Source organism: Phalangium opilio, unplaced genomic scaffold, assembly GCF_054372755.1.
Source record: "Phalangium opilio isolate 3A_F unplaced genomic scaffold, DU_Popi_V2 ptg000209l_1, whole genome shotgun sequence".
Taxonomy (NCBI): Eukaryota; Metazoa; Arthropoda; class Arachnida; order Opiliones; family Phalangiidae; genus Phalangium; species Phalangium opilio.
Genome location: NW_028324217.1, coordinates 4,239,930 through 4,310,013, shown reverse-complemented (window position 1 = coordinate 4,310,013; position 70,084 = coordinate 4,239,930). Strand labels below are relative to the sequence as shown.

General features: G+C 37.6%; 7 protein-coding genes and 2 long non-coding RNA genes across 16 annotated transcripts; 5 read left to right on the top strand and 4 right to left on the bottom strand.

Annotated features, from left to right (window-relative positions):
• Positions 1-17: 17 nt before the first annotated feature.
• Positions 18-6,195, bottom strand: LOC149618529 (uncharacterized). 4 transcript variants are annotated; one of them, XR_016375294.1, is made up of 3 exons: positions 3,679-6,195; positions 1,716-2,102; positions 18-436 (listed from the first exon to the last, which is right to left on the bottom strand). It is a non-coding gene; the product is annotated as an uncharacterized LOC149618529 (long non-coding RNA). The 4 variants fall into 4 exon arrangements; XR_016375296.1 differs by having other exon boundaries at positions 1,716-1,974; XR_016375295.1 differs by having other exon boundaries at positions 1,716-1,967.
• Positions 5,661-8,539, top strand: LOC149618528 (uncharacterized). The gene is made up of 2 exons (XM_089854796.1): positions 5,661-5,794; positions 6,168-8,539. Exon 2 carries the CDS (start codon positions 7,472-7,474, stop codon positions 8,453-8,455), a length of 984 nt encoding a protein of 327 aa, XP_089710922.1. The 5' UTR covers positions 5,661-5,794; positions 6,168-7,471; the 3' UTR covers positions 8,456-8,539.
• A 6,906-nt stretch (positions 8,540-15,445) lies between these two features.
• LOC149618527 (actin 403-like) lies at positions 15,446-19,209 on the top strand. The gene is made up of 4 exons (XM_089855438.1): positions 15,446-15,594; positions 16,707-16,845; positions 17,872-18,358; positions 18,439-19,209. Exons 2-4 carry the CDS (start codon positions 16,720-16,722, stop codon positions 18,954-18,956), a joined length of 1,131 nt encoding a protein of 376 aa, XP_089711564.1. The 5' UTR covers positions 15,446-15,594; positions 16,707-16,719; the 3' UTR covers positions 18,957-19,209.
• Positions 19,210-20,937: 1,728 nt separating this feature from the next.
• Positions 20,938-22,966, bottom strand: LOC149618526 (uncharacterized). Of its 3 annotated transcripts, none has more exons than XM_089855441.1 (4): positions 22,822-22,966; positions 22,628-22,718; positions 22,403-22,541; positions 20,938-21,557 (listed from the first exon to the last, which is right to left on the bottom strand). In XM_089855441.1, exons 2-4 carry the CDS (start codon positions 22,667-22,669, stop codon positions 20,956-20,958), a joined length of 783 nt encoding a protein of 260 aa, XP_089711567.1. In that variant the 5' UTR covers positions 22,670-22,718; positions 22,822-22,966; the 3' UTR covers positions 20,938-20,955. The 3 variants fall into 3 exon arrangements, with proteins under 3 accessions (XP_089711567.1, XP_089711566.1, XP_089711565.1); XM_089855440.1 differs by having other exon boundaries at positions 22,628-22,683; positions 22,822-22,916; XM_089855439.1 differs by having other exon boundaries at positions 22,628-22,912.
• A 10,711-nt stretch (positions 22,967-33,677) lies between these two features.
• LOC149618525 (uncharacterized) lies at positions 33,678-34,251 on the top strand. Its single transcript, XR_016375387.1, has 2 exons — positions 33,678-33,708; positions 34,039-34,251. It is a non-coding gene; the product is annotated as an uncharacterized LOC149618525 (long non-coding RNA).
• Positions 34,252-36,134: 1,883 nt separating this feature from the next.
• On the top strand, positions 36,135-37,587 carry LOC149618524 (uncharacterized). The gene is made up of 2 exons (XM_089855431.1): positions 36,135-36,377; positions 36,492-37,587. Exons 1-2 carry the CDS (start codon positions 36,169-36,171, stop codon positions 36,718-36,720), a joined length of 438 nt encoding a protein of 145 aa, XP_089711557.1. The 5' UTR covers positions 36,135-36,168; the 3' UTR covers positions 36,721-37,587.
• LOC149618523 (uncharacterized) lies at positions 37,134-54,361 on the bottom strand. 2 transcript variants are annotated; one of them, XM_089855430.1, is made up of 6 exons: positions 54,015-54,361; positions 42,515-42,686; positions 41,069-41,249; positions 39,805-39,977; positions 39,061-39,111; positions 37,134-38,997 (listed from the first exon to the last, which is right to left on the bottom strand). In XM_089855430.1, exons 2-6 carry the CDS (start codon positions 42,677-42,679, stop codon positions 38,944-38,946), a joined length of 624 nt encoding a protein of 207 aa, XP_089711556.1. In that variant the 5' UTR covers positions 42,680-42,686; positions 54,015-54,361; the 3' UTR covers positions 37,134-38,943. The 2 variants fall into 2 exon arrangements, with proteins under 2 accessions (XP_089711556.1, XP_089711555.1); XM_089855429.1 differs by having other exon boundaries at positions 37,134-39,000; positions 54,015-54,355.
• Positions 54,362-57,823: 3,462 nt separating this feature from the next.
• LOC149618522 (uncharacterized) lies at positions 57,824-66,727 on the bottom strand. 2 transcript variants are annotated; one of them, XM_089855275.1, is made up of 7 exons: positions 66,399-66,727; positions 64,153-64,389; positions 63,038-63,233; positions 61,786-61,998; positions 60,269-60,648; positions 59,577-59,616; positions 57,824-59,485 (listed from the first exon to the last, which is right to left on the bottom strand). In XM_089855275.1, coding segments are annotated over exons 2-7 (993 nt in total). In that variant the 5' UTR covers positions 64,315-64,389; positions 66,399-66,727; the 3' UTR covers positions 57,824-59,483. The 2 variants fall into 2 exon arrangements, with proteins under 2 accessions (XP_089711401.1, XP_089711400.1); XM_089855274.1 differs by having other exon boundaries at positions 64,153-64,412; positions 66,399-66,726.
• A 323-nt stretch (positions 66,728-67,050) lies between these two features.
• On the top strand, positions 67,051-68,778 carry LOC149618521 (dnaJ homolog subfamily B member 9-like). The gene is made up of 5 exons (XM_089855276.1): positions 67,051-67,351; positions 67,457-67,683; positions 67,750-67,949; positions 68,016-68,235; positions 68,386-68,778. The coding sequence occupies exons 2-5, from the start codon at positions 67,458-67,460 to the stop codon at positions 68,454-68,456; spliced, it is 717 nt and encodes a 238-aa protein (XP_089711402.1). The 5' UTR covers positions 67,051-67,351; position 67,457; the 3' UTR covers positions 68,457-68,778.
• Positions 68,779-70,084: the final 1,306 nt, after the last annotated feature.

Below are 70,084 nucleotides of genomic sequence, written 5' to 3'. Positions count from 1 at the left end.
TCAAGAAAAGAAAGAACGAGGTTTAAGGCAAAATTTATTCAATGAAAAACAAAAAAACCAAAGTGTTTACAAAAATTTCGAACAAAAAAATATTAAAGAGTTCTGTAAATTAAAGTTTGAAAGCAAAATAAAATAATAAGTAGTTACAAACAAAATTTGCAAGCAAAAAAATTAAGTGGTTACATGAAAAAATTCTAAGTAAAAACGATGTATTTTGTGTCTTCTAGCTTCAATGATTTCCTCCATATCTTTAAGTCAGCGCTGAGAGAAAGAGCAAGTCCAGAAGAAGACATCATGTAACGTAAATCCAACGAAGCATGTCATCAGGAATGATACATAGCAAATCCAGAACAGCGGAAGTCGTCGTATGATGCCATCGGGAATGATACGTCTCGGAATGACAAGCAACAGAAAAATCCAAGAATATCAGCCGCATCTATAAATGAAAACATTAATAACACATCTTAAACTATTGCCTAGTTTTGGGTAGAACGAAATAATCTCTTAGGCTTAACTAATTTAAGTAAAACGTGTCCTTAATTAAAAAACCAGATACCAAATTTAGAGAGGAGACCAACTACCCCGAATTAAAGAAAGGCTTGACTGCCGCGATTGCCACCCTTAATTAAATAATAATCTGGCTAACTAATTATTTCCCAAAATTGTGTAGAAAATAAATTTAGAAAAACCTACCATTTATTTTAAGTTAAATTGTGAACCCTTTTATTACCTTAATAATTTAACAAATCCCCTAAACTAATGTTAGGAAAACCTGCCATTACAATTAAATTATAGCTTAGTAACGAAAATAATTTACAAAATCCCCTGAACTAATTTTAGAAAAAAATCTGCCATTTATTTTAAATTAAATTACGTAACTTAATCATGAAAATAATTTAAAACATCCCCTAAACTAATTTTAGAAAAACCTAACATTTAAAATTACTTAGCTTCACAATGAAAATAATTTAAAATAGCGCCCGAAATTAATTTTACTAAAACCGGCCATTCATTTAAATTAAATAACGTGCCCCTTTTAATAGCTTAATAATTTAAAATATCCCCTTCACCAATTTTAGGAAAACCTGCTTTTATTTTAGAACTATTCCCACAGACAGACCCGGTAAATAACTAGGGTTTAAATGGACAAGGCTTAAACTTAGGCTTAGGGCAACCTTGTGTCTTAAAATTATCTCCTCAGGACCAGATTTCCGAAAATCTGTCGCGTTAACTCTAACCTAGTATCTTAAAATTATCTCTTCGGGACTTGATTTTTGATAATCTGTCGCTTTATCTCTAAATTAATTTAAAATGTCCCCTTGACTAATTTTAGAAAAAAATAGCCTTTGTTTTAAAACTATTCCCACAGACAGATCCCGTAAATAACTAGGGTTTAAACGGGACAAGGCTTAAACTTATGCTTAGGGCAACCTCGTGTCTTAAAATTATCTTTGCAGGACTTGATTTCCGAAAATCTTTCGCGTTATCTCTAAATTAATTACGTACCCCGTTTAATAACTTGTAATAATAGGCCTAAACTAATTAAGGGATTCTCTCTTGTCCAACATCTCGTTGTAAAATTTTATTTATGGTACTTGATTTTTAATAAATAAATAAATAAAACTAACTAACATTTAACCCTACCTAATCAATTTAAATACTTGAAATAAAATAAATAATTTATGAGTTTGGATTACTGTAAAGGTTAGGCTTACTGTTAAAGCACCACGAGGCGAAGCAATGTCCGCCAAGTATGTTGAAGAGCTTCGAATTCAGCATGCGTCTTCGGCAAAAGCCGGGATCACGATCAGCTGAGCTTGAAAGGTTTTCCCAAGCGACCTCCTCGACGGCTTCTGGGCAGAGAATGATCCGGCTGGCTTGTAAATTTCCTATGTTGGCTGAGCGGGAAAGATTTTCCTATGTGACCTCCTCGACGGCTTCGTGGCAAAGAAAGAGTTCGGCTGCAACTTTAAACTAAGAAGTAAATTTGCTACGTCGTGGGGGCGCTAAAAGCGCCGATGCGCGGACTCGGATGGGCCGTGTCCTTGACACGAAATTGAAATAGCTGAACACCGCTAAGCCTACATTAATGAACGCTAGGCCTAAATGAATGATAATTGAATGGATAATCATTACCTATTATTAACATGTATCGTGACGTCACAAGTCAATAACCTCTGTGACGTGTGGCCACGTCACATGACGTCATAGGTCACGTGATATGACGTCATAGGTTACGTGATATGACGTCATAGGTCACGTGTTCTGACGTCATAGGTCACGTGATCTGACGTCATACCCCCTGCTGGGACCCCCTACGGTTTCCATAATGTTACCCCCTGCTGTTCCCATACTGTTACCTCCCGCTGTGACCCCCTGCTGCTTCCATACTGTTACCCCCTGCTGTTAACCCCTGCTGTGACACCCTGCTGTTTCCATACAATTACCCCCTGCTGTGACCCCCTGCTGTTAACCCCTGCTGTGATCCCCTGCTGTGATCCCCTGCTGTGATCCCCTGCTGTGACCCCCTGCTGCGACCCCCTGCTGTGATCCCCTGCTGTGACCCCCTGCTGTGATCCCCTGCTGGGACCCCCTGCTGTTTCCATACTGTTACCCCCTGCTGTTAACCCCTGCTGTGACACCCTGCTGTTTCCATACAATTACCCCTGCTGTGACACCCTGCTGTTTCCATACAATTACCCCTGCTGTGACCCCCTGCTGTTAACCCCTGCTGTGATCCCCTGCTGGGAACCCCCTGCTGTTTCCATACTGTTAAACCCTGCTGGGGTTAACAGCAGGGGGTAATAGTATGGAAACAGCAGGGGGTCCCAGCAGGGGGTCACAGCAGGGGTTAAAAGCAGGGGGTCACAGCAGGGGGTAACAGTATGATGAATTTTATAGATATCCCCCATTTAATTTGTGCAAAATATTGAGCGTGTAAAGGCCGCATTAAAAGTTGAAGAATTGCCTCCATAGCTTTGTAACAAAAAAACTAAAGCTTAAGTTATCATCAAAGGTCGTAATTAAGAAAGTCTATCAAACTCGCTAAAAATTCCAAGGTAAAGTACTAAACTACGCTACTTGTGCCAATCTAAAATTCTTTGGTGCAAACCGTTCACTTGAAGGGTCAATTAGCAATAAATTCAGTTAATTGAAACTATTCAGACTGATATTTCAAAAATTTTCTTACTATGACATTTTCTACTAGAATATCTTACAATAACTTTTAAATAAATAAATTAAGTAAACTTAAAAGAAGAGTCAGTTTACAATAAACTTCGGCGATTTAAAAATGGCATCTATCAACAAATTTTGACAAATTAAGGTTTCTACAGGGTTTCACCATAAGGAGCTAATTAATTATTAACTTATGGTTTCACGCATTTGAACCGCAAACTATTAATCTGATACATCAATCTGAACGTTATCCCTCAAAAATCTCAGAACAGAAAATTAACAACTAGCTTAGAGAAACTAACCTTACATTACATTTGCCAAAACGGAGGCCAAGATCATTAAAGCCAAAGTTTAACACTCAAAATACTGCAACACCTATACTGCCTAGATAGTTTCACTACGTTTACAACCCAATGCAATAATTTGTACCACTTGATTAATAAACTTGTAGCCCTTATACTCTGGATTTTGAAAGTTGAAAACTTGAAACATGGTACTTACTAACAAGTAAGGCTAGGCCTTGCCACACTAAGCCTAACCTCGTTGACGCAATTTTCGAACCCAGGGTTTAGCTCGATTTACGCGGATTTTCTTTGCCCGTTTTAAATTAAAATTAATAAACTAGCATTTTCACTTATAATGCAATCAAAAATTATGATAAAAACATTAATAATTTACCAAATTCGGGTTATTTTAGCGAGCGTCGTGAAATCTCCGACCGTCCTTAAGGTGACGTGTCATAGTTCTGACGGCCCACTCGATCACGCACTCATCGCGAGCAAATTGCGTGCGTGAGCGCGAAATGAGTGTGCTATGGCTGTGTCTATTCGCCCATGCAGTGTTGTACGGCTATGCCAACATAGAGGAATATTATATGAGTTACAAATATATTTAAGGCAATTTAATGAAACTTCTGTTTTTACTCCATTAAAACTACTCCACGGAAATATTGCTTGCCATCATGGAGCAGTATTTAAGGAGACAAAAATAGATTTAAGGCAATTTTATAGGAACTTTCGTTTTCACTACGAGAAAACTACTTAATGGCAGTTGAACGGTTTTGGGGGAAAAAGGTTTGCCGTTTTCAACTGCAATGAACCAAATTTCGTTAAATTGACAGAATTTCTTCATAAATTGACAGAATTTCTTCATACTTAAATTAACTATATTGTCTTAAATGCATTTATGCCTCATATAATATTGCTCTATGGGGGCATTACACTTAAGCTTTTGCTTACACTCCATTAAAACTACTCCAAGGAAATATCGCAATATTTTTCGAATTTTTGGCGCCAAACGTTCTTGGTGGAAAAGTAATGTTACATCAAATAATTCGAATTGGACCAAACATTTTACTTTATTTAAAGAAAAGGAAAAAAATATTTTCAAAAGCACAGATTCTGTTAACTCTCAATATTTATTATTGTACTTTATTTTGTAAAGTAAAATTTTCTTATCTAGAAAAACAATTGTAATTCGTTTTAAGTGGTTCTAATCTAGAATTACTAGATACATCTTCACATTACTTAGAAATATGTTACAATGTATATCGTACAAGATATTCATTCCTAAATTTTAAACTAATTATAAAAGGTTCGTACAGAACCTGGATAAGTCAGGGATTTGGAAAATGGGGGAAAAAGTCAGGGATAAGTCAGGAATTTAAAGTTTCTTCCGAAAGAGTCAGGGATTTCGTTTGGTATATCAAACCATGCTTCGAGCAATGCTAAATATGGGCCCAGGTGTAATCATGAAGTGGACCTTAAAATGGTCAGGGATAAGCTCGAAAAGTTAGGGATTTTCAATATACAAATTTCGTTATATTAATTAATCATACAAAATTTATTTAAAAACTAGTGAAATCGGGGTCAGTTTGATTTAGAGTGTGTTCTTGAGTGACCCCTATACTAAACGTCATCCCCCCAGGTGTAATCATGAAGTGGACCTTAAAATGGTCAGGGATAAGCTCGAAAAGTTAGGGATTTTCAATATACAAATTTCGTTATATTAATTAATCATACAAAATTTATTTAAAAATTAGTGAAATCGAGGTCAGTTTGATTTAGAGTGTGTTCTTGAGTGACCCCTATACTAAACGTCATCCCCCCTAAAACCAAATGGGGCGTCTTCCACTCTTTATTCGCCGCCATATTGAGGGTAAAGAAAGGAGCGAAACTCAGTAGATGTTGGAGTTTTCCATCCATTTACGGCTTCCTGATAGGCCTAGAATTTTCAAAGCAGAACTCGACAGAATAATACGAAAAATACCGTAACTTTTTAATAGGGACTTTTCAGTACCACGTTATGCAACGTCACGCTAGCTTTTACCAATTGTGGATCTCGATCAGCTTGTGCTCGAATTTCAGCCTTTTTTCCAACCACCGAGTTTGAAATAATTCTTAGAATCACATCAATGAAAACGCAATCGTATGGGACGATATTCATTATCTCCTGAGGCCTATTGTTCGTATTCCCGAAAATACGACGCAATTAAGAAATTCAACGTGACTTTTGATAAGATAAAAGTATAAAATGATGTGTTAAATGAAAATCAACATTAGAGTTTGAATTTATTGGCCGTATTCACAACTATTTAACAGCACCATAAGTTTATAAGGTAGGTTCACTCGCTATTCTTTGAAATGCTAGAGACTTACTGAGAGCTAGTTCGAGAACGACGGAAGCGAGAATTGACTGCACTAGGTTTAATCTGTACTAAGCCTTGACAGCGCCTCACCAGGCGTCGCTTCACTAGAATCTATGACCTGCGTCACTTATATAATAATAATAATAATAGTAATAAGATGGCTTTATTATGGGATATCCAGCTCAGACGAATCTGATTTCCAGCTGGGTCCCGTAAACAAAAGTGTTACTTCGTGACAAGCTCTCAGTAACCAGTGACAAACTTATGGAACATATCTTATGAACTTATGACAGTACCTCTGCTGCAAATTAAACTTCATATGAGAACTTCAATTGTTGTTTAGATTCATGGTATAGCCCTATTACGACAAACCATCAAACATGCTGGGTTACCTATCAAAAACTCTGCTGTTGGATTAAACACCATCGAGAATGAAAGCATCTCCGGAAATTTGCAATTTCGCATTGATAATGAAGATGGGCAACTCATTTCAAGTGTAAAGTTGTCTCAAGAATCCGAGTTCGATGAAGTCTCGGGTAAGGTTGTCCCCGTCAAAGGATACCATGATTTGTACGTCACTTACTCTGGAGAGGTTAAACCCACCAACGTAAGCTGGTTCATGTTTGAAATTTCTGGACCAAACGAAGAGGAATTCTACATAATAACATCTCGTTATAACGGCAAAAGTGCAGGGATTCACCTCACAACTGGAAAGTGGGTTGCTACAGAACCATACGGTTATGGATTGCATCAAATGTTTAGTTTCAAAAAAACCGAATTTGGAAGTTACTACATTAATCACGCGCTAATAATAAATTTATAGAAATTGAAAATGGTACTTTCAGTAATTGTAGTTTCGTTAACGTGATATTTGCAGACCATAAACCTGGCCAAAAAGGTCAAGAATGGTATATTGATCCTACTACAGACGGTCATGTAAAAATTATGTCCCGTTTGACCGGAGCATGCTTACACGCCCACTCGGATAAAAATTACCTATACTCTCGCTCTTGTCAGAATATAAGCAATCAAGAATTTGTTTTTATGCCAGTTTGTTAAACTTAAAGGGAAAGGTTAGATAACATAACATTATACCATAAAATAACTGCTTAAATATTAAATGATCTCTTATTACAATATGTTAATTAGTATTTAATTAGTCTTAAAAACAATCAGGGACAACTGCGCCATCCGCCATTGTTTTAGCGGCGTCTGCAAAATTGAACCTACCTCTCTCAGCCTGTGAGAATTCAACAAATCCTGTAGGGGTAAGAGGTTCAGTTTAGCAGACGCCACTAAAGCAATGGCGGATGGTGCAGTAGTCCTTGATTATTTTTAATACTAATTTAATGGTAATTATCATATTGTAATAAGAGATCATTTATTTTTTTATAATTTATTTTTCTTTCATATCTAGAAAAAGGCTTTTCTTTTAAGGTATAATGTTATGTTACCTGTACTTTTACCTTTAAACAATTCTTAGAATCACACAGCGTTACAGTGAAATCGCAATCATAAGGGAGAATTGTCATTGTATTCGGACGCCTATTGTTAATTTTCTAGATAAATGTGTTATTCGTATTGTACAAAAAAATAAACGCCTTTCTTTGATAAGATATAATTTATAAATGATACATGATATTCTAAATGAAAATCAACATTCATTTGAATTCAATAGCCTTGTTCTTTCGAAGTATAGTCTACTCTAATTACGACAACGCAATTATGCTGGGTTGTTTATCGAAAACCCTGCTGTTAACCGGCATTATTGGTTCCAGCATAATCCAGAATGTGATATCCTGTCAAGAAATCGAAGACACGGTTCAGGACAAGCCATTATATTCCGCTTTCGAGAGGATCGACATCTCCAGTTTCGAGAACGTATCACATTCCAAAATCTACAACAATTCTGATGAGAAGACAAACGTCTTGTTCATGAAAGGTGTCGGATTTGGGGTCACTGGAGCTTCCAAGGTGACTGTTAGATTAAACACCATCAAGAATGGAAGTATCTCCGGAAATTTGCAATTCCGTATCGATAATGAAGATGGGAAACTCATTTCAAGTATAAAGTTACCCCAAGCATACGAATGCGATGAAGTCTCGGGTGAAGTGGTCCCCGTTAAAGGATACCACGATTTGTACGTCATTTTCTCGGGATATATCGAACCCACTACTGTAAGGTGGTTCTTGTTTGAAATTTCTGGACCAAACGAAGGGCAGTTCTATATTCTAACGTCTCATTGGAATGGGCAAGCTATGGGCGCTCATCTCGCTGGTAAAACTGTAGGAACTCAAACTACAGTAACTCCATACGTTTATGGACTTCACCAGATGTTTCGATACAAACAAACTAAACTTGGAAGCTACTACATCCAAAGTCGTCACGCAAATCTGTTCTTACAAGTTCGGGGTGGGCGTTTTGCCGAAGAAACTCCCATTGAACTTGCCACCTACAATGAAAGTCAAGTTCAAGAATGGTATATTGATCCGTCAGATGAACTTAGCGTTAAAATTACATCGCGGTTAACTGGAAAATGTTTAACAGTGCACACGTTAAATTTCAATATTTATACTTTCGCCTGCGCCAATAGAACTAATGAGAAATGGTACTTCATCCCAGTGTATTAAAATCCTCAAGAAAATGTCATAATTTGTAAATTTTAATTACGACGCATCTAATCACAATTAAAAATAAACAATATTAATATCCAAGTTTCACCAATTCTGAGATTTCATTTTCGTTTTGGTAGAGTTTACTCCTTCCCAGGTTGGATTCAATTATAAAACAAAGAAATTTTCGCATCACAATCAACGTTGGATCGAAGGCGCCCACGAGTTTGGAGTTCCTGCCAGTATAATTAAATTAACGTTATTTTGAAAGAAAAACTAACTATAATTGCTAATGCTGCACTGATATGGGAGTATTTGCATTATCTCCAGGTGATATTCTTGAGTAAGTTATACGCAACTAGCAATGTGCGAGATAACTACATTCTTCACACGACGATCTTAAACGAAAAGTGATATCCAGATAAGGTTTACATTATAATTGTATAAAAGAAAAAATAAAAGTTAGTTCGAATCATTCGAAGGGGAATTTTAAGTATGTACTCCGAATAATTGTTGAAATAATTCTTGTTTCTTGAGACAAGTCAGCATATTGAGTGGTTCATTCATTGTAGAGGTCATTCGTAAAGATCGCCTATAACCTCGCTACGACAAACCATCAAACATGCTGGGTTATCTATCAAAAACTCTGCTGTTAACCGGCATTATTGCTGCCAGCGTTATTCAGAAAGATGTCATATCCTGCCAAAGAAGTGAAGAACAACTTCCGGATAAGCCATTCTTCTCCGCTTTCGAGAAAATCGACATCTCCAGTTTCGAGACTGTACCAGCACGTCCTAACAACCTCTATAGCAACTCTGATCCGAGTACAAACATCATGATTTTGAAAAACGTCGCATTTGGGGTCACTGGAGCCGCCAAGGTGACTGTTGGATTAAACACCATCGAGAATGAAAACATCTCCGGAAAATTGCAATTTCGCATTGATAATGAAGATGGGCAACTCATTTCAAGTATAAAGTTGTCTCAAGAATCCGAGTTCGATGAAGTCACTGGCAAGGTTGTCCCCGTCAAAGGATATCATGATTTGTACGTCACTTACTCTGGAGAGGTAAAACCCGCCAACGTAAGCTGGTTCATGTTTGAAATTTCCGGACCGAACGAAGAGGAATTCTACATAATAACATCTCGTTTTAACGGCAGAAGTGTAGGGATTCATCTCCCAAGTGAAAAATGGGTTTCTGCAGAACCATACGGATATGGTATTCACCAAATGTTTAGTTTTAAAAAAACCGAATTTGGAAGTTACTACATTAAATCACGGAGCGCTAAGAATAAATTTATAGAAGTTGAAAAGGGTGCTTTTAGTAAGTGTACTTTCGTTAACGTGCTATTTGCCGACCATAAACCTGGTCAAGGTCAAGAATGGTATATTGATCCTACAAAAGATGGCCACGTAAAAATTATGTCTCGTTTGACCGGTGCATGCCTACAGGTCCACCCGTCAGATGGTTACGTATACACTCACTCTTGCCTGAATGTAAGCCACCAAGAATTTGTCTTTATGCCAGTATGTTAAACTTAAGGGAAAGGTTAGATAACATAACATTACACCTGAAAAGAACTGCTTATTTCAAAATATGAAAGGAAAAATATTAAATGATCTCTTAATACAAAGTAATAAGCATTTAATTAGTCTTAAAAACTATCAAGGACTACTGCGCGATCCGCCATTGGTTTAGTGCAGGCATCTGCTAGTCAGAACCTCTTACCCCTATGGGATTGGTTGAATTCTCACAGGCTGAGAGAGGTAAGGGTAAGGTAGGGGGTAAGAGGTTCTGGCTAGCAGACGTCTGCACTAAACCAATGGCGGATGGTGCAGTAGTCTTTGATTGTTTTTAAGACTAATTAAATGTACTAATTATCATATTGTAATAAGAGAGCATTTATATATTTTCTCAATATTTAATTCCTTTTATATTTAGAAAAAGTCAGTTTTTTCAAGGCATAATGTTACGTTACCAGAAATTTTCCTTTAAAAAATTAATTCTAAGTGTATACTGTAAATCAACATGAATTAAAATAAAATATGAAAAACTTATTGCTAATGAAATGTAAGGGGGTGATTTTATCATTGATGGACTTTTGTTTTTTGCTGCCTTGACGGAAGATAAACTTTCGTCTTTTTTCCAACAAAACTAATAATAATTCACTCAATAGACTGTTTTCAAAAGTCGTGGTGTAAATCAGGGATAGATTTAATTTTAGAAGTAGGAATGGAGAACAGAGTAATCTGGGCGCGCGTCAAAGTCCCAGACCCCCTTCCACGGGACGGATGGGTATGAAAGAAGAGGCGGGTCGTCATAGCGACAGAGGTAAATAGGAATTTCGTATTTTCGCCCTCCCCGTCAGCAACGTCATCAAAACGTGGTTTAAGTACCTTTTCGTTACGTGTTGGAGGGAAGGGCTCTATACTGGGTGGGCTTTGAGTCGGACTGAAGTTAATTCTAACCGTTATCCATTCCTACTTCTAAAATTAAATCAATCCCTGGTATAATGTTATGTTACCTAAACTTTTCCTTTAAAGTGAGAGAACGATATTAATAGGATATCCATGAAAAGCGGGCCAAGGAAGGAATGAGCGCGTTGCCCTATACCACCGTCGCAAAAAGAGAAAACGGGTACGATGTAGGACAAATGCAGATTCTACTACAAGACTGTTGTCGCAGCTGTTGCCTGTAGCTCTTCCATCTTTTGAGCTTCGTTCCTAAATAAAACCGTCTCGCGACTGAAACTATTGAGATTATCCGTGCCGCGTTCGTAAAAGCGTTCCTTGGTTAGACAAAGCATAAGTTTATAAGACATGTTCCTTCCATAAGTATGAGTGCACTACCTATACAAGTTCGTAATGCTACTGAGAGACTTATAGTACTCGAGATAACTAGTTCGAGAAGGAGAACGACGGAAGCGAGAATTGAAGTCCTAAGTACACTCGGTGGTGGTTAATTTTGCAGGACCAAGTTCCATCTAGGTCCTATTTAGTCTGCATTACTAAGCCTTTAACAGCACCTCACCAGGCGTCGCTTTACTCTGAATCTATGACCCACTTCAATCACTTCATGACAAGCTCTCAGTTACCAGTGACAAACTTATGGAACATATCTTATAAACTTATGATAACAGTGATGGCAAAACTCTTATTTATGGCTTAACCAGCTTGTTAGTATAAAAATTGTATCTTTTCGATTACATGGCTAAAGCACAAGCATCGTAGCCTCGCAGGGTTCTACTTGTCTATACCACCTTCGTAGGCTTATCTTTCGTCGGTGCACGGATCTTATAGACCCTATAGGGGATCTGTAAACTGTAAGAGTGATTGCATAATATATTTATACAAAAATATGCAGAGTGTTTTAGCAAAGTCCAAAGAGGGGACGTAAAAATTAGGATATTTATTTTTCTGGTAATGGTATATCAAGGTCTCTCGAAATTAATTAGACCCGGGGGAGGAAGTAAAGAGATGCATTGCATGGAAATTTACAACTTTTCTGGTCCTCTAAGGGTTATAAAGTCCATGGCTTGTAGAGAAGCAAAAGGACATTGTTAAAAAAGATCTCTTTCTTTCATTAGATGATCTATTGAAGATGAAAATAAAAGGTCGGGACGCTAAAAGAAAAAGAACGTTAAACGGAAACATATCCAACTTTTTTTAATTTCCTCCTCACTTCCGCTCCTCATTTCTTTTTCATCTTCGGAGTTTTCGTTCTTCTTAACTTACCGTCGTCTTTCTATGCCAGGGAACACTTTACTAGAGGAACTCGTGGCGGGGTTTCATAAACGTTGCCTCTGAGGCAATGAAGAGTATTTTTCTCCATGCTGCATAAACTTGCGTACGAATAGAATACTAGCATAAGGGGGTAATAGAAGAAGGGTATGACACTCGGTATCCTCTTAATACTTAAGTTATGTAACATGATTCTTCCCAGGGTCACATGGCCTTTTTGTTTGCTCTCCCGCTCATCAAACTTAATAAAGATGGGTATATAACTATCGCCACCGTGCTAGGGTGAATTAACTATAACTGTTTTTGGTATTTACTTAATCCCAATGCAGCAATCAATCAATTAACCAACAAACCTTGATTGTCTTGACGTGGGACAAAAATTAATTAACACACAAGCGCATGCATGCAAATAGTTAAGCAGCGCTAATAGATATAGTAATGATGAGGAATTAACTATTTACATGGCGTATGTGATTCGGTTTAGCAATTAACCTTGCTGTAATAAATGTTAATTCTGATGTTGGTTGGGATGGAAGAATCATGTTACAATTACCCACCCCTCTTTGTGGTTGGTACACTTCCCTCAAAGAAAAGTATTATTATATTAAGGCTTTCACTAACCTCCCCAGTGCGGAACTACACGCGGTTATTTCAATTTGCCTTACAAATACTCCTTCCTTTAGTTTAGTATTCCCTGGTATAAGGATGAAGATACCCCTACGCAAAATGCTATTTTCCTCTTTCTTAGTGTGATGCTCTAGCCAAGGCCCATCACAGCTTGAATTATGCACATTGTTGCGGGCTGCGAGCCACCTTTGGTTACCAGTATTTTAGCAGATTGACTTAAAGACTTCAAGATCGTGAAACTAGGCTATAGTAGTCACGCTTGGTTGCCATAGTATTTTCTCCGCTTCTAGTTCTCGCTGTATGAATGTTTCTGTGTCGTCTTCTCTAAGGATCGGGAGGCTCGAGAGCATGCAGCTTCTTTCTCTATTAGTGCCTCTTTTTTTCAGCAGTTGCCGGATTTAGAATAATTTTCTCGTAGATCCGGACGCCAGTGCCTTATAAGGACTTTTAGACGGGAAACTTCCCTCAAGGCCTAGGTCTATTCTTGGATGGACATACAGTACAAACACACATCTTTCAAATATATAGGCCTATATATGTACAGAATTATTAATTTGAGACTAAATTGTTTTGATGAAATGTTTCTTAGACTGGTTTTTATGTTTCGTGTACTCCATGGATGGAATACATGGAATTCATGGAAATAACAGGGGAATTTGTTTAGAGTAAGGGGAAAAGGATAATTATGTTGGTAAATTAGGGAAATCTCAATTAATCTTTGATAAATTAGAGGAGAGTTTAATTATCTAGATAAATTAGAGAAAAGTTTAATTATCTTGATAAATCAGGGAAGACCTTTAATTACCTTGGTAAATCAGGGAAAATCTTAATTATCTTGAAAAACCAGGGAAAAGTTTAATTATGTTGATGAATAAGGGAAAGAATTAATTATCTTGAATAACCAGGGAAAGTTTAATTATCTTGAAAAATAAAGGAAAAGCTTAAATATCTTATAAATCAGATAAAACCTAAATTATCTTGATAAATCAGGGAAAACCTTAATTACCTTGATAAATCAGGGAGAACCTTAATTACCTTGATAAATCAGGAAAAACCTTAATTACCTTGGTGAATCAGGGAAAACCTTAATTACCTTGACGAATCAGGGAAATCATATTAATTTCGTAAAATCAAGGAAAATTATTAGTCGTAAAATTCCTTGACCTGGACGAAACCTGCTGCTTATATGATTCTCCAAAAAATAATTAAGATTAATTCTTGAACTTCCCTGAGCTTTTTGCAACACTCTTCCCTAATTTCCATGTTCGAATTTTAACCCGGTTTAGGCCTAATGTTTCTAATAAACATTTTAGTACTCCGTGAAGGAGGTATGTTTTCATGACGTAGTGATGACGATTTTTCCAAAAATATTACCACCCTCTAATTTGCCCGTATTTTTTAGTTTTTCTTAAGTTATAAGCCAATTTCTGAATTAATTTAAAGGTATGTGGAAAATTTGAGGTATTTTTAATTTTCCCACGATTTTATTTCACGAGATAAACTGTAATTGTAACAGCAACGCCAAGTGCGGAAAGGTTAGGAACTAAAACACTCATTCAGATGTTTTTAAATTAAGCAAGACAACGCCATCTAACAGTTTTAATTACTGTAACTCGTATTCTAAATTTAATGTAAAAAACCCACGTATTTCAGAAGATGCCAACATTTTCGACTGTAAATATAACGTTTTAAATAAGGTACTGCGCAGGCGCGCATTTTATATTTAGTTGCACTGTCTGAGTGCCAGCTATTGTAGGTAGTAACGCCCCCTCTTCCAAAATACCAAGCATTTTTAAGTTTTTACCTTAGTTTTTCTGTATTTCAACACAGCATTTCTAAGATTTTCTAATTGTCTAAAAATAATATTACCGTCATTGGTCCAGCTTTACCAAATTCTAGTCTAAAAAAGCTTTCTAAAAACAGATTTCAAAATATACGAATTCTAAATTATTTCAGCAGATTGGCGACATCAAGAAGCTTAAAGCCTATTATTATTACGCGAATGATTTGTCTACATAAATAATTGCATCAACATACTGTTATATTCAACATTTTTCGTATTAGTTTTACACCGGACTAACGACTGGGAAATTTGTATAGCTTTCTTCAAGACCGTTATTATTTCGATAAATAATTCAGTTACCAGACGTTTAAAGCGCTTTAAATTAAAGCGAACAGTTTCAATCGAACTCAACGTAGAATCTTCCAACTTATTTCTCCTAGATTAAAAGTTAATACTTGAATATCATTAGAAAAGCTAAGGCTTAGCTCGGGCCTCGGGCTCGGGATACAGAGTCCCAAACATCTTGATTCTACTGTGGATAATGGTATAGCAATAGGCTGGCGCGTGTTGAAGGCCCGAGAATCGCGATATAATAGGGAATCCCTGATAAAAATTGTACCAAGGCCTCGTCTTGATCCACGTGTGCCTTTGGTAAAAGCGGGAAAAATGTGATTTACTTGGTAGCCGCTATGGGATTCGGTGACGCTGCGAGAAGGCAGAGAGTGGCATATTCGACCTTCCAGTCTATGTAAGGGTTGCTTTCCACCCGTCTTCAGACTGTAGTTTTGGCGCGAGGCACTACTTATAAGGGCTTGCGAACAGTTCCTAGTTGCGGAAAAAAAAGAAAGAAAAGTGGGCTGGCCTAACTACGTCACGGAAAGCTCAAGTAGAAAACCATCGATCCTCCGGTTCTAGCGTTCACTTTCGTACTTGTTACTTGCCGGAGCAGAATCGTTCCGACAGCGCCACTTTGTTTAATTCGGAAAAGGAGCACCCCAGTGTTCGGTACGCTAAAGATTCCACCATACTCAACGGGATTTACCCTTAACTGGGACCGCGACATCCACGGATAACCCTCGGCTTTCAAATTTAATTTACCGTCGGTACTTCGCGAACAATTTCGGGATTTAAAGTGTCCAATTGGATTTTAAAACCAAGAGAAAATTAGAATCACCGGTAAAAGTTGGATCTTCCTTGTAAGGACAGTTAGGAACCCAATGGCAAGAATCGTAAAAGAAACTCTTAAGAGGTTCAACCTCAAGTACTTTCTTTCTACGCAATTCTTGTAATGGGAAAACGTTTCTTGGACAAACACTCTTGGACAAGTCTTGAATCGATCGTTAATAATTAACGAACCGATTCAGGACTGTGTCGACTGTCCAGGAACTGAAGACGTTTTCAAATACTTCCTTAAAAGGAATGATCTCATCTACGATGTCGCGAGCGCGTGGTAGAAAGGAAACAGGACGTCTGAGAATATCTTCTCAAGTCCCTTCCTTTTTTGGAGCGATATTTTGGTTCCTTTTTTAACTATTAGGGTAATCTCCCCTCAAGCGGACTCTCTCCTGGGAGGAGGGGGGTAAAAAATCTCTCGTCAAATAGAATCGTACGGAATGTCTTGAGTGGGGTCTTCCTCGGATCTTCTCTCCATTTAGGGAGATGCTTGGCTCGGTTGCCAAATTTGATAATCCCTCTTGAGCTTCTATTTTTGGAACCGTTCTCTCTCTCTCGCGTCTAACTAAAGCATCCGCGGACCTCGCGCTACGATTAGAACTCTCACTTAGTTAAGAGGACGCTACCTTGTCTAGACGGAACGCGATTTCGCTCGTTACTCTAACGGTATACTTTGAGACTTAGAAATTATCGCGATAACCCATAGAATTATCTTAGATAATAACCGCCCTCGGACTGAATATCACAATGCAAAACCATTCCCAGATATTGACCAATGATGAAATCATCATCTTCAAAATTACAACGCAACTCGTCTTAACTTTAGAAACGGTTTAATTGCTAACGCGTCATTGGTCTCTTGATGGGGACGGTCTTTGTCAGGTCGTTGAACGATTCTGCTACGTGTATTAACGGAAGGTACGTTTTTCTCTATGTCATTACAGGCCGTAAGTAAATATGTGTGACGACGAAGTTGCTGCTCTCGTTGTGGACAATGGCTCCGGCATGTGCAAGGCCGGTTTCGCCGGAGATGACGCTCCCCGTGCCGTCTTCCCCTCCATCGTTGGTCGCCCCAGGCATCAAGTACGTATCCCACCCCTCAAGTAGATCAGTCAATTACTAGATAGGTTAAACCCATAGAAGTAGTTCTTCAGATTAATAGGAAGCGGGAGTGATTAGCTTCAGTGATGGGTCTTAAGGAAACAGAAAGTGAAGAAATTTAAAATAGCTTAGGGTAAATGTTTATCAGGAATTATACCCTCTAGAACCGGATGTATCCCTCGCCTAGTAGATAAGTCAATTACTAGTTAGGTTAAACCCATTGAATTAGTTCCTCAGGTAAATCGGAAGTGGGAATAATTAGCTTCAGTGATGGGTCAAAATGCAAAAGAAGGTGAGAAATCTTAAAATAGCTTAGCGTAAATGTTTATGAGAAATTGTACCCTCTAGCGGGGGAGTAGATAATAGATAATAGGAAGATGGGCATTATGTACAATTAATTATTTTAAGATATAGAACCCCTTTAAGATAGCGAGAATATTCAGTTATTTACATTGGGAAGGTATTGTAGAGGGCTGGTAGAACCTTATAGATAAGAAAATATATATATGGTTTCCGTAAGCATAGTTTGGTTGGTTCTAGCTTTCCAAGACCAAAAATAGTTTCCTCGTAGAGATAGTGAGCATTCCTTAGATAACGGATATGTTTCTGTGCTCATTTAGACTAGAGGGAGAGGAATTTTCCGTTTGAAAATACGTGAGAGGTCTAGGGGTCCGTTTCTCTGACAGAAAGATACATAACTCTTAATATAATAAGCTGGGGACGCTGTTCAAAAGATAGTAGCCCTTTAATTTGTGGGAGGCCCGTGTTTTGTTGTCCGAAAGATATTAGGCTGTAGGGACTCCGTTTCGCTGCCCGAAAGATATGTTAGACTGTAGGGGACCCCGTTTCGCTGCCCGAAAGATATGAGATTGTTGGGGACCCCGTTTCGCTGCCCGAAAGATATGTTACTGTAGGGGACCCCGTTTCGCTGCCCGAAAGATGTTATTATGCCCGTAACATATCGACGTTCGCCGAGAGTTTGACTAAGATGGGTCGTTCTCCGAATAGGGTGTCATGGTCGGTATGGGTCAAAAGGACTCCTACGTAGGAGATGAAGCCCAAAGCAAGAGAGGTATCTTGACCCTCAAGTACCCCATCGAGCACGGAATCGTCACCAACTGGGATGACATGGAGAAGATCTGGCATCACACCTTCTACAACGAATTGCGTGTTGCCCCCGAGGAGCACCCCGTCCTCTTGACCGAGGCTCCCCTCAACCCCAAGGCTAACAGGGAAAAGATGACCCAAATCATGTTTGAGACCTTCAACACCCCCGCCATGTACGTCGCCATCCAGGCTGTCCTCTCCCTCTACGCCTCTGGTCGTACCACCGGTATCGTCTTGGACTCCGGAGATGGTGTTTCCCACACCGTCCCCATCTATGAAGGTTACGCTCTTCCCCACGCCATCCTCCGTTTGGACTTGGCTGGCCGTGACTTGACCGACTACTTGGTCAAGATCCTCACCGAGCGTGGTTACTCTTTCACCACCACCGGTAAAGCGTTTTTCCCTTAACGTCCGTCGTCCCGGACCGCGTTAGATTCGTGTCTGACCACTTATTTTTCCCGTTCACAGCTGAGAGGGAAATTGTCCGTGACATCAAGGAGAAGCTTTGCTACGTCGCCTTGGACTTCGAGCAGGAAATGGCCACCGCCGCTTCCTCCTCCTCCCTCGAGAAGTCTTACGAGCTTCCCGACGGTCAAGTTATCACCATCGGTAACGAGAGGTTCCGTTGCCCCGAGACCCTCTTCCAGCCTTCCTTCGTAGGAATGGAGTCCTGCGGTATCCACGAAACCGCCTACAACTCCATCATGAAGTGCGATATTGATATCCGTAAGGATCTCTTCGCCAACACCGTCTTGTCCGGTGGTACCACCATGTACCCCGGTATCGCTGATAGGATGCAAAAGGAAATCACCGCCTTGGCTCCCAGCACCTTGAAGATCAAGATCATCGCTCCCCCGGAGAGGAAATACTCCGTATGGATCGGTGGTTCCATCTTGGCTTCCTTGTCCACCTTCCAACAGATGTGGATCTCCAAGCAAGAGTACGACGAGTCCGGACCCAGCATTGTCCACCGCAAATGCTTCTAAACATCTTAAGTTCCGTACTGTTATATTTATTATAATTTATATCGCTGGGGGATAAGAGGGGGAGATCGGGGCGATTGTTTCCCCCTGAGACGCGAAAAATATTTTGCCTGTCCCCCCACAACAAAAAAAAATCAAAATCCCCCTAAGTGCCTTTTAGATCTGATGTAAAAAAATCGCCCCCTGGACAAAGTCCTGGATTCGGCACTGAATTGTATTTTAAATTAATAAAAATACATTTTTTTGCTTTGTCTTATGTCGTGCACCATTGTTTTACTATATACGTAAAAATAAAAAACATTTATAAGAAAAATTCATTTGATCTCGGCTTTCCTCTGATAACACTTCCGACCATCTTTCACCTTCAAGTATAAGAATAGAATCTCCAGGAGATGTCTTACAATTATGCTGATAGAAATATGTCTTAGATTTCAAAATAACAACACATCTACTCGCATAAAGACGCATCAAAGCATTGCACAATGATAGACAATTTCCACGCATATCTCTTCAAAGTTCTTTGTCTCCATTGACTCTGCGGCCGGAGACAGACCATGTGCTTTGTGAAAATAAGCAAACAATGGCAATCTGACTAATTTGTCAACAAATTCCCAGTTTACTATAGCTTCTAATCGGTAGATACGCATTGTGAGGTCACAACGAAGGGTTAAGTCTATGTTACGTAAATACTGCCTGGCAACAACAAGGAAATTCAAAGGATCTAATAAAGAGGCGTGGCCTAACTGCGAAAAAACGTCACCGTAAGACTCATGATTGCGAATTTCAGTAAACACATAAATAAATAAACGATGATGAAATATAGAATACGATAAATATAGCACAGCCATTAATCAGTCACTGTCCGCCATAATGGGAGTACCATTTAACTTAAGTTCCCCTGAAATGGCGGCACCCAAAGGATCTACTTATTTTCTACGAAACTAAGTATTAAGTATCACTCCGCCGTAAGACTCTCAACATTGCCATTCCCAAGTACTTGAGATTCCTTTATTCAATGAAAAAGGTTTTACGTTTCATTTCAGCCAATGAAAGCTTTACTTCTTAATTTCTTGTACACGTAATCATACAGCAGCATAAAAAAGTTGGAACATTGCCCTAAAAGAAGGTTTACGTCTACCTTCCGACGAGTTTGGTTTGGGAAAAGGTTAAAAATAGAAGTCAAGAGAATTTCTAAGCGATGGTAAGAGACTAGAGTCAAGAGATCGCTACTAGGGTCTATACCCAAAATAGGTTAGACTCATTGCCACTAGAGACGTTTGCTAGCAATTGAAGGAAGATCTCGCTCGTCTTGTTGAGGGGAAGACTGTTTATAGTCTGAAACGTTCAATACATCGCTACGTTGACAATAATCGTTGCAATAATTAACGATAACGATTGAGTTTAAGGAAAAAGTATGCTATATTACTTAGTGGTAAATTTGCCTTAGGAAACCTGATTTGTTTTGTAGGTTAGTAATTAAGGTTTCAACTATGGGATAAGGTTCCAAAAGGTACATTAATTACACTAGTGTCAATATAGGGCCATAGTTGGCAACAGGGTCTTATTTGCCTTAGGTTTGAAGTAACATTAAAAGGGGATAATAGCGGAAGGATGACACTCTGTATCACCCTTATTGGGAAGAATCATGTTACAATTATCCCGCTTTGTCGTACACTTCTCTTGAAGAAAATAGATATAAATACCAAAAAGAAACATGATTTTATATTTTACCGGACATTGCTCATTTTTCCGTTTTCACTATAAGTTGAGATCTAGCCTAGGCTAGTGGCCTACCAAAGTTAGTTCTCAATGAGCACCATGCACGTTTTGGCGCATGCGTTGTATGCCTTTTATATCATGAGAGGGCGTAGACAGCGATATATCAACCCGCCCCCCCTTATGAACCAATGCTTAGCTTAAGCCTTTGTAGGTCATAATGCTGATGAATGCGAAGCACTTTTAACAATAAATGACACAAATCATATGCGAGTAAAAATCAGAACTACTTTTGAGTATTTAATGTAAAATCAGAGCACATAGTCAAAGGCACAAAGGACTGCACCGACTTGACCTGACTATCAAGTTTTAGTGATGCGAATGTATCACAACTTCCTGTAGACTCGGGTAACGGTTCAGGTTCAGGTTCAGATTCATTTGCAAATGGCGGCGTTTCTAATTGCAGTTCGGAACCAAATGGGGTCAACGGCGTGAAAGGCACTAATGGTACGGTATAAAGGTCTAATGTGTCCTTCAACGGTGGTTGTTGACTGTTAACTTCAGTTGGTAATTGGCCCATTTCAGTTGAGGAATGTTCCTCATTGTCAATTGGTATGATCACAGAAGTCGAGGAAATGTCAGCATGTTCATTTGAATTCGTTTTCACTTCGATAAGTTTTTCAGGAATTGTTTTAGGATTTTCAACAAATGTTTCTTGAACATGTTCACAAACATTGGTTGTTTTATCAACCTCCGGTTCTGCAGTACTTAATGTTTTTAAAATTTCATAATCGGATGTGGTTTCTGCATTGCGTGGTTTAGTGCCGCAATTGACTGTTTGTTCTATTAAAGGCAACTTTGCTTTTATTGATGGTTCCTTTGGTTTACCTGTATAAATTTCATGAAGTTCATGGTTTTTACTGTTATTTGTGAACACGTTTCACGTCACAAAAGCTAAAGCTCTTTCAAGCATAAAGAGACACAGATATGACGTTATATCTAATTCAAAAAGGGTTAAGGGGTAGGAATTGAGTGCTCTATAAACTGCTGTCAAAATGAATTGTTGTGCGTCATTTTGGCGGGGGTTTTTACCATCTTGTTTATAAGTCCTACTGTAACGCCATCTTCCGTTCAAAAATTTTCAGAAACAAACCGTCACCATTATTTTTACCCATTTTTAGTCGGTCCAATTTGAATTCAAGGTTATTGACAGCATTCTATTTAATTTTCCATTTCGAAGTATTCTCATTTTCATTATACTCAATTTTCACATTTTCCAGGATTTAAATTAAAACGATCAAAACTTTCAGGAAATCGAAATTAAACGTTACTAATCCCTTAATATTATTACTAGGCGTCGCTGTGGGTGCTTTTATGACCCGCCATGAGCATTGAGCAATAGTATTTTTCAAATTTGACGGCGCCGTTTATAAGCTAGACAGAGAGGTAGTAGACACTACTGCCATCTAGTTTGTTCCGCGAAATTTTAATTTTAAACTTTAAATTAAGAAAATATTATTTACAGTGCAATTAAAGTAAAATGTAGAGTAACTTTCATAGTTTTATAATCTTTAATACTTAGCTTATAATTTACCATAAATATTTAATAGATGGCGCCAAATACTGAGCTATAACTTAACAACTTACCTTCTACCAGTGCCTTCTACCAGCTTCTACTAGTGTCAGAACTTTTCAAATTTAACTATGAAAGGAAAGCAATTATTTCAACTTACTTATTTCATTGTTGGAATCTTTCAATGGTTGAGAAAAATATTCTGTGATGCTTTTTTGATGATAATTTGCAATCATTAGTTTTGAAGCTTTCAAAGGTCGGAAGGACTCAGTTGAACTTATATTTGCCTCTGGTTTATCCTGTAACAAAATTTAAATAAACACAATTAATTCACAAATAACAACTTATGACCATGTTCGGACCGTGACTAATAGAACTGTCATACCTTTGGACGTTTCCTTTTAACCGAAGAAAGCCAAGGAGACATGATGGATTCATTTGCTGAACATTCAGGATGCAAATTCACATAAAATATTCTTATTTTTGGCAACATTTATCAATAACGATAAAATTTTTGAAGGCTTATGCCCACCATTCATGGAAATATAATTTATTTCTTTAAATATAACTGTTAATTACCATTTAACACCTTTATTTTCAAAATTCCACGTTCCCAAATACTGATACGGCCACAAACGTGCTTCTACGGTAACACGTCGTCTGCTACATATTTTGGCGCCTTATTTCGTACTTCAAGCTGTTCGCCATTGGCTCAGTTTGGCTGCTAAGAATTCCGCGACCATGGAGTATTATGAAAGGAGACTTTACTAAATTGTGCTCCTAGTATTTCTGTTATTATCATTTCCACTTGGGACATCAAAACTCTGGATTTATAAGAGATTTGGGGGAAATCCACAGAGAGAATGATAGCTCTACTTCTTTCCAATCCAACGATACTAAATACTTGCGGTTGATTTAACAGGGGTTAAGAAATGCATGATATGCTAAACCGATATACGGGAAAAGATGGATTGGAAATGATGATGGGCGACCCGCGGCTCCGTATCTCTCCCAGTGTACCTCGCGCACGCCCCTACCCTAAGGTAGGCGATTGCTGAGTGCTGCCGCGTAGCGCCCTTTTATATGTACGAGAACTAGCTTCTATTTTTAAGATAGAGGGAGCGTCCTTTACAATTTCCTCCGGTACGACCCTACCAAACCGCTGAGGATGCTGGGAGGACTACGGTGCCGTAGGTGGGGGTACAGAGGCAACGCTGTAGGTATGGGGGTTTCCACTCCATTCCTCTCTCCTTCAAGCCGATATCAATTATTTCGGAAAACTCTATGTAAATTAATAAAAACTGTCATTGTAGACAAAGACCGGAAAGTGTAAAAGATAAGTTTAGAAAATTAACTGCCTGAAGAACAGATATTCAAATTTTCACTTTTGAAGACATGATTATAAAACATCAATTATTTTAAAAAATTCTTATCTTACTTTTTTTCACCAAAATTACTTCAGAACAATATTTTAACAAGAAACATGCGCATCATTTTAAAAATAGTACGTGTTACATTTTACTTTCTATCAATAATTTACAGTTGGGTAGAAAATTCGGCCCTATAAAGAGTATAAAATGGACAGAAAATCGTTGAGAGCTGATAAAATAAAACCGTATGAAAACTTAACAAAACGTATTCTTCAATTGTAATGTTTTCGAAGTATTAAATATTAACGTGCTGTATAGCTCTCAAAGATCACGATCAATCTATAGATATTTTCGACTAGAGTCCGACGCCGCCGATAGTACGCCGGCGCGCCGCCACATTTCCAGTTTTTAACCCCGCCGCCGCCGTACGTACTTTTAAACAGCGCGCCGCGACGCCGAAATATCACCGGCGTACGCCGGCGTGCCATGGACGAACCAATACTGAAGGACGGATGGCAGGGGGAGAAAGTTGAAAAATACTTGTTAATTCGCCTTCTAGCGGCAAATAGTAGCAAACCGGATAGTGGGGGACATATGGGGGAATCAACGTTCTAAAGAGGGAAGCATCTAACGTCTGATTTTGTCTAGATGGCGCTAGCTTTTTCGGGGATTTGACTCGGTATTTTCATTTTTCATAACCCCCCTCCATTTTGGGGCTGAAAAGGGGGAAGTAAGCTTAGTATGGGGCTCTATGGGCTGCCATCGGTCCTTCAGTATTCCATGGGCGTGCCAACCAGTCTTGGAAATAGCACAGGTCCACAGGCCCAAAACCAGTTTAATAATTGCTCTGACCAGTTTTTTTTTATTCTAAATCCGGGGTTTACAGGTCCTTGGGATCAGTTTATTAATTGAGAACTTTTACGAAAGTTGAGGAGGGACCAGTTTAAAAATTCTAGTCATAATAAATTTGTACTCCACGGATCTAGACTCCTATCCTTGACTGGTTCTCATTTCTGCCTTCCTTGCTACAACCACAGCCCACTGGATCACTCTTTGGCTTCACACGCCAATGTTTTTCCTATGTAAAAGCGTGTGTTGGTAATTTTGGGCTTTATCGCTCGAAAAATCGAAGGAGCCATAGGCCGGCTATGGGAGGAACACAGTTATTTAGGCAGAATGTTGAAACAACTGGTTCAAATCTCTTGAAATTTTAAAGAGATGTGCAAAACAACGTTTGCTATTTTTTTGGAAATTTTCAAATCATTTCCTTTTATAGTTTTTAATAAATATTAAAACAAAAATTAGCCCTAATTAAAGGGCTTGGTCTTCGAACGGTTTAAAGGTTTCTTCCGTTTCACTTGATCGAATCTCTTGAAATTTTAGTGAGAGGCATATTGAACAGTTTTAAATTATGATGCAAAGTTTCAAAATTTTTAAACGAACAATTCACTTCCAAAAAATTTTGTTTGTGCATAATCCTACAACCTATTTAGTCGCTTAGGAAAATTTTACGAAAACAACTATTCGTTTCAAAACTTTGAAATTTTGCACGATAATTTAAAACCTTTCAATATGCCTCTCACTAAAATTTCAAGAGATTCGAACCAGTGAAGCTGAAGGAAATAAATTTAAACTGTTTGAGACTAAGCCATTAAATTATGCTTAATTTTCGTTCTAATGTTCTTACAAAAAGCCAGGAAAGAGAAACATTTTAAACTTCGCACAAAAATACCAAACATTATTTTGCAAATCACATTAAAGTTTCAAGAGATTTCAACCAGTATTTTCGAACATGGACTGATCTTGTGAACACCACCACTTCACAACTGAGAACTACATACGACATTAATCACTCGTTGTGAACTTACACGCCTCTAACGCCGCCGCCGCCAGTAAAATTGTATGCAACGCCGCCGCCGGCGCGCCGTCGCCAATATGCCTAAACTGTGCAAACGCCGCCGCCGACTTATTTTTCGCGGCGTCGGACTCTATTTTCGACACAATTACTAAACCACAATGAAAAGGCCTATGTTACTTTCCGCTTCGCAATATTTCCAATTTTAAAATAAAAAAATTTAAACTCTTCAAGAGAAATCATTTCAGATATCCAAGTATTTGAATATCCTAATAGCAAATGTTAGTCGAAAGTAAAACCTAGTATCAAGGTAGTATCCCTTAAATTCTTCTAGGTGCCATTTTTTCTTGAACTACTATTGAGAACAAAATACATGGGTAAATAATGTTGAGAAATATTTTGGGAAAATGAAATTTTGGTAAAAAAAAGTAAGATAAGAATTTTTTAAAATAATTGATGTTTTATAATCATGTCTTCAAAAGTGAAAATTTGAATATCTGTTCTTCAGGCAGTTAATTTTCTAAACTTATCTTTTACACTTTCCGGTCTTTGTCTACAATGACAGTTTTTATTAATATCTGTTACTTCAGTCTTCATATTAACTAAAATTGTTTAGAAAACAAAGGAGAGAAAAAGCTTTATTACCAGCCGTCGTTAATCCGGCTAAATTATCTGCCGTCGGTAATATAGCTAAATTACCTGCCGTCGGTAATCTAGCTTAATTACCTGCCGTCGGTAATCTAACTTAATTACCTACCGTCGGTAATCTAGCTTAATTACCAGTCGTCGGTAATTTAGCTTAATTACCAGTCGTCGGTAATCCGGCTTAATTACCAGCCGTCTTTAATCTAGCTTAATTACCAGTCGTCGGTAATCTAGCTTAATTACCAGTCGTCGGTAATCTAGCTTAATTTCCAGTCGTCGGTAATGCGGCTTAATTACCAGCCGTCTTTAATATAGCTTAATTACCAGCCGTCTTTAATCAAGCTTAATTACCAGTCGTCGGTAATCTAGCTTAGTTACCAGTCATCGGTAATCTACCTTAGTTACCAGTCGTCGGTAATCTAGCTTAATTACCAGTCGCCGGTAATCTAGTAGGTAATCTAGCTTAATTACCAGTCGGTGGTAATCTAGCTTAATTACCAGTCGTTGGTAATCCGGCTTAATTACCAGCCGTCTTTAATCTAGCTTAATTACCAGTCGTCGGTAATCCGGCTTAATTACCAGCCGTCTTTAATCTAGCTTAATTACCAGTCGTCGGTAATCTAGCTTAATTACGAGTCGTCGGTAATCTAGCTTAATTATCAGTCGGCGGTAATCTAGCCTAGTTACCAGTCGTCGGTAATCTAGCTTAATTACCAGTCGGCGGTAATCTAGCCTAGCTACCAGTCGGCGGTAATCTAGCTAACTTACCAGTCGGCGGTAATCTAGCCTAGTTGCCAGTCGTCGGTAATCTAGCTTACTTACCAGTCGTCGGTAATCTAGCTTAATTACCAGCCGTCGTTAATCCGGCTTAATTTCCAGCCGTCGGTAATCTAGCTTAATTACCAGCCGTCGGTAATCCGGCTAAATTACCAGCCATCGGTAATCCGGCTAAATTACAGTCGTCGCTGATCTAGCTTAATTACCAGTCGTCGGTAATCTAGCTTAATTACCAGTCGTAGGTAATCTAGCTTAATTACCAGTCGTTGGTAATCTAGCTTAATTACCAGTCGTTGGTAATCTAGCTTAATTACCAGTCGTCGGCAATCTAGCTTAATTTCCAGTCGTAAGTAATCTAGCTTAATTTCCAGTCGTAGGTAATCTTGTTAACTTAATATATATGTGTGGGGTGTTTTTCCAACTTAACTTGTTAGCTAACACAAACTTAGGTTCTCTTGTTTTTTAACCACTACTAAAATTGGACCAAATAGCCTTAACCGTGCTATTATCATAAACTGACTCTTATCCATGCTAAAATATCGCAGATTGGAATGGTTTAAAAATTTCAAATTAAACACACTTAGACTTAATTATAATTAATGAAAATCGCTTAGCGCCAAGTAAAATGTTGTACCTTTCATTTAAAACCGTTTTCAAGTCTAACAAATGTATAGTTATGTCTATAAGTGCCTGGACAAAATGGCTGTTTTCGAAAAAAATCCCATGTTATTTCTATGGGAAATTTCCAGTTTTTCGTCAAAAGGGCTGATTAATTTTATGGAAATGAAAACCACCCTTAGCAACTTTATTTTTTATAAAATAAACTAATTAATGGATCTCTTTGAAATTTTAACCACATATGCAGGGCCAGAATTGTAGTTCTGTGGATTTTTTTCAAAATAGTTAATACAATACAAAAAAAGTTACATCCAAACAAAAAACCCTCGTTATACATTAAGAGCAGTATGAAGTCTTATCTAAGAGAGCTACCGCTCTCATAGAATTAGCATAGAATTGACCGACTTTGGAGCTTTAACAAAAATCAGATACATACTAACTAACACCAAATAGTGGGGCACCTTGCTTTTCCTATTATCATAAATAAATAATAAAAAACTATTTGTTTTCATTGTCTCACACCATGGATCTTATAAATCCGATGGGGTAAGGGAAAAACTGAACTCTTGGTCGATACAAAAACCACAGTTCGAGCAAGGGGATCGTTAGAATTCTAGTATATCAAGGTCAAACGAAATTTAACAACACTATTTAAGGGGACCCCAAGCCCAAGGGAGGTAATGGAGGATGGGCTAAAATTATTTGCAATACGTCAGAGGCACGTGACCGAGGAGAGGCGTACGTGGCTCAAAGAAACTTAGTTCGTTTTATTGCAACAACTAGCACTTCATGTAATTGGCGCTGCTGTCCCACTCCATACGGAGCCTTTGGATCTAGCTGTCACGTGGTGCCTGTGACGTATTTCAAATTTGAGGGGGACTCAAAAATTTTGATCTCTATTGTATCTGGCAAATCAATGTCACTCGAAATTTCAAATAAATCACAGGGGGGAGTAATTAATGTATTCCCCTAAACTCTCTATACTCTTGCAATGGTCGGAAAAAGAAAAAAATACTACATTACACTTCCCATTAATAATTACAAAGTCCATGGCCAAACAGTACAAGCGTACTAATAAAGTTGTACAAGGTTGACTGACTCTACAGAGGTAGTGTCTACCGGTAGAAGTTTATGCAGTGCGTTTAATAAACAGCTGTTGATATTTTGGCAAATTCATACTTCAATAATTTTGACGATGGCAGTGCTATACTAAGCGAACTAGGGTTCCTAAATGAGCTAAAAAGATGAGGGAAAAATTGGACATAACCGATGTGATCGGACCGTTTGGGAGATACCAAAGAAAAATATTACTGATCAATGTTTACAGATCTTTATGTCTTTCTACGGTTATGTTTAATTTGAATTTTGTGTCTCGAACTCCGGTATTTCAATGCGATCATACGAGTGAGGAAAATTCTACCATGAATTTTGGAGGGAACTTATTTACGAACTACAGCGAAAGTTATAATACTTGCGATATGCCTGCAGTAACAGATGAAAATTTAACTTCTTCTGGACTAATTCCATGTAAAACGTTTCAGTATTCAACATATTACCGTTTTTCAATTGCTCAAGAGGTAGGAATGACTCAGTAAGACTCTAGTATTATTAGTGTTTTACTTATAGAACATATCTTGAAAACTTATGTTCGTTATTATAAAAATACTACAAATGTTTGAATTTCTAATTTTGTTTACTTTACAGTGGAACCTCATTTGTTCTAGAAAATGGCTAATACCTTTTGGTTACATGTTATATTCACTTGGAAACTTCATAGCGTTTATTCCCTCGGGAATAGCTTGCGACAGGTACAGATAGCAACAGCAATCGAAAAACGGTTGCAATTACTACAAAACTTCCATTTTAGACTTGGTAGGCGTATGGTGGCTTGTTTAGGACTAATTATAATTGTATCGGGTACAGCGACAACAGTTCTTTCCAAGAACTTATTGACTGTCTATGCCTTGAGATTCTTCCTTGGATTTGGACAAGTACTTACGATCATGTCCACGCATTTAATTCGTAAGTAATTGGGTCCCGGCATGTGTGACCATTACTAACTTGCATAATTATGAATATATATAGAGATAGAAAGCGTTGGACCGACTAAGAGGTACACAGTTAACTTTGTAATGACCGGATGGGGTATTGGCATTATACTTATTTCTGGTGTGTCGTGGCTTCTCGAAGACTGGCGGTATTTTACCCTGGTACAAGTACCATTTCACGCGCTGTGCCTGTTCATCATTTTGAGGTTAGTGTGACCAAAACTTTATACAGATAAAATCCAAAGGTATACTTCAATAAAGCTCTCTCGCGCCGTGTAATATTAGAAAACCTCCTTTACCTCTCAAAATAGTGTCGACCCCCCTCTGTGTATGATTATCTTCACGACCGTAGCACAGGGAACATGCGTGAATAGGCTCAACATAATAGCAGACGCTAGAACTGTATAGTACCAAGAATTATCGTTTAGATCGACACCATAGAGTACTATAGTATTTTCTATAAACCTTTGAAATAAAAGGACTCTTCTCTGATTGGTTGTTTCGTGTAGGGGTTGACTATGATAGCAGTATCAAATGCAAATATAATTTAACAAAAAGTGATTAAAGCCTTTCATCACTTACTTCTATTTGTATTTGCCTAAGGCTTAAAATGGACAATTAGTCTCATGATTTTAAATATTATCAGATACATGCCAGAGTCCCTACGTTGGCTTTTAGTACGACGTTCCTATAAAAACGCCAAAAGGGTACTAAAGAAGATGTTGGTCGAGAATAGAATCGAAGTTGAGGACGTAGACGACACAATTTTAAAATTAAAAGATAAAATTGAAGAGGTAAACAAACCAACGACCATCGTAAACACAAGGTTTAACCCATGAAAATACGTAAAGTACAATACCAAGATCGCTAACACGTATTTGTTGATAATCTTCGTTGATTCAGGACAGAAAATGGCATGTTAAAGCTACATTTTGCGTGCTGTTACGTACACCCAACATTAGACGCATAGGATTATCCTTCGCGGCAATAGGGTGAGTACTGCATCCTGTAGAATAAAAGCAATAGAAGACGGAACATCCGGTATGTGGACAACAAAGACGTTAGACAGGGCTACAACGTTACCAGTCCACAGAAGTCCTTTTGTTTGAAGCCTATCTTAATTTACGTCTTTGAGATTCACATACCACCGGAAGTTCCGTTTTAAGAAAATAAGATGGTCAAACACCAGACTATTTTACTACCCCGTCTTAATGTGAAACAACAACAAAACTGAAAAAGGTTTTTTGTTCAGATTTTTCCGTTCATTTATTAATCGTGGTTTCGAAATATCAATTTCGCAATTCGATGGCTCGTTTCACGCGAATATGTGCATGCTCGGACTGTCTTACGTCATTCTTTCATTCGTGGGCGTCATTGTGGTTAAATTTTTCAAAAGAAGATTGTCAATGATATGTTGCTTTTTCTTATCGGCGATATGTTTCGCTGTATCCGCTGCCATTCAAGGTGCACAAATTGAAAACCCAAGTTTATAGACCATTCCATCAATTTCTTGTTGAGAAACCAGCACACAGGGGTGGAAGGTTGCTGCCCCTGTGGTGTTTGCTTCTCTCGTGGAATTAATGGATTAGTCTATTATTCTTATTTCAACATGCAAATTTATTCTAGGAAGGGATTTACATTGGCTAGAAATTACTTTGGCATGGTTTGGAACCGTATTTACCGGTTCCGTTTCAGCAGTTTATCATCTTTACATTGTAGAAGTATTCCCAACAAATACTAGAGCGTTAATGATAGGTTCAATAAAAACGATAGCCATATTGGGAGAGTTTTTGTCACCGTTAGGAGATTTATTAGTGAGTGAAATTTTACATAACTCTATAATGCATAAGTATGGATCTACCGTAAGAGCCTATAGCATCCGCGGTGTTGTCTATGCGATACACGCCATCTTCGTTTGAATAAAAGTACCGCCTCCAAACTGGAACAAAATAGTTTAGACCATCTTGCCATTCTATAGAGATCACAGTAGGGTATAAGAGTTTCTGTTTCTGGCAAATCCGCCACCAGGAGGTGTCACTTTACAAGAAATACATAGCCATGAGATACCCCTCTACCCTTAAAGTGCTACCGGCAAATTACAATAGGCCGTGCTTCTATTTCGTTCCGGTTTGAATAAAAAAAAGTTCAAACGAAGATGGCACAGCAATCTCTTTGAATATTTGTCTCTTATGGATACTATATGTCCTTATGGCAGACCCATACTTACGCATTATGGGGTTAAGACGATAAATCATGTAATAAATAACATTAAACCAACCAAACTCAGGGAAGAATACACGGTCGGTACGCCGTATTAATTATATTCTGCATTTGTGCCTTTTTGGCCGGATTGGCGTCTTTTATACTACCTGAGACGAAAGAACTTAATTTACCTGATACATTAGAAGAAGCCAAACAGTAAAGCAACTTGAATATAAACATATTAAATCGTTATGACTAACATTTTAAATTTAATTTAGGATTGCAAACAGCACAGTGAAGAAACATACTGAAAACTTAGAAGACCAGAACTATGACTCAGTTGAAATGAGTTCAATTAGTACAAAAAATAACCCACTGATTTAATAATAAAAATAAAAGAAACCCAAGATTTTCGACTCGACAGCAACAAAAAATACATTTTCATGATAAAAGCGAGTGTCGTAAGCCTTGGCTAATTTTGCCCTGCCTACGAAATGCATACACAAACAATGGACTCTGGAGAGGCGAAATTATTTTCATTTTCATTTGTACCATTTTCTGCTATCGATTTTCATTTGTAACTATTTTTCGATATAGTCTGATATACTGTCAAAACAAGGAATGCATACAGCTAATATGTTATTTCTGAGAAAGCCAATAACATGTTCATAAATAAAAACATAATTTAGTTCAAATTGTAATAATTTTCCCGAAATTGCCCGAATTAAGAGAACCCTCAATTTTCAACCTTGGGTTTGCTTGGGCTATTGTCATTACATTGAATAGAATCCGATAAATCGTGTAATGCATTTTCAATAGGAAAATTAATGTTTTGTAATTTTGTTTACTTCATAAGGAATCGTAACCAATAATAATAATAATGTAAAATCGATCTCTGTAATAAATAATTTCAGAAGAATATAATACTTCTCTTCGAGGGAAGTGTACCCACCACAAAGCTGGGGTGGGTAATTGTAACATTACTCTTCCCAACATCAGAATTAATATTTATTATAGAATGGTTCATTGCTAAACCGAATCACATACGCCATGTAAATAGTTCCCTCATCATTACTATATCTATTAGCGCTGCTTAACTTTTTGCCAAGGCGCATGCATGCGCTTGTGGATTAATTTTTGTCCCACATAACAAGACAATCAAGGTTTGTGGGTTAATTGATTGCTGCATTGGGATTTAGTAAATACCAAACAGTTATAGTTTATTCACCCTAGCACAGTGCGATAGTTATATACCCATCTTAATTAAGTTTGATGAGCGGGAGAGAAAATTATCAAAAAGGGGGTCCCTCGCCTGGGAAGAACGATGTTACATAACTAAAGAATATTAAGAGGATATAGAGTGTCACACTTCTTCTATTATCCCCTTCTGATAATTTTCACTAAAGATAGTAATAGTAGTCCCCTTATTGTGAAAACTATCTATAAATACAAAGTACACCGTTCTTCAGAAAGTCAGTATTGCGAAATCTACCAAGAGTATCGTTTCAAACTTCCGCAAAGAGCTTGGAAACGGAGATATGGACATGTTAATTAAAGTTACAACTAGAAAAGTAAGTGGCGTGTCTAATTGACCTTAATTAAAAGCGGAAAGAGCGAATTATGCATAATTCCATTAATTGCTTGCAAAGAATAGCTTTTACTCTTAAAGTTCAGAGGGGCTATTAACAATTAAAATTTCGCGCGACATTTCAGGAACAACACGACTGTTTGATAAATAACGAGTGTGTTCCTGAAGACGACATGAAAGCGCTGTTCCATTTCTTCGTAGGTTCACTGAATGTCACGTGAGTAATTCGACCACTAACCAAGTAAATAGAAAATTAAAATAGATTAAAATTCTGACTTCAGAAATCAGATTGAACCAGTTGAAGCCAAGATGATGAAAAATAAATCTGAGTGGAATAGCATGATGGACATGGTAACGAATAACGTAAGCGCTGTATTTCGTAATGTATTTCGTGTTGTTCCATTAAAAGTGTCAGGACCGAAGCTCCCTAATCAATTTATGAAGATAGGAGCGTTTTATCGATGGTCCCTAACTAAATTTGTCTCGCCCTTCAGTTTCTAATGATAATTTTAATTAGTCATCCATAAAACACTCCAATGGTAATAACTTGTTAAGGATATAATGTCAATTTTGGCAAAATATCATTGAAGTTACATTTTCAATTCACGATCGCCCATACTCGGTCCTAACACCCTTTTACGAACACCCTGTTTAACACCCGAAAGATAAGCTACTCTAAACACATGTTCTCAGGAGACGGACTTGCTGTTGAACCCAGCAGTTGCCGTCGGTGGAAAGTGTGACTGGCGTATAAGTAATGCCTACTCGTTCATGCAAGTAGCAATTTTGTCAAAGTATTGTCGAACATCAAAAGCAACCCTTGATTATCTCGTGAATATCCTCGATTTGGAAGTAAATACAGTCTCGAAATATGAAAGGCAAATAGAGATAACAGAAAGTAATTAAGAGTCCCATGTGGGGGAAAATTGTCACACACTCAAAATTGATTGCCCATAGAACCTGCTGTACTACGGCCTTATAATTACCCTTTTTGAAGCACCCGGTAAATTTCCGTCTCTTGAATCGCGTTATCTTTAAACAAGATAAGATATCACAATCTTTTAACACTAGCCACTTTTGACATAGAACTATCTCACTCGAACGGGGTTTTAACATACTTATGATTCATCCACTTCAGGCTGCACTGCGGTAGACAACCCATTATACTCCTACTACCCATAATGCAGTTGTGTTAAGTAGGGGTGGTTTCTATATTAAGCTTACCTTTCATCAAATCGAGCTCCACTGGGCATGCGACCATTTTATAGCGTTATCAGCGCTTTTCGTTAAATCTATCCGCCGAGTCGTTCCCCGCTCAGTACGTTTAAGCAGACGACAGGCAGTCACGTGGCAATGCCCAATCACTACCCCAGGAAATAGTAACACTACTACTTCAAAATATAGTTCTTATCACGCCCTTTCATAACGCATTGTAAATCAATTTAACTTCTTCACTTTCTGTAATCAATTTCTTTAGAATTAAATTTGCTGAAATTCTCTGAGACTTAAATATATATATATTTTTTTCAGATTTGGATTATTCTGATTATATGCTTTGTATGCGTTTCAGTCCTATCCTTCTCAAATGAACGTCTATCTAGTTTCAGAAAAATACCTCTCGCTGGACTATTTCATCATATTTGGGTTAATTTCTGCAGTGTACTTCAGAAACGTAACAAAGTTGTACAATACGTTGATAAATGCGGTTTAAAAACTCGTATTTATCGTTACATAGCATTGCGTAAAACTGGAGCTAACATCACACTACGAATATTGGACTTAATGTGGATCATTTCACTTACATTCCTGACCTTTAGTTACACGGGTCATCTTAAATCGACGTATATAGTCTCGGAAGACTGCAGTGTCAATAGCATCGAAGAAATACTTAAGGACCCACATAGGATAGTCCTAATTAATTATTACTCCCCTGTTACATACATTCTAAATGTACGTTAAACTATCTACCTAACCAGAAAAACATACAAATAACAGGAATCATTGTGTAGCCATTTTCACTCAACGTATCTAGGTCTGCGGATTTTGTGGCAGGAGCTAGCTAGACTAATCATTATGTATGATGAATTTCACCTCGCGAATAATATTTATCGATGTGGGTTGTACCTTGCGTCTTACGCGCCTAGGATCTCTCGTTGCTAACAACCAGTGAAACGAAAGTTAGAAAGACACCATCAGAATTATGAGGTGCGTGACGCGTAGTTAGTTCTCAAGCAAGCCCGGAATACCCACAAAACCCGTGTCGATATTAACGTTGGATATATGGGGGCGCGATGATTCCCATTAGCTGTATACATTCCTGCCCTAACTTAACCAAACCTAACTTAAACCAAGGGGAAATAGCTCGGCACGATACTGGATAATGCAGAATTTCACTCTACGCTTTCTGAATCGGCAGTAACTACCTACTTTTTTAAAGCACCGGCTGTAACTACCACACTCCTAATGCACCCACAATCAACACTGCTAGTCTGCTACGGAACTTTCACGAAAGCTGCAACTTGCCACGAAACACAACATTGAAGTCGAAATCTGAATCCGTCGTAACTACCTTCTGTCCCAATGCACTGACTACAAACACTGCAACCGATTTTCCAACACATCTGCAATTAACTTGCCGAGTATTGCATGAACCTCACCAATAACGAATTTACCTCTTGTTTGCACGGGAGGCGCCATTGATACTCTCATGATATTCAACACTCTCTCAATGTTCAGTTTAGTCAAGTGAAGTTGAACCATGATTTGCTGCAACAGTCTTACAACACGAAAGGAAATTTATCAACTGAAAGCCACATACCACCAATGGTGATAACAACGTTATTCAACGAGCAAGCCGTATTTGTGGACCTTTTAGAGACAATAATAGTTATGCTTCAAGAAGCCAAAAAAACAAAGATGGAAATAAAGGAACATCAATTGTACATTGGTCAGAAACTGTACTTCACAACCCCGATGGTCTCAATCGCCAACCGTTTCATACATCCGACGTTACTAGAAATGATCAACAGCAGGTAATAAAACCCTTAAGTAGTGTACAACTTTCTTAAGCGATTTTGCTGTAACATTGACTATATAGTCAGTGCCTCGCCAGGCATCGTTTAACCACAATCCATTTTGCATGATAGAATTGGCCGTTACTTGGAAACTGGACACGATTTGTTGTACACTAGATCTCAACGGTCAAGCTGGGAGAGGTACATTTACGTCGCAGATGAAAACGTCTGTGAAGAATTCGAACAGGGTAAACTTCTAGGTCTTGCACCGATATTCAATCTCATGACCACCGGGTTTGCGATTTCCACTGTCATATTAATTATTGAAATGATTTACTACCCAATTATGCAAATTCTGTAATTAGAATAATTTTTAACTTAATTAAAATATAACATATATATAAAATCCTGAGCGAGAGAAAGGACATACCTTTCGTGAAATTATAGGATAATATAGGACCGGTTAAAAAAATATAAGATTGTTTAGGAATTATAGGACCTTTCGTGAAATTATAGGATAATATAGGACAGGTTAAAAAAATAGGATTTTATAGGAATTATAGGACATTTCATGAAATTATAGGAAAATATAGGACATTTCATGAAATTATAGGAAAATATAGGACATTTCATGAAATTATAGGAAAATATAGGACATGTTCAAAATATATTAAAAAATTCGAAAAATAATTCAACTCTTACCTTCATTGGAAATCCATGATCACGTCAAGTTTAGGTCAAGTTACAAATAATAAATAATTGAGAAATGCAATATGACTTTTTACTTTTATCATTTTATTTATGAAACTTCTTGTCGATAAGATAAAGACACTTTGAACATTTTATTCTTATGAAACTTTGTATGTTTCAAGATAAAGTGGTTGATTCACTTTGAAAATTTTATTTTCAAAATTCTTTTTATGAAACTTTGTATGTCTTAAGATAAAGCGGTTGATCCACTTTGAAAATTTTAAAATTTTCCAAATTTCAGTTTGAAATTTAATTTTCAAATTATTTTATGAAACTTTGAATGTTTTAAGATAAAGCGAGATATTTTACGAAAAAAAAATAATAATAAAATCCGATACAAAATAACAACAAAGAAAGCTATACTTAAATTCTACCAAAAATTAATGAAAACAAACCGATAATAAAATAATTTTATAAACCACACATATTTAGCATAAAATAAAAATTACCTAGCACCAATATATAATAAACAAACGAATAAACAAAAAACACAACAGTTCAGAATATATAGGGTGTTCCAAAAAGTGTGTCAGGACCGACGTACAGCTTGTTCTATTTTTAATAACATTCAATTACCATTTCATCACTCTCTTTAAAATTTACGATTAGTGTTTTACGGATGACCCCTTGCCCTTACTATATATCAAATAATAATTCGATTAGGGTTGCCTTTGCTGACAAAATTCGATTAGGGTTGCCTTTGCTGACAAAATTCGATTAGGGTTGCCTTTGCTGACAAAATTCGATTAGGGTTGCCTTTGCTGACAAAATTCGATTAGGGTTGCCTTTGCTGACAAAATTCGATTAGGGTTGCCTTTGCTGACAAAATTCGATTAGGGTTGCCTTTGCTGACAAAATTCGATTAGGGTTGCCTTTGCTGACAAAATTCGATTAGGGTTGCCTTTGCTGACAAAATGTCATAGAACATTTTCGACTCAAAATGTCATAGAACATTTTCGACTCAAAATGTCATAGAACATTTTTCGACTCAAAATGTCATAGAACATTTTCGACTCGAAATGTCATAGAACATTTTCGACTCGAAATGTCATAGAACATTTTCGACTCAAAATGTCATAGAACATTTTCGACTCGAAATGTCATAGAACATTTTCGACTCAAAATGTCATAGAACATTTTCGACTCGAAATGTCATAGAACATTTTCGACTCGAAATGTCATAGAACAGTTTCGACTCGGAATGTCATAGAACATTTTCGACTCAAAATGTCATAGAACATTTTTCGACTCAAAATGTCATAGAACATTTTTCGACTCAAAATGTCATAGAACATTTTTCGACTCAAAATGTCATAGAACATTTTCGACTCGAAATGTCATAGAACATTTTCGACTCGAAATGTCATAGAACATTTTCGACTCAAAATGTCATAGAACATTTTCGACTCAAAATGTCATAGAACATTTTCGACTCAAAATGTCATAGAACATTTGCGACTCAAAATGTCATAGAACATTTTCGACTCAAAATGTCATAGAACATTTTCGACTCGAAATATCATAGAACATTTTCGACTCGAAATGTCATAGAACATTTTCGACTCGAAATGTCATAGAACATTTTCGACTCAAAATGTCATAGAACATTTGCGACTCAAAATGTCATAGAACATTTTCGACTCAAAATCGTTCATAGAACCGACTGTTCGGAGTTAGCAAACTTTATGGAAAACCCTGTATTCATGAACTGTACATAAATAAATAATTTTCCGGACGCACACAAAAACGTACACAAAACACAAAACGCGTTGTATTCGTGTTGTTATGAAACCTAATGTGGAAAAAAATAGGTCTTTTTTTCACTATTTTTCTTTTAAAAATAGTTCATGGGGTCACGTGACGGGTCAAACGGGTCACACGGGTCAAACTGCTAAAATGGAACGAAACATGTTCAGAATTCGTTTTTAAACTATAAACCTTAATCATTTACCATGAAATCGTTCCGCGACCATAACACGTCGTTGAAAATAGGACTGTTGTCCTATAATTAATTAAAACGTTTATAGTACTTACGTAATTAAGGCGAAAATCAATAATCATTATCAACATTTCTACTTCAGTAACCACAAATACTAAAATAAAGAATAGGCCTATATCTTTCTAAAATCGACACCATACCAATTGCAATTACCATAAAGATAAAGATAGATTTTCCAAGAATTTTGAAAGCAGCAATATAATATAAAATTGCATCATTACGAGAATGAAAATATGCAACATAACCCTACTATGCATATAATCATAAGTTTATAAGATATGTTCCATAAGTATGAATGGCACTACCTATACAAGTTCGTAATGCTACTGAGAGACTTACAGTACTCGAGATAACTAGTTCGAGAAGGAGAACGACAATTAAGCGAGTCAATTGAAGTCCTAACTACACTCGGTGGTGGTTAATTAATTTTGCAGCTAGGACCAAGTTCCATCTAGGTCCTATTTAGTCTGAACTTACTAAGTTACCCAAATTTGACAGCAGCGCTCCACTCACCAGGCGTATGTCGCTTTACCCTGAATCTATGACCTACCTACTTCAATCACTTCAAAATTACAAGCTCCAGTTTCTAAGTTACCAGTACTAACAAACTTATGGAAGGAACATATCTTAACAACTTATACTTCAACCCATACACATGGAGCTATTAGTTAAAAAGGAAAAGAAAGGCATAGTTACCATTTGTTCTATTTCTTGCATTAGAAGTTTTTCTTCTAATGCTCCAGTAGAAGAAGAAGAGTCTTCTTCAAATTCGCCAATTGGTGACGCACTTTCTTCGTAGTGGTAAGTAGGTGGAAGCTGAGGCTTCGACTTTGGTGGCACTTCTTCATGATAAAAGGGAATTTTTTTCCCTGAAGAGATATTGTGATAAAATTAAGAACAAAAATTGGTTGGTTAAACGAACGAATTATTTTTTTTAACTGCACGTACAATGCGTTATACAGGGGCGTGTCAAAAACTATACTTTGAAGTAGTTATAAATGCCGATACCCATACCAAATGCGCTGATAATGCTACGAAATGAACGCGTGCTCATGCAGTAGAGCTCTATAGGGACTTGGCAACTCGAGCTTAACTCCGCCCCCAGTCCCATTACGGCATGTTTTTTTTTTTTTTTTTCAAAATGAAAGCTAGTACATTTTGAAGTAGTTGTAAATGCCGATACCCATACCCAATGCACTGACAACTCTACGAAATGAACGGATGCTCATGCAGTAGAGCTCTATTGGGACTTCGCAATTCGGGCTTAACTCCGCCCCCAGTGTCATTACGGCATGTTTTTTTACAGAATGAAAGCTAGTACATTTTGAACTTGAAGGAGAGAGGAATGGAGTGGAAACCCCCATACCTATAGCGTTGCCTGTGTACCCCCACCTACGGCACCATAGTCCTCCCAGCATCCTCAACGGTTAGGTAGGGTCGTACGTCACTCGTACCGGACGAAATTGTAAAGGGCGCTCCCTCTATCTTAAAAATAGAAGCTAGTTCTCATACAAATAAAACGGCGCTACGCGGCAGCACTTAGCAATCGCCTACAGAAAGGTAGGGGCGTGCGCGAGGTACATTGGGAGAGATACGGTGCCGCAGGTCGCCCATCATCATTTCCAATCCATCTCAACTCACTTATCCCTGTTTTGAAGTAGTTGTAAATGCCGATACCCATACCAAATGTACTTATAATGCTACGAAAAGAACGCATGCTCATGCAGTAGAGCTCTATTGGGACTTGGCCATTCTGGCTTAACTCCGCCCCCAGTGCCATTACATGTATTTTTTTACAGAATGAAAACTATATAAGCCCCTCCTCCAGGTATGTTTTTAGCGTGACATTGCATGACGACGGTACTACTGCCAAGTCCCTATTTGATGGAAGATAAGCTTGATATTGGCCCCGCCCATACAAAATACCTTCTAATTAAAGGGATCTTTAAAAGGGACATACCTTCATAGGAGAAATAGATAAATTCTTTGTCGAAATGTTCGACGTCTTTTTTCTTTAATTTTCTGATTACGCCGTCATAAGGACTGATTTTCTGCAATCCACTTAGAAATCTCTGTCTTAATTTGGTATACTCTTTGGAAGTTTTCGGTTTTTCGAATTGGGGCCTTTGCTTGGCATAGTCCTTGAAAGACAAAATATAAAGAAATATGAAATTAAATAACAAGTTCTTCGAGCATACCAAACTACTAATTATATGTTATCAGAAAAAATAGGGGGAAATACTTATCTCCAGCTTAAGCTAGTGTAAGGTGTCCCCAAGGACCTCCCTTTCCCAATAGAAAAAAAGTGCTTCAATCGAAAGGTTGAGGGTAAAATAGTCTGGTGTTAAATTGACCACCTTGTTTTAATAAAACGGAACATTTAAATGTTTTTATAGGATTTTATGGGAGAAAAAACTGTGTTTTATAGGATTTTATAGGAGAAAAAATGTGTTTTTATAGGATTTTGTAGGAGAAAAAATGTGTTTTTATAGGATTTTGTAGGAGAAAAAATGTGTTTTTATAGGATTTTGTAGGAGAAAAAATGTGTTTTTATAGGATTTTATAGGAGAAAAAATGTGTTTTTATAGGATTTTATAGGAGAAAAAATGTATTTTTATAGGATTTTATAGGAGAAAAAATGTGTTTTTATAGGATTTTATAGGAGAAAAAAAATGTTCTTTTAGGATTTTATAGGAGAAAAAATGTTCTTTTAGGATTTTATAGGAGAAAAAAAGGTTCTTATAGGATTTTATAGGAGTAAAAAATGTTTTTATAGGATTTTATAGGAGAAAAATTTGTTTTTATAGGATTTTATAGGAGTAAATAATGTTTTTATAGGATTTTATAGGAGTAAATAATGTTTTTATAGGATTTTATAGGAGAAAAATGTGTTTTTATAGGATTTTATAGGAGAAAAAATGTGTTTTTATAGGATTTTATAGGAGAAAAATTTGTTTTTATAGGATTTTATAGGAGAAAAATTTGTTTTTATAGGATTTTATAGGAGAAAAAATGTTTTTATAGGAAAATATAGGACTAATAATGCTCGTATATAATACTATATTGGCTTAAACTATGTATAGAAAAACAAAAAAAAAAATTGGATTTTACTTCAGAGGAATTTAATTAACCTATAACACATTTAAAAAAATCCTGATCGAGCGATACCCAATTTCTTAGTCTAGTCAAATGTCATCTCTATTTTAAAAGAGATATCCAAATATTGATAAATTTGATGCTAAACTATAATACGAAAACTTCCCAAACTAAGTCCAAAAAAATAGGATATTATAGGACGTATCATACCTTTCATGAAATTATAGCAAAATAACATAGGACAAGTTAAAAAGTATTGGATTTTACAGGAATTATAGGACCGCTGGGCTCCTTGAAATCATTTACTTACCAATAATAAGGCCCATGCCTTTTCTTTTTCTTCAATAGATCCAAACCTTTTTTGGTTTGGAGCCCGGACGGCAAATATTAAACCATTATTTTGGTATTTCACAACTACCAAATTCGACCCGTACTTCCCAGAGGAAAAAGCATGCTTAATGAAACTCCACATCATTGTTAAGCTGTAACGTAAAAATTATTTCTTTTTAATTTCCTTTTATAAATTAGTCGCTTCCAAAAATTAAACTGTAAAAGTTTCAATTCAAACTATGGTTAAAATCATTTTGAAGGAAAATGTCAGGTAACATAACATTATACCAAGAAGTGATATTTTATTTATAAGGGAGAAGGTATAAGATGCCTGAGCATTCACGCGCCATAGTCCCAGTCCCCCTTTCAAAATACAAGGGGGGACGTAAAAGGAGGCCGCCGGGCTATTTCGCGGCCTCTCCTCAGTCGGAAAATATGACTGTAATTTTCGTTATTCGCGTCGCGCTGACGTGCACGAGTTTTCAAGAACCAATGAGATGCTGGCTGGAGAGGCGGCTGGGATTAACTCCGGACCTACGTACGTTTGGACTGGAGATAAAGCTAGATTATAAATGTGGGGCGAATTTATACCTTCTCCCTAATAAACTAGATATCACTTCTCCATTAGATGGGAATGGTGGATTTTTGCATTACGTAATTTGTGAACGTCCCCTAGAGTAGTGGTATTTTATTAATAATTCTCTAGCCTAAGGCTTGAATTTAACCAACGATAACCTTGGTTATATTTTGAAGAAGATGATATAGTAATATCCTAGAAATTTAATATTTTCTCTACTGATATTTGAAATAAAAACTCTATACTAAAAGTCGCCTCTTTGGCGGCGATGCTCTAACTAGTGGATTTAACTAACCAATTGCAGTACATGTATTCTCCGTTCGAAATAGATATAGATCTCCACATGTCAATTTCGTAACGCTAGCGATTGCGGAGAAAACGATAAATTGAACAACCAGATCCCTCAACAACACAGCAATTAAATTAAAACCAGAAGTGAGATGAGACTAGAAGTACTGAGCTAACCAAATTTTTCACTCGGCGAAAGTGAATATTCTTGATAACACACCAACGGTTGGCCCTCTGGTGGCGGTTTCAGAATTTCCCCTCCAAAACGTGAGACGCTCGCGGTGGTAGACGGCCGAACTAGATTCAAGCACCCGCGTCCGTGTTTCGCCGCTTAAGGTTGAGGGGAAGGGGGTAAGAAATTTTTTTGGAACTCGACCAATTTTTTTCTTTATATTGTAGGTGCGATTGAAGCGGCGTAAAATCCTCAAATTTGTTCACTAATGCCAGGATCTATTACCAATGCTAGAGCCCTTCACTTCTAGTCTCATCTCACTTCTGTTAAAACTCAATAGAGAAGGGATGAATGGCCTCAGTTAAAACTATCCATCAATGCAGCATCCAAGATACTATAGACCATTACCATGCTATCCCATATGTCCCTTAGTTCATTTACTATCCTACTTTAGCTAGGCCTAAAAGTACCCTCTTTTTATTCTTTCACTTTCAAACCTTGCACGTGCCCGCTAAACAATACGGAGGATTATTTCTTTTAGCCCTAAAACTCTCCGATACCGAAGCTTTCAAGTTTTTATTGCCTGTTTCTCATGGGAACCGATCCCTTTGGTCAAAGATTGTTTTGTTAGTCGCGATGATTCATTAGGCACATCCTTTTAGCGGGGCATTTAAAGACACTTTTTCTACATTCAACTGCACTAAAACTTCCCAAATTAAACTATGGATACTGCTTTCGCTAAAAAATAACACCTGCACTTAAAAACAAGATGGCCCAAGGGCTGGGCCTTAATAGTAATTTTACACGGCTCACGTGACCCCCCGTATAGTTGATCTCCAATAAATCGTACAACTAAAAACATTTCTGAAACACAATCGTGTATCCCTTTAATTTCTAATAACGTCACATTTCAAATAATATTAATGAAACTAAATTGTGCACCCCACTAAAGTATAATTTTTAAAAACCATACGAATCAAATAATGTATTTAAACAAAATCCTGGATCCCCTAAACCAGAAATCACTATGACCGTAAAGCGTCCCCTCTATTTTACGAAACCTAACCTAACCATCCAGCATAATCTCTGATGTATCACGCGCACAAAGTGCAGTAGTGCACGAAAATTATCATCTTGTTTCCCTTCACTCAAAAAAGCCCGCGAGATTTAAACTACCTTTCTTTCCTCTCTCTCCGAGCGGGATGCCCCCTCTCCCTCTTCCCCCTCTCACTAATATACCAGGCAGGCAGTTCTCTCTCCACGCGGAGCTTCGTATCGCCACCGCGTACGCTAGCGATCTCTCTCTCTCATCGTAAGCGTACGTTTCGCGGACGCGACCGGTTTCCCTCTCTCTCTCATCGTAAGCGTTCGTTTCGCGGACGCGTCCGGGACAGGGACAGGGACAGGGGTTTTGGTGCCGTTTCTTAAATTTTACCGTAATTAAAATTCCGTGTAAAATTAAAAAGAAGGAAAAAACAACGATAGAGCGGGTCAAACTAAGAGCCTCATCGTAGATGTACATCATACGATGTGGCTAAATAAATACGTGAATATTATACAAAAACGAGTTTTGCTTCGCAGTCCTTAAAAAACTGCATTTATATACAATCCGCGACACTTTTTCAAACCCACAAAGGGCCAGAAATTAGAAATTATTATATGTATTGCAATATGAAATGAAGTTTAATCGCTATGAGAAATTTGCTTTTAATTGCGTACTTCAAACATTTGTTATGATTAGAAATTTTACAACAAAAACGGGTATAAATGCGGCGTTTCGAGATAAAGGGAGCTTAGATTTTTACGTATTAAATTATATAGAATCTGTTCCCGTAAAAACTTATCCCTGTCAAATAATCAAGGCGAAAAAATACAAAATGAGCTTTTAGCATTTTAATTTTTCAGGGTGGAAGAGATAAGAACACTTATTTCGAGTCGCTTTACTACTCCTAAAATGATGTCCCTCATTCCGATTTGTGGCTTTAAAAGCAGTGTCGTATTTCTGACATTTATCATACATTCAGAAAAGGTGTTCATCATATATAAGTTTTAAACTTCAATTCGAACTCAAGTCGTAATCGTCCTTGATTTAGCTCTTTGTTCCGAAACGCCTCATTTATACCCGTTTTTGTTGTAAAATTTCTAATCATAACAAATGTTTGAACTACGCAATTAAAAGCAAATTTCTCATAACGATTAAACTTCATTTCAAATTGCAATACATATAATAATTTCTAGTTTCTGGCCCTTTGTGGGTTTGAAAAAGTATCGCCAAGGATTGTGTATAAATGCAGTTTTTTAAGGACTGCGAAGCAAAACTCGTTTTTGTATAATATCTCTCCCTTTTTGGGGAGAAAAGTTATTTGGGAATAAATTAGTTCTGGAATAGTCAAACTCAATCGTCCAATTTTTTAAGACTAATTATACAGGGTTCATACAACTTTTGGAAAACAAATTTCCCTGAGATTTCCAGGTTTTTCCCCATATACTTCCCTGAGTTTTCCAGGTTTTTCCCGTATATGGAGTATTCCATGGAGCAAATATTAACGAAGGAGAGGAGGGGGCAAATAGGATTAGTACATAATCAAAGGACATCCCCGTATCTCTAGTAGAACCAGAGTTATGAGCCTCCAAAGTATAGTGTAATGTTAATCCTATGGAGGGAATGTTCACGAACATTTTGCTTAATTACTCGGCCCCTGTTTGTCGTAGCCCTAAGTTTTTAGTATGGTTGGATGAGGGACAAATTGGACTATAACATACTCAAAGGACATCCCCATATCTCTAGTAGAACCAGAGTTATGAGCCTCCAAAGTATAGTGTAATGTTAATCCTATGGAGGGAATGTTCACGAACATTTTCCTTAATTACTCGGCCCCTGCTTGACGCAAATTTCCCTGATTTCCCTGAATTTTACTAAAATTTCGAAATTTCCCTGAGTTTTCCCTGAGGTTTTTGTCAACTATTTATTTCCCTGATATTTCCAGGTTTTCCCTGTTTTCCAGGTTTGTATGAACCCTGTTATATATTTCACTAAAATAGTAACTTACGTTTGGAAATTGGAATGGTCGGAAAAATACTCCAACTATTTCTTTGTGATCATTTAACCTTAGGCTTAGAAAAACAAAAAATAGGCCCAAAAAGTTTTAAAAAATATCACGTGAACTTAAGCGCGAGGTTTGAATTGAAACTTTTATTGAAATGTAGCGCGTGCTGGCGCGTGGTTTAAAAATATTTTTTTTTTTTTGAAACCTATACAAAAAGGCCAAGTTAACCTTACACTACGAGAAATGAGATACTATACCTTTTCAGCCTTTGCTAGTGCTGTAAAGTTAGGCTGTGAAAAAAGTGTACCCCATTGGTCGCGAAACCTTGGGTCTAACTCGCAAAAATATTTCCACCTCATAATGTTAAGCTATATTGAGTTTAACGTTACGATTTCGGATTGAGTATTTCTTAATTCGGGTACACGATATAGGCCTATTTTAACACACAAAATTTATACATAATATACAATAAACATGAAATACAATTTCGCTCTTATAGTTACATAGAAATGGTCTATAGCCCAAACAAAAAGTGTAAGTGAACAGCCGCTCGATGATATCTAGTTTATTAGGGAGAAGGTATAAATTCACCACATTTCCAGCTTTATCTTTAATAGTGAGTAGCCCCTCGATGCACTACAGCTCTAAAATAATTACCGGTAACCCTTAATAGTGAGTAGCCCCTCGATGCACTACAGCTCTAAAATAATTACCGGTAACCCTTAATAGTGAGTAGCCCCTCCATGCTCCTACAGTTCAAAAATGATTACCGGTAACCCTTACCAGTGAATAGCCCCTCGATGCGCTACAGTTCTAAAATAATTACCGGTAACCCTTACCAGTGAATAGCCCCTCGATGCGCTATAGTTCTAAAATAATTACCGGTAACCCTTAATAGTGAGTAGCCCCTCTATGCTCCTACAGTTCTAAAATAATTACCGGTAACCCTTAATAGTGAGTAGCCCCTCGATGCTCCAACAGTTCTAAAAAAATTACCGTGGTAACCCTTAATAGTGAGTAGCCCCTCGATGTAATACAGTTCTAAAATAATTACCGGTAACCCTTAATAGTGAGTAGCCCCTCAATGCGACTAAATTCAAAATTCCATTTCTTCGTTTAACCCTTATTGCACTCCAACGCAATTAAAAATGTCTTCAATATCCATTTAAAATAACGAACGAATGAACATGTATGCATGTTCAAGGTAGAACTGGTATATCCATAGAAATGTAGAGGTTTCGATTTTTTTAAACAGGCAAAAAAAATTCAAAAATTATCTATGCCATGTATGAGGAAAGGTAGGTGTATTTTTCTTAAGATACAAGGCACTCCACCCCGGTCACCAAAAAAATTAACAATGTAGCAATTTATATTCATTATTCAATTCGGAATAAATTTAAAAAAACCAAAACCAGTTATTAAGAAGGTCAATAGACCAATTCGGAAATCACATACAGAGAAACAAGCACAGGGGGCTAGGCTGCCGCCGTTGGAGACGGGTATAGAGCTATCTCAGAAGCCATAGTGTGACGTCACCCCATGCTATTTGCCCACAGAACCAAAGCGGTACCAAACATGGCCGCCCACTGCCAAAACTAAGCCTGTGACGATTTACCTAGGCACTGACGTCACGGTCACAACTGAGATAGCTCTATTCTCCCTAGCACCAACCAAGAACCCTCCTCCTCCCTGATGCTGGGAGGGAGGTAGCCAACTGGCACTGCCTCTGGCGGTGCAACTTGGCTAGAGGCGAAAGAAAACACAGTAAAGGGCACCCTACACGCTCAATAATTTATGCAAAAAACGTGGGGCCCGTTGTTTAAGTTACAAAGTATAAATAAAACGTTATCCAGACTAATATTTGTGAAAAGTTCAAATAGGCCTATAGAATGCTGTTAGTTGTGACGTCAGATCCATGGTTAAACGTCATGAGTCTGCCTTTAGCAATTCATACCATTTGCACAAGGAGACCAGGCAACTTAGAGTGTAAAATAACAGACGATTTTACACTCTAAGTCGCTTGGTCTCCTTGTGTTAATGGTAGCAATCCTCCATGCCTGTAAACTATGTATTGAGTGAGTTTTTATTGCTCAAAATGTTATTCAAAATACGAACAATATTTCGCATTCGAATAAAACTAAAGTCTGTGTATTTAACGATTTATATGTTATGTTTGGTCAATAAAATTGAACACGGTCCATCAACTTTTTCAATGTGATAAAATATATTCAATACAATTGAATAAATCGTGTGCAATATGATCAATATATTTGTCCAATAAAATTTAAAATTTTTGTTATACATATTGAGCTGTGAATATCATGATAGATTTTTATTTGCACAATTAGTGAAAGGGCGGGGAATAATTTATAAGATTATGAATTTTTTTATAAATGTCCCCCACTTAATTTGTGCATAACATTGAGAATGTAAAGGCCGCTTTACGGCCTCGCCCCAGTGTGTTGGTATCTCTTTATGTAATTTCCGAAACGGTCTATTATATTTGAACCATAATTTCCCAACTACTTATTCAATATTCTCGTTTTATTCAAAATATTATTTTCACATAAAGAGGATTTGTGCCGATACCTCGAGGGTTTGGGGAAAATATTCCAGGTGTTCAGTGTTTCCCAATGTTTTCGAAGGTTCGTGCAGCGTGCCCGATTTTAAATATTACCTATAATCAGAAGGGGATAATACTGAAGAAGTGTGAAAGCCACTCTGTATCATCTCTTAATATTCTTTAGTTATGTAACATGAATGTCTAAACCTTTTTGTTAATTTGCTCGATCACGTTCATCAAACTTAATTAAGATGGATAGCTTAACTATCGCACCTTGCTAGGGTTACTGTTTGTTATTTACTAAATCCCAATGCAACAATCAATTAACCCTTGTACAAACCTTGATTATCTTAATTGACGTGGGACAAAAATTAATTAACACACAAGCGCATGCATGCGCCTTGGAGAGCAAATTAACAAAAAGGGTCTGTCTCCCTCGCCTGGGAAGAATCATTCATGTTACATAACTAAAGAATATTAAGAGGATACAGAGTGTTATATCCTTCTTCAGTATTATCCCCTTTTAGTTTAAACGTTTAATCTTCATTTTAAATTTGGACTATTTCTAAAAATAAGGGGATTTAAATTAAGGGCGATTAAACTTTGCAATAGTGAGTAGCCCCTCGATTTAACTTTGAATATAAGTGTTACAGGTTGAGCAGAATGTTATTTTTGTTACCAGAAGTGAGATGAGACTAGAAGTACTGAGCTAACCAAATTCTTCACTCGGCGAAAGTGAATATTCTTGATAACACACCAACGGTTGGCCCACTAGTGGCGGTTTCAGAATTTCCCCTCCAAAACGTGAGACGCTCGCGGTGGTAGACGGCCGAACTAGATTCCAGCACCCGCGTGCGTGTTCCGCGGCTTTAGGTTGAGGGGAAAGGGGTAGGAAATGTTTTTGGAACTCGACCAATTTTTTTCTCTCTAGCGTAGGCGCGATTGAAGCGGCATAAAATCCTCAAATTTGTTCACTTGTGCCAGGATCTATTACCAATGCTAGAGGCCTTCACTTCTAGTCTCATCTCACTTCTGTAGTTACGTATTAAGACATAGACCTAATTCTCAGAATTAGCCGGTGCCTTTGCAGAAATGAAATAACAATTAAGTTAGATTAATTCAACGAAACGCGTAGGCGAAAACTTTTATATTTGAATTGTCAACGCATTTGGTTGCCACTAACTGTATATTGCCCTGTCAGAGGTAGAACTAGCCAGCTGCTTTTTAATATTATAGATCATTTTTAATCATGGTGGGTTTAACCGTTTCACCAGTGTTGCCAGATCGTTGATGAGGCAGGAGAGTCTCTACGAAGTGAATGACTTCATAGAGGACATACAGTAGTGTATTGCATTACCATAAGTTCATAAGATATGTTCCATATATAAGTTTGTTAGTTTCTGGTAACTTAGAAACTGGAGCTTGTAATTTTGAAGTGATTGAAGTAGGGAGGTCATAGATTCAGGGTAAAGCGACATACGCCTGGTGAGGTGGCGCTGCTGTCAAATTTGGGTAACTTAGGAAGTTCAGACTAAATAGGACCTAGATGGAACTTGGTCCTAGCTGCAAAATTAATTAACCACCACGGAGTGTAGTTAGGACTTCAATTGCCTCGCTTAATTCCGTCGTTCTCCTTCTCGAACTATATCTCGAGTACTGTAAGTCCATCTCAGTAGCATTGCGAACTTGCATAGGTAGTGCCATTCATACTTATGGAACGGAACATATCACTTATAAACTTATGGTAATACTGCTGTATATCCTCTATGATGCCTTGCAATTCAGTTTGTTAATTTTGTACCAAGGGCCTGATAACAACAACAGCTGTACTGAAGTTGATGTTGAGATGCTGGAGGGGACGAATTTGCTTCTAGATGATTTATTGAAAACAATCTCAATCAAGTGTACTGTTCCGAGAATAACTTATTTAGCAACCGTTTCGCCCGCTGTGTTTACCACTTATATTTGTTTCGAAAGAAAGCTTTGTTCTTAAGTTCGCAAACATTTATTTTCCGACTTTGTAAACACCTCGAGTACCCAAATTTGTCATAACAACTATTGTTTCGTTTGTAACATACGTTAGTGATAAATTAATCATTTATTGTTGCAGGGATAGATTTAATTATAGAAGTGGGAATGGAGAACGGTTAGTATTTACTTCAGCCTAGGGTTCTAAATCGGTAAATTACCATGGTAATTTACACGGTAATTTACCAGGGTAACTGTAATTTACGATTTTCTCAGGTAAATTACGAAAACGGTAATTACCCTGGTAATTACCGTGGTAATTTACGCTGGTAAATTACCACGATGGTAATTTACCACCGAATTTCCATTTCCTTCACTTGGAAAATGGTCTAAAAGCTTTATATTTTGCTCTACCCGTGCATGCACACTTATTTCTTCCCATGGGACATGAGTAAGTCATAAAAGGTGGAACGGCCCGGCAAGCGTGGGAAAAATTTGATTAAGGAAATGAAATTTGATTTTCTCCTCTATTCTTGTTGTCGAGTTTGTTTGCTTCAGCTGGAAAGCTGTAGTTGTTAGAAATTTCCAGAGATGGGCCCATACCGATACCAATATCGGCACCGAAATTTGGCTAAACCGATATATCGGTATCGATTTAAACTGGTATCGGCCCTTCTCTAGAATTTTGTTCTAAAAACGTGAAATAGCAATAATTCGCAAAATTGGTAAGAAGAAGAAAGTGGATGCTGCTGTTCAAAAGTATTTTGAGCTGCAAACATCAAAACTCGGGTGTTTAAATAATGTAAGACATTATGCTATAAAAAGAATAGCTGTGTTCAAGTGATATTTTTCATTATTTAGCTTAAAAACGATCAATATAATTTCATTTTTGAATTTTCGTAAATTACCATGAACGGTAATTTACTCGGTAAATTACGGCGTAATTTACCATTTTCCAAAATTACCGTAATTTTCGAACCCTACTTCAGCCCGACTCATGTCACTCATAGACCACCCAGTATAGAGCCCCTCCCTCCAACACCTAACGAAAATTTTAAACTATATCCTACGTTTCGATGACGTTGCTGACGGGGACGGAGAAAAATACGTAATTCCCTTTTACCTCTGTCGCTATGTCCCTCCCGCCTCTTCTTTCATAACCCGCCCCCCCGTCCCGTGGAAGGGGGTCCGGGACTTTGACCCGCGCCCACATTACTCTGCTCTCCATTCCTACTTCTAAAATTAACTCTATCCTTAACTTTTCCTTTAAATGATGAATATTTGACAATGAAATATGTCTCCGTCGAAAATAAAATACAGAATAACATTCTTGCAATTTTTGAAAAATTATTAAAAGTCGTGTAGGAAAACATATTATGTAGACGCATTATAACTTCCAAGGTTGTCGCGAAAAAAATCACATTATCATTCCAATTTTTAGTCACATCGTATGATGTACATGTAACGATGAGGCTATTAGTTTCACAAGGTTTGAAGAAGAAGAGGGTGCTGGGGGTGGTGGTGTTTTATTCTCTCCAATTTTCCTGCGACTCTATAATTAAGGGCTACGTTTAGCATTCTAACGGTCCCAAGCTCGAATTTTAAAGAAATTGAGGGACATTTTAAAAGCAAAAGCAAGAATGACACAAAAGGATTCCAACCCCGTACCCGGTTCCATTTTTAATAGAATAATGGCAGTTTCCCAGTTTTGACTGTATTAAGGTCTATGGACAAATAACAAGGGGTGCTACTAGTCTATAGTGCTTCCCTATAGAAATCGAGGAAAATCGTAAAAGCATAATCATGTATGTACTGGCAAAGATCTCAGTAGTTAAGGGCATATCGAGGGCTATTCACTCAGATTTTCTGTACCTCTATTAAAGGCGTTCGGGCTATCGTTTTAGCACTGTTAAGGCTGCGCATCGTGGGGCTACTCACTCAAGTTTGCTGTTTGTGTCACATAATACAAATATTACTATTATTGTAGTAAGGATTACGGGTAATCATTTTATCACTGTTAAGGGTAGAGCATCGAGGGGCTACTCACTCACGTATTCTGTTTGTGTCGCACTATTACAATTATAACAGCAGTAAATTTATTGGAATAAGGACTGTGCTGTTAAGGGCTTCGCATCGAGGGGCTACTCACTAACGTATTCTATTTGTGTCGCACCATTTCAATAATAACATAAATATTTTCAAGTTAGGATTACGGGTAATCATTTTACTACAGTTAAACGTAGCCTATCAAGGGGCTATTCACACAAATTTTCTGTACGATGTGGCTACTATTATGAGCCCAGCCCTTAAGCCATCTTGTTTAGTACGCCTAGGCTTAACTAGTACGTAACGTCTATGCAGCCGCAACAGGCCTAGACGCGTTTTGCTAAAAAAACCAAGCATAAATAGGCTTAGCTCGTACGTAAATGAATAAGCAGTGACTATACAAATTTTAAGAGCATTGACCTAAATACATCGAACGAAAACCTAGCCTAGACCTAGAGTATCTAAAAACAAGATACATTTCAAATTTGGCGCGAAAAAATAATTATTTCCAACTTTTATTACAAATTAAATTAGACTTACCTTGTACAGAATTTAAGAACTTGACCGAAAAACGTGTCTAAAAACATCTATCGTATCTGTAGACGCTAGTTCAAGTTTGGCGCGAAAAAAACACCTGTTATCCTCAACTTCAAGTTTCAGTAAGCCTAGGCTTAACTTTTATTATGTAAAAGTAAGTTTAAAAACAACGAAATTAAAGTGGTCAATGCCTAAATGGTACACGTTTCTCGGTAAATTTCTTAAATTTATTAATTAAAAAATTAAGATAAATTCATTAATTAATAAATAAGATAAACTTACTTTTTAATGTAGAGCTTCAGTTATAGATCTTAAATTTCCACGCGCTAGCGAACGACTAGTGAACTTACCAGCAGATACAGCGGTTTATATAGGGCGGGCCTTTTAACAAGCCAATGAAGCCCCTTCAAAACTTCCGCCCGCGCGTCAATTTATCTGTATATATTTGTTATCTTTATGGGAACTCTCAGTTCAAATCATTTTTGAATTTTAGATGGGAAAATAGACCATTTTTATATGAGCGGCTAAATGTACGGCCTTTTTGTCCTATTATCAAGTTTTATCAACTAAATAAAATTCCCCCTTTTCCAAAATAATACTGTGTTTTTACTCCCGGATATTTTTAAATTATAACATGGACTGCAAAACCGAATGTAGTCAATTAGCAGAAGCCATTTATAGCTATTTCCACTGACTGCTCGCGGAGCGCTCCCATGGAGCCATATAAATGGGAGAAGTAGTTCTCGGCTTCGTTAAAGACTGTTTTTGCTAAATCAGGGTCTCCTGTATTTATTGCTCCATGGGAGCGCTCCGAGAGCAGTAAGTGGAATTCGCTATTAGTCGTAAATTCTCTCTTTTTTTTGCTCCGTTTATTATGTCGAGCTAGGACAAAAGAGAAGGTCTTACAGCTCCGAAACTTTGTAAAGATACATATGTACACTATACATTACATGATATAGGATATATAATGCAAAAGTAAACAATATGTAATATAATACAAAAAACAAGGATTTTAAATTACACGGGAAATTGGGGCGAAGTTTAAATTTATATATTTAGGAATAATTTTAAATGAATCTTAAATTGGTTCACTAGAAACTAGGTATTCAGGGAGAGCATTCCATAAGGGAATGGTCCTGCGGAAAAAGGAGTTACGCAAGATATTGGTAAGGAAAGGAGGAAGAAAACGTTTACGGCTGTGGCCTCTAGTACCCTTACTATGAGAAGCAAATAAAAAATATGTCTCGGAGGAAAGGGATAGGATTTTAAATAGGCTCACTAGATCAAGGTAGGTACGACGGAGAGAGAGTGGAGTCTAGCCAAGAGCGGACAAACGGAGTACCCGAGGCCTGGAGCGCAGGACAGAAGGAATGTCTAACATTTTAGCAAGCTCCTGTCAATAATTTATGGGCCATTTTTTCATGTCCAAACCTTTAAAACACCTGCTTTAAATTTACACTTCTTACAAAGAAATGAAACAGGGGTAAAAAAGAAGGGATAGGTCAGTAATGTTTTGAAAGGGATGAAAGTTTCAGCAGCTGTCAAATTCTCAAACTCCATTGCGGCCATTCCATTCCACATTCCGATGTCACGTTATAAAAGGGTGCTGATAAGGGTCACGCTTGACTGTCAAGGGCAGGAGACTTATTATTTATGTTTGGGTTCTGGGAATAGCTCAAAAGAAAAGAAATCCTTGGTACCCCTCGAGCATTTCGAGGGAATGAAGGGGGGAAAGCTCTGCCTTCAATTTCGCTTTTTGGCATCCCCATTTTATTTTTGTTTGGGTTGTGGAACTAAAGAGGGTAAAAAGAACGGGGAGAAACTTGTGCGAATAGCGCAATAGGTTATTTAAAATAGGGCCCTAGCCCCTAGGGGGGCGCAGGAACATTCGGACTGTATGTGGACAACAAAGACATTAGATAGGGCTTCGAAGTTACTAGTCCATCCAAATCCTTTCGTTTGATGTCATATCTAACGTCTTTGTTAATCACATACCAGTACCTGATGTTTCGTCATAAGAAAAGGGGGTGGTCAAACACATATTTTAGCCACCTAAGTTTGAAAAGGATCTAGTTTGGAATACGCCCATCAAATTTTGCCACTAACCTACTTTTAGCTCGCCTTGGGAACTTCTAAAATTTCAATATTTTAATATTTTAATATTTTAATGTAACTGTACTTTCCAATCTTAAATGTACAGACGAAGGTCAACTGAAATAACGCGTTGATTTGCGTGAGAGCCCATGGCATGATTTACCTTAAGAGTGATTAGCACCTCGTTTTTTTACTATATTTTATATTTTTGTGATAAATGAGATTACAACTTTTTTATATTAAAATTTTAACGTTTGATAAGCTATCTCAATAGTTTTATATAAATATTTGCAGTTTTTGGCAAAAAATATTTTATTGAACTTTAACCCCTCTCTTCCCGATTTTGTAAGTCCTCCAAATTGAAGTTGCACGAGAATCTCCAAGTACTAGGCCTATTTTCATGTTTTTGTAGCTGACCTAAATACTTGTAGCAAGAAGTTATATCAGTATCTCAGAGAGAAGATATAAATTCGCCAGATTTCCAGCTTTATCTCCAGTCCTAACGTAGGTCCGCAGTCAATCCCCGTCTCTAAATTACAACCAGCATCTCATTGGTTCTTGAAAACTCACGTCAGCGCGACGACGCGAGTGAGGAAAATATCCGACTGACGAGAGCGAAATAGCCCGGCGCCTCCTTTTACGTCCCCCCTTGTATTTTGAAAGGGGGACTGGGACTATGGCGCGCGAATACAAAGGCATCTTATATCTTCTCTCTGAGATACTGATATAACTTCTTGCTTGTAGTCTTTATTAAATAAATAAAAAAACCTTGAAGCCCAAACTGCCCAATCTAACGTCTTTGAATCCTCTATTTTATGTTATATTTCGTCTTCTTAAGCAGACGACACTGTGATTTATTGAAAGATTAAAAACAACGACAACACGTGACGTAATCGGTGCACAACAAGTCAGAGACTCAGAGTGGTTAGCTCCTCATAAAGGACCTAAAATTCTCAGAATGGGGTTAAAATCTGATCCCTAAGAAAAATCGCCGTTGTAATAGGATTTTTAGAAAATCGTTGTACAAGTTTATAGGCGCTTTTAAAAACAAAGTTTCCCAGACGCCCCCTAGTAGAGGCGGGAGGAAAAAATACCTTCCATCGCTGTTGACCTCTCCGTTACATTTTTTGTACAAGGACTTTAGTTAAAAAGGCCTACGGCTATTCAATAGAGGAGGGTGAGAGATTCTCTCTTCTATTCTATTCATCTAAATCGTCGTGAAACCCCGAAGTGCCAGCAAGCCAAAGCCAAACAGCGAGAGAGAATTTATTGGTAAATATTCGAGCTTGTAGAGTTCAAGAGAGAGGAATGTAGTGGAAACCTCGTAACTATAACGTTGCCTCTGTATCCCAACCTAGTCTACAAAACGAAAACGGCATCGAAGGGTAGGGGAGTGCGAAAGGTTCACAGGGAGAGTTTGTGCTGCACATGTCCCTTCATAATTTCCACTCCATCTTAGCTCATTTCTCCCTGATTCGAAGATACTACGTTCCGTTTAGTGACTCTTTAGGGGAACCGAACATTTATTTACATAACTGTCCAACCACCTGGCAAGGCAACGTAATTACATTTCAATAAGCCACGCCCCCATACCCTCGTCAAAGGAGATTGCCGCCATTAAGTCTAGGATAAACTGGCCAGTTTTATCTCAAGTACTTGCACCATTCCACCACAATAACAAGAAATGAATTAAATACAGGGCTCAAAGTCCAATCTAGGCTTTTATTGGACTATAAACTCTCTTCCTATCTTGGAACTTACCAGCTGACCTTGAGTCACAATTTGAACAATAAATACGGGTTCAATCTACGTGTTTTTGGACCTAACGACTCTCTTAGGTCTTTGAACTTACCAGCAGACCCTGAGTCACCATTTGAACAATAAAAACGGAACTCAAGGTCCAATATACGTTTAATTTTTTGGACTATCTGACCCTTGCAGCTGACCTCACCCCGAGTCACCCATATAAACATTAAAAGTGAATGACAAAACGAAAATTTGACAAAAATTGAGATTTATTTTTATTAGCATACAAGTGTTGAGAGAGTATTTTTATTGAAATTTATTAGTAGAAAAATAATACTTGTTATATAAAAAAAATCAAAAATCTGTAAAACCACCGAATTTAAACTTGAAATATCGGTAATATTGAGTTATAGTAAGCTAACAGTTCAGACATGATTTCGTTATGGAATTTTCAAGCACGTTCAGACAGGATTACTTGACGGAATTCTCAGACAATTTTAACTCCAGGGGGGGGGGGGGGTAGACTGGATCATTTTTTCCCTGGGTGTGGGGGGCCCCCTCTAATTTTAGGCGGGAGCTACTGAGGCTCTTCCTTCTCTACCCCTAACTGGGTGGACAACAGGTTTCTGTTTCCATTCTCAATGGAGTTTAAGTTACCCATAAAACTATTGAAAGGAATGGCATCTGATGTACAGGGTTCATACAACTTTTAGAAAAGTAATTTCTGAGTTTTTTCCCCATATATTTCCCCCAGTTTTCCAGGTTTTTTCCCCATATATTTTCCCCGAGTTTTCCAGGTATTTCCCCATATATTTCCCGAGTTTTCCAGGTTTTTTCCCCCATATATTTCCCCGAGTTTTCCAGGTTTTTTCCCCCATATATTTCCCCGAGTTTTCCAGGTTTTTTCCCCCATATATTTCCCCGAGTTTTCCAGGTTTTTTCCCCCATATATTTCCCCGAGTTTTCCAGGTTTTTTCCCCCATATATTTCCCCGAGTTTTCCAGGTTTTTTCCCCCATATATTTCCCCGAGTTTTCCAGGTTTTTCCCCGAGTTTTCCAGGTATTTTCCCCCATATATTTCCCCCGAGTTTTCCAGGTATTTTCCCCATATATCCCCCCGAGTTTTCGAGGTATTTCCCCATATATTCCCCCGAGTTTTCGAGGTATTTCCCCATATATTCCCCCGAGTTTTCGAGGTATTTCCCCATATATTCCCCCGAGTTTTCGAGGTATTTCCCCATATATTCCCCCGAGTTTTCGAGGTATTTCCCCATATATTCCCCCGAGTTTTCGAGGTATTTCCCCATATATTCCCCCGAGTTTTCGAGGTATTTCCCCATATATTCCCCGAGTTTTCGAGGTATTTCCCCATATATTCCCCCGAGTTTTCGAGGTATTTCCCCATATATTCCCCCGAGTTTTCGAGGTATTTCCCCCATACATTTCCCTAAGTTTTCCAGGTATTTCCCCCATACATTTCCCTAAGTTTTCCAGGTATTTTCCCCATACATTTCCCTGAGCTTTCCAGTCAGTTTCCCCATATATTTCCCTGAGTTTTCCCCAAATAAGGATTAATATCAACGTGAGAGTGGTTTTTAAATAGCTTAAGGCAACTACCCTCTTCAGAGCAAACTTACAAAAACGGTAAAACCTCACAAAATCGAAATTTCCCCTCAGTTCTTTTTTGTCAACTATTTATTTCCCTGAGTTTCCCAAGAAGGTATGAACCCTGAATGTCCTGATTTTTAACGGTGCCTTAAACCCTCAATTTAGTCTACTACCCACCTTGGACAGCTGTACTGTTAGCTTACTTCCCCAATAATAAAAAAAAATCATACTTAATTCGACTCTCTTACAAATGAAGGAGGAATTATATGAAACTTCATGTTGAAAAAGACTTGGCAACCCTTATCCTATCACAATAATAATTTTTAAAATAAAACTTATTAGTTTAACTATTAAGTATTAAAGTAACTAAACTGTTAATTAATTTATTGGACTTACATTCTATGGATGGTGGAGGATTTATGGATCGCAAGAAATCCTAATAAAATAATTTTAATTAAAAATTTTGTAATTAGGCCTAGTAATTGTATCTTATTGCGTTTATTTTGCTGTTTGTATCAGGGATAGATTTAATTTTATAAATAGGAATGGAGAAGTTAACAGAGTAATATCTGGGCGCGCGTCAAAATCCCGGACGGACCCCCATCCACGGGACGGAGGGGGGGGGGGGTTATGAATGAAGAGGCGGGAGGGTCATAGCGACAGAGGTAAAAAGGAATTACATCATTATTATGTTTCCCGCCGTCCCCGTCAGCAACGTCATCAAAACGTATAGTTTAAGTGAGCCAGCCAATAAGATAATTTAAACTTTTCGTTACGTGTTGGAGGGAGGGGCTTTATACTATACTGGGTGGTCTATGAGTCGGAATAACTGAAGTAAATACTAACCGTTCCGTTCTCCATTCCTACTTATAAAATTAAACCCATCCCTGGCTGTATAAATAAAACAAAGTGTGTTTGCTACCTTTGGTTACCAACATAATTAAGCCTAATAACTAAAATTAAAACGCAAAATTTTACCAGAATCCAACAGAATGATAGAAAGCAATAATAAAGTAGAGTAGAGTAGAGTAATGATTACTCGAGTACCAACCAAGATAAGAAGAGAGAGAGTTTAAAAAAATAATTACCAAATTTTGGAAGTCCTCCATCGCAGTATCCATTAAGGGTAAGAAGTTGGACTCCATTTCCATTTCGTCCAACGGATTTTCGTACAAGTACGCGGCCATTTCGTCAGGAAATGCGTAGAGAGAGTTATTTCCTTCGGGTTCTCCGTAGAGTGACGAGCACATTAACGGTTTTAATTCTGAATCCAAATCTTCAAGTTCTTGGTACACATTACGGGATTTTATTTGATCTAACTCCATAACACCCGTTTCTTCTTCGTTAATATTGAGGTAGAATGATGAAGACACTGAGTTAATCGAATCTTCGTCCTGACTTATTGGTGACTGGACGATTGGGAATGTTTCCTCTTGATTAATTGAGGGCGTGGGGTTTTGGAAGGATTCTTTTTTGGTTAACGAAAAAAATTAACGAAAATGATGTAATGAAGAGTTTATAAAACAAGTCACGTAAAAACATTTTCGTATTAGCCACGTGTGGTTTGGTTGGGTGTGCGGAGAGGGCGTGTTAGTTTCGTGTGGGCTAACAGCAAATGTAGAACATGTTTTCTAACTAGCTAAGGTAATATTCGAGATGGCCCAACGGTTGGGGTTCATTAAGTTTGCAACACCTAGCTAAAACGGCCTTTCAGTCTAGCCATCCCAAACACACAGACATAAACATTCACAGATCACAATCGTAAGAAACGGTATGTCTTCACACTCTTAGCTAAACACCTATTATATTGTAGGATCAGGAGAAGTTTTCAAGGACCACTATAACTAAATAACAGCAACCCTGCCTTTACGCATAGTGCCCTTTCCGCCTGGACATGAATTTCTCACTATAGCAGCTACTGTGCCCGCGTACCCCATCCTCAACCTCGAAAACCGGAGCATAGAGAAAATATTTCCATTTGTAACTCTTTCAAATAAATAAATCGGCTTCGATACAGCTGTACATCAAATTAAACTTAAACGTAAAGATTGCCCAATCTAACCCGGTGAATTCTATGAAGACACCAATGTTGTTTCTTTCCCAATAGAGTGGTACTGGGAGGGGAGGAGCTAAGGGGGAGGTGAAGTCTTTTATTATATTGGTAGTCTAAATTGTATGCCCTGAGGTAACGACGCCAAAACCGAGGTAAAAGATAGAAGAGTGTGACTTGACGAGGGCCCCGATAAACTTGTTTTAGGGGGAAAACTGCTGTTACCTCGTACCAAAGCGCTAATATGCTTTCTTTTGCAATTCTCTCACAATACCAGCCCCAAGGTGGTACTGGATCTTGCCTAAACCGGTTTCTAATTCTATCCAGGTTTGTTTTTCGTGTACCCAAGGCCACACACACACAAACAGACAGACAAAACAACACCACAAAGCTAGGTCTGGTTATATAACCACACCACGTTTGTTTTTCGTGTACCCAAGGCTACAAACACACACACATACACACAGACAGACAGACAAAACGCCACCTCAAAGCTAGGTTTGGTTTACACAACCACACCTAGCCAAAAACAGAGATATCTGAAAATATAATTACCTGGTCCTAACTTTCTGACCAATTGAAAATCTAAATTATTAGAAACAACGCAAAGGCACAATTCCCCTGGTTTTAAGCCTTGTTCGTTCGGAATGTTATTAGGCGGCGCAGCTAACTGATTGTTATCTTCATGAATAACTTGGATTTCGTATTGAACATCATTTACATTCATTGGTTCGTCTTCGTTCATATTAAGGGTTGGGGAATCAGACCCTAAAATGGATAAGAAAAATATTCTTGCCTAAGGGGTTGATATTAAAATAAAAATGTAACCAAGTTTCCAAAGGCAATCAAGCCTTTGCACCTGCACATATTAATACCCAAAGATATGGACGGGGGAAATGACACTATTGAAGGTAACATGCTACAAGGCCATAGCTATTAGAGGCCCAATTAAACTAAGGAGAGAAGTGGGAACGTTGGATGTCTAAACGGGCAGAAAAAGGCCTACCATTTTCCATTGTACAAACCTACGTGAGGCCACCTGGCTAAGTTACTACGAAGAATTTTAATTTTTTAAGGATAAGCATAAGTTTATAAGTGATATGTTCCGTTCCATAAGTTTGTTAATCTCTGGTAACTTAGAAACTGGAGCTTGTAATTTTGAAGTGATTGAAGTAGGTCATAGGTCATAGATTCAGGGTAAAGTGAGCGACATACGCCTGGTGAGTGAGGCGCTGCTGTCAAATTTGGGTAACTTAGTAAGTTCAGACTAAATAGGACCTAGATGGAACTTGGTCCTGCAAAATTAATTAACCACCACCGATTGTAGTTAGGACTTCAATTGACTCGCTTAATTCCGTCGTTCTCCTTCTCGAACTAGTTATCTCGAGTACTGTAAGTTCATCTCAGTAGCATTACGAACTTGTATAGGCATTGCCATTCATACTTATGGAAAGGAACATATCACTTATAAACTTATGATGTAACTTAAACTAAGAGGGAAAGACTTGTGGGTAAAACTTCGCTTGCCATCCCCATCCCGTTTTTTAGCGTCTGCGCTGTAGGCTAGGGGGGATCACGAGAGCTCCCAGAGACGGTGCGGCAAGTGTTCAACCCCTTCTATAGACTAATGGCACCCCATGTTATTTAGCTATAGAACTCAATGCTGCCGAAGGTGGGTGACTTCCATTAGTCTATGTACCAATACTTAAAGTTAAAACCGCCTTTGGCTATCGCACTGTGACACAGTCATAGAGCAAGTCAAGCTTTAAGCCTGGTTTAAAATCTGCACAAAATAATAATTACTTACCCGTGTATAAGAAGTATCTGTAATTTTTAGGGTCCTTCAGGTTCCGGTTTTCGCATTCAGTTTTGTGCATTTTCCTGATGGTACCAGAGCAAGCGCATCTAAGTAGCCCATTCAAGAAACGCGATCGGAGTTCCGTGAACCCTTCTTTTGTTTCGGGCATTACAAACTTATTCCCATTTTTATATCGACCGTAGTCCTATGTGGACAAAAGAATAACACAAGGACACTATTATTCCCCCAACTTTAATGATAGTTTCCCCATATTTAATTCAGGGTTCGTACGAAATTTTTACATTGAAAATCCCTGACTTTTCCAGGTAATCCCTGACCAAATTTTAGCAATATCCCTGACCATTTTAAGGTGTTTTCCAGAGCCCACTTCATCACACCTGGCTCATATTAAGCATTGCTTGAAGCATGGTTTGATATACCAAACGAAATCCCTGACATATCCCTGACTTTTTAGGAAAATCCTTTAAATCCCTGACTTATCCCTGACTTTTTCCCCTATTTTCCGTATCCCTGACTTATCCAGGTTCCGTACGAACCCTGTAATTCTAATTTTTTTTAAACAATTATGTATGATCAGGGATAGATTTAATTTTAGAAGTAGGAATGGAGAACAGAGTAATATCTGGGCGCGCGTCAAAATCCCGGCCGGACCCCCTTCCACGGGACGAGGAGGGGGGGGGGTATGAAAGAAGAGGCGGGAGGGTCATAGCGACAGAGGTAAAAAGGAACTACGTATTTTTCGCCGTCCCCGTCAGCAACGTCATCAAAACGTAGGGTTTAAGTGAGTTAACCAATAAGATAATTTAAACTTTTCGTTACATTACGTGTTGGAGGAAGGGGCTCTATACTGGGTGGTCTATGAGTCGGAATAACTGAAGTAAATACTAACCGTTCTCTATTCCTACTTCTAAAATTAAATCTATCGCTGTTCAGACTAAATAGGGAAAGACACCGGGGGGGGGGGTAAATCTCGCTTTTTTTTTTAGCATGCGCTGTAGTCTTTTTTGTATAATGAGAATGCACAGAGACTGCAATTAACGTATCAACCCCTTCTACCCATTTTTCTAAGTCGAAAAAAAAGGACTATAAACATTTGTTCTTACCAAGAAAACGGCCCAAGATTCCTCGTGCTGTTCATCCGAATGAATTAACTTTTGGTTTATGGCTTGAACAGCGAACAAGCAGTCGTTATCAGTTTGTTCTACTACATAAAGCCTATCCCCGTATCTTCTTGTAGACAGAGCATCTCGCACAAAACTCCACATTGTTTTGGCTATTTTGGTCACTCAGGTTCGTACAAAATGTTTGGAATTAAATTCCCTGACTTTTCCAGATTTTCCCTGAGTAAATGGCAACACGTTTCCTATTATATAGAAAAAAACAACGGTTTTTGCATGCAATTGCTACGCAGTCCCTGAAAAACTGCATTTATATAAATACCTAACGCTCTTTCAAAAAAAAAAGGTCAAAAAATAGAAATTAGTATAAAAATTGCAATTTGAAATTAATTTTAAACTATGTGAAAACTTCTGTTTAATTGCGTAGTTCAATCATTTGTTATGATTCGAAATTCTACAGAAAAAGAACTGGTATAAATGCAGCATTTCGGACAAAAATAGCTAAGATTTTCAAGTATGAAAACAATTTAGAACCGGTTTAGCAATTCTTTCACACAAAACTCCACAACTTCGGGACAGAATAGATAATCTAAAGACATTTTCAATACGTTTTCACTATTTTCTACTACTCGCTATTTCCACAATGCTAACCTAGAAGTGGCCCCTTATAGTGTCGCGGTTACAGTTGAAACGGTCGGAAAATACAAAGCCGAGGGGTCGGACGTTTGTCAAAATCCCGTACATTTCGTTTGAAATCTGTTTAAAATCTCTCTCGAAAATCGAGAAATCCCGAAATCTCACGTCAAAATCTAAAAATCTAAAAATCTCACGTCAAAATCTGAAAACTTTAAAATCTCACGTCAAAATCTGAAAATCCCGAAATCCCTATTTTAAAATCTGAAAATCCCGAAATCCCTATTTTAAAATCTGAAAATCCCGAAATCCCTATTTTAAAATCTGAAAATCCCGAAATCCCTATTTTAAAATCTGAAAATCCCGAAATCCCTATTTTAAAATCTGAAAATCCCGAAATCCCTATTTTAAAATCTGAAAATCCCGAAATCCCTATTTTAAAATCTGAAAATCCCGAAATCCCTATTTTAAAATCTGAAAATCCCGAAATCCCTATTTTAAAATCTGAAAATCCCGAAATCCCTATTTTAAAATCTGAAAATCCCGAAATCCCTATTTTAAAATCTGAAAATCCCGAAATCCCTATTTTAAAATCTGAAAATCCCGAAATCCCTATTTTAAAATCTGAAAATCCCGAAATCCCTATTTTAAAATCTGAAAATCCCGAAATCCCTATTTTAAAATCTGAAAATCCTGAAATCCCTATTTTAAAATCTGAAAATCCCGAAATCCCTATTTTAAAATCTGAAAATCCCGAAATCTTCACCAAAAATCCCGAAATCTCACATTAAAACCTAGAAATCCCGAAATCTTAACGTAAAATCCCAAAATCTCATCCTAAAATCAAAATCTGAAAATCTCCTCGAAATCTGAAAATCTCCTACAAAATCTGAAAATCTTGTTCCAAAGCCCGAAATCTCCTTCAAAATCTGAAAATCTTGTTCCAAAGCCCGAAATCTCCTTCAAAATCTGAAAATCTTGTTCCAAAGCCCGAAATCTCCTTCAAAATCTGAAAATCCTGAACAAAATCCCGAAATCTTCTTCGAAATCTGAAAATCTCCTTTAAAATCCCTAAATCTTAAAATCTTGGACTAGATTTCCAGATTTCTAAAATCTGAGTCAGAATCTCAAAATCTGGGGCAAAATCTCAAAATCTTTGTCAAAATCTTGAAATCTCAAAATCCCGTACACTAAAATGCCAAACGTCCGACCCCTCGTACAAAGCACTGTATGCTAGATATTCCTTGGATCCGCGCGAAACTAATTGTTACTTACCAGATAATTATAATAATTCTCCAGGTATTTAATTGCAATAATACAACTTTACGTTTAGCAAGACATAAATTAGGCCTAAAACGTTTATGAAAAAAAAATAACACGAGACCTTAATTAGTACAACCGAAATGCAGCTCGAGATTTGAATTCAAATTTTTAATAAAAATTGGCTCGCGAGTTAGCGATAGCGCGTGGTTGAAAAAGATTTTTAAAACCTATACAAATTTACCAACTTAACTTCACTTATTATGTCAATTGAGATATTATACGTTTTCAGCCTTTGCTAGTGCTATGAAGTTAGGTTGTGACAAAAGTGTACATACCGCTTGGTTACTGCAAGCAGCTTAAGCCTTAGCTGTCGTGAGAGGGAACGAAAGTTCGGAACACTTAGGGCAAAGAAAATATAGAACTAATCCTACGGTCGTCGGTCGGCACTGCCCGGGCCTGCGGATGCTTACTTAAGCCTTGGCGGTTCTACGTTCTCCCAACAACAACAAGGCCCTATAACTCAAACGCGGCAACCCAGGGAAACGCGATGACTAGACAACCACTCAGAAAACGTCTTTAACCGTCAAACCCACGACTACGACTAACGGGTAACGGCGGCAAAAGGCGCAAATTCACTGACGCCTCGCAAAAATTATTATTCCGTCTTACTGGCCGCTGGCCTCTGTGTGGCGCTGCCGCAGTTTTTACCCCTTATCGTAATGTCTTATCCCTCCTTAACTACTCCCGAGTGTAGATAGTTTACACACATGGAGGACTTATACCATTTACACCAGAAGGCCGGGCTAACTGAAGGACAAAAGCAGACGGGTTTCTGTCATCCAAGTAGCCCGGCCTCCTGGTGTAAATGGTATGAATCGTCCAAGTGTGAAAACATTTCTGGATAATTTCGAATTGCAAGCATTAAGAAATGCTTATTTCCACTCCTGCATGAAGGGGAGGAAACCAATAGGGAGAGTACATGGGTTATACAATAACCAATGAAAAATGAGATCGTGTCCCGTTATTTTATTTGGCGGAGTTTGTGTGGACTAATTTGGAATTTCATCATATTTCTGTCGTGATTAGACCATATTGTAATGTAATAATTTACGGGCATCGGAATTTGATCATAAAATACGAGGAAAATATTAATAAAGTAACAGAAAATTGAGGCTCTTATAGCGAAAATAAATTAGGAACTTCAAACTATAAATATCATAAGGAAATAAGTGGATCTGGTGTTGTGGTGTTGTCAAATCACGAAGTGTCAATTTCGACTAAAATTGAGGTAAATAATCGTAATTAGGTTCAAAAACTCGCGATTTAATTGTAATTTAAATTAAATACCTTACTTTAATTTATGGGATACTGATGCATGTTTATTTCTACACAGAATGAAAATCAATATACTTCAGTTAGTGACTTTAGTGGCACTGTATAGTGTTGTTTGCGTTGGCGTTTTGGCCGAAGTAAAAAGGGATCTGTACGAGGTTTTGGGGATTAAAAAATCAGCTACAGATCGCGAAATCAAGAAAGCCTTTCGAAAATTAGCCATGAAATATCACCCTGATAAGAATAAAGAAAAAGACGCGGAAGCGAAGTTTCAAGAAATTGCCCATGGTAAGTTATACATTATTAAAATATAACGTAAATAACTTAAAACTAATCATAAAAATATCGTTTTAGCGTATGAAATATTGTCAGACAGTGATAAGAAGAAAAAATATGATCAGTTTGGTCACCAAGCATTTGAGAACGGTGGTCAAGGAGGGGGAGGTGGTGAACATTTCAACATGCATGATTTCTTCCGTCATTTTGATGACGCTTTCGCGTTTCACAATAAACGAGGGGATGAAGATCATCACGGCCATGATCACGAGAATAACGTAAATATTTTGTATTTAATGCCACGTGAACTATATTAAATTTTATTTTCAATTTGTTTTTTCCAGGGTTTCAAATTCCGTTTCGGTCAAAGTGGTGGTTTTTTCAACTTTGATGACCTATTTAATGACATAGAACCGGAAGATAATTTTTTTGGACATGGGGGTGGATTTGGGCCTTTCGATGGAGGTTTTGATCCTTTCGGTAGCGGAGACTCGTTTTTTGGTTCACATTTTGGCGGTGAACAACATGTCCAGCATCAAAGAGAAGCATCTTTTGCATCCTCAGGTAAAAAATTGCATTTTTACTTTTCCCCGAAATAGATGGTGCAAAAATATTTGTGTAGGCCATTCTGGCTGGCTGGCCGGCTGGTTTTCGTGTGACAAAAGTTTACATGATTATAAATCGAGTTTTTTTTGTTATTTTCTTTAATTAAAGGTGGAGGTCGTTGTCGAACAGTCACTCAAAGGGTTGGAAACATGGTTTCTACTTATACGCAATGTTCCTGAAAACCTCAATGCAATACAGACTTAACTCAGATCCAAAGACGCACTGAATGAACGCGACGATTGTACTACAATGTTAATTTATACAAAAGAAAACAAATTCTAAATGTAATTACTTCTACTTTTTCTATGAATGTAAATATAAAATTTCTACTTCAGGTTTACTACATTGTTATTTATAAAAACAAAACGAAACATGTTCACTTTCTTAAAATGTGAAACAAAAAAAAAAAAGAACGCAAAAACTATTTAAGCTTTGTTTTTTTGTAAATACTGTATATTTAGTTATATTTTTACTTGTTGTAATAAATGTTATGCAGTTGAATATTGCCTACTTATTTTTAATTACGTTAAGTAATAGTACTTACAATTACGGAGTGGATTCTTTTGCTGAAACTTGCGCAAGAGGACTTAGGTATTCAAAATGATTTAACGGTTTAATAGGAGACACTTAAAGGGACTGCAAAGAAGGCATCGGCGGGTGGGTAAAAATTATTTGAAATACGTCACGGACATCACGTGATACCAAGATACAAAGGCTCCTCATAGAGTAGAACTGGACATCTAGTCCTTGTTTTTCGCGAGATTACAGCGCCTATTCCATGAAGTGGTAGTTTTCGAAATAAAATGAACTAAGCTTCTTTGAACCACGCCCTTCCTTGGTCACGTGCCTCTGACGTTTTTTAAATAATTTTTACCCACCCGCCGATGCCTTTTTACAGTCCCTTTAACAGCTAGGAACTAGGAGTTGTAGTATTTAACTCTACTAAAATTGTAGATACTTAACCACTTTTAAGTAAATATTAACCACAACAAGTTGCCATCTTCTAATCCAGTTTAAACTAAACTAATCATCTTTAAATTCATTCTGTGTCATGATTGTGGTGTTTTCAGGCACTCTGTGAGCAAAGTTATAGATAGTTAACACACATGGATGATTCATACCATTTACACCAGAAGGACAGGCTACCTGGACAACAAAAGCAGACGGGTTTCTGTCTTCCAGGTAGCCCGGCCTCTGGAGCCACGTGGTTGATCACGTGTATGTAGACACGTTTTAGACTTCTTTAGAGAACTTTACTTCATGCTTTAATAGCAATCGGTAAGCGCGATTCGTCAGAAAGTAGATTCGAAATCTCCCAACTTTAGGTTGTAATGGCCTGTAATAATTTTGTGATCAATTTACCAGCATCATCCGAAGAAAGGCAAGAGGATTTGAGCTCGCAAATAAAACTGGACAGAGTGAATGCTGCTGGAAAAATTCTCAACCTCTTCGGTCTTGAAGTGCATTATGAAACCGGGGACCTTAGACCAGTATCCGAATTCCACGAGTACGTGCAAAAAAATGAAATTAGATTAATTGGGAAAACAACACGACGCAACTTTAACTATAAACATTTAGTAGACGTTGTTATGGGTGGAGAGATAATTCTGGAGCATTTCCATGAAGGAAGGGTTGTCAGAACGCCGTACTTGATATTTTTTACCATGAAAGGACCAGTCTTATCACCGTTTCCTATCCCGCCAGAATCCAATGACAGTAGCAAAGCTAAATACTACAAGCAGTACTTGGAAGACGTTTTAAATAAGGTGAAAGCTCAATACAGGAAAACTAACTTATTCATGCTTTT

Coding starts and splice junctions, on each gene's coding strand:
- LOC149618528 (XM_089854796.1), top strand. CDS start 7,472: ATGAAAATCAACATTCATTTGAATTCAATAGCCTTGTTCTTTCGAAGT.
- LOC149618527 (XM_089855438.1), top strand. CDS start 16,720: ATGTGTGACGACGAAGTTGCTGCTCTCGTTGTGGACAATGGCTCCGGC. Junction 16,846..17,871: donor TTGGTCGCCCCAGGCATCAA/GTACGTATCCCA, acceptor TTCTCCGAATAG/GGTGTCATGGTCGGTATGGG. Junction 18,359..18,438: donor TTACTCTTTCACCACCACCG/GTAAAGCGTTTT, acceptor TCCCGTTCACAG/CTGAGAGGGAAATTGTCCGT.
- LOC149618526 (XM_089855439.1), bottom strand. CDS start 22,735: ATGTTGCCAAAAATAAGAATATTTTATGTGAATTTGCATCCTGAATGT. Junction 22,542..22,627: donor TTAAAAGGAAACGTCCAAAG/GTATGACAGTTC, acceptor ATTTTGTTACAG/GATAAACCAGAGGCAAATAT. Junction 21,558..22,402: donor AGATTCCAACAATGAAATAA/GTAAGTTGAAAT, acceptor AAATTTATACAG/GTAAACCAAAGGAACCATCA.
- LOC149618524 (XM_089855431.1), top strand. CDS start 36,169: ATGGTGATAACAACGTTATTCAACGAGCAAGCCGTATTTGTGGACCTT. Junction 36,378..36,491: donor CTAGAAATGATCAACAGCAG/GTAATAAAACCC, acceptor TTTGCATGATAG/AATTGGCCGTTACTTGGAAA.
- LOC149618523 (XM_089855429.1), bottom strand. CDS start 42,679: ATGATGTGGAGTTTCATTAAGCATGCTTTTTCCTCTGGGAAGTACGGG. Junction 41,250..42,514: donor AGGCATGGGCCTTATTATTG/GTAAGTAAATGA, acceptor TTGTCTTTCAAG/GACTATGCCAAGCAAAGGCC. Junction 39,978..41,068: donor TATCTATTTCTCCTATGAAG/GTATGTCCCTTT, acceptor ATATCTCTTCAG/GGAAAAAAATTCCCTTTTAT.
- LOC149618522 (XM_089855275.1), bottom strand. CDS start 64,314: ATGTGGAGTTTTGTGCGAGATGCTCTGTCTACAAGAAGATACGGGGAT. Junction 63,234..64,152: donor AATCTTGGGCCGTTTTCTTG/GTAAGAACAAAT, acceptor TTGTCCACATAG/GACTACGGTCGATATAAAAA. Junction 59,617..60,268: donor TGGAGGACTTCCAAAATTTG/GTAATTATTTTT, acceptor TTATTTTATTAG/GATTTCTTGCGATCCATAAA.
- LOC149618521 (XM_089855276.1), top strand. CDS start 67,458: ATGAAAATCAATATACTTCAGTTAGTGACTTTAGTGGCACTGTATAGT. Junction 67,950..68,015: donor GCCATGATCACGAGAATAAC/GTAAATATTTTG, acceptor TGTTTTTTCCAG/GGTTTCAAATTCCGTTTCGG. Junction 68,236..68,385: donor AGCATCTTTTGCATCCTCAG/GTAAAAAATTGC, acceptor CTTTAATTAAAG/GTGGAGGTCGTTGTCGAACA.